The following is a 72089-nucleotide window of genomic DNA, read 5'->3' as shown; positions in this document are numbered from 1 at the left end:
AGGTTTTTACCAAGAAAACCGCAAGAAAATATCAAAATTCGGAAAAGGCCCTATTCTATAAAATTACCTTAAACTCACTACAATAATCAGAATAGCTCGCATAAAATTTTTCTTGATACATGTCCTACAACTATTATGATTTTCAAAGTAAATTCTAAGAGAAAATTCTCTCTGTGTATAAGCCATGGCTTTTAATATTAATAGTTTAAAGATCCACACACACACACACACACACACACACACACACACACACACACACACACACACACACACACACACACACACACACACACACACGCACACACACACACGCACACACGCACACGCACACACACACACACACACACACACACGCACGCACACGCACACGCACACGCACACGCACACGCACACACACGTGCGTGTTTGAGCTCAAACATCGTTGAAGGTTAATTAAATTTTAAAAAGTATATAAGTATATGTCATTTAATAATATTTTTTAGAATTATTAATAACAATAATAATTCCATCTTTCGGAAAGAGACGTTAAGCCGTTGGTCCAAAGGGTTAAAGTGAGAGGAGAAGGGTAGTATTGGTAGTAGATTGCGAAACCTGTGGGGATATGCAATAAATTACGAATTTTACAGGAATTTTACAGGAATAACAATAATAATTCTAAAAATATATTATCTAATTTTTGTAGTGAATTTAATTATAACAAAAAATTATTTCCGTGTAATTATAATTAATAAAAGTTAAATATTATTATTTTAACATTTTAGTGATGGAAGATGGTTTTAATAAAATTCTTTTGCAAGCATTATTAGAATATGAAGATAATCAAAGAGAGGAAGAGATAAAACAGAAAAATAATATGATAAAGGATAAACACGACAAAAACGACAAAAGTAAAAGAAAAAGCATAAAAATATAATAAAATAAAATTTGGATTAAAAAAAAATAAATAAATTGTGAAATTTCATAGAATATGAAGATAATCAAATAAAGGAAGAGATAAAACAGAAAAATAGTAGAATGTTCGAGAGCACGCAGTCGCGCGGTGTAGCGCGAGGTAAAGAGACGACCACAAAAAAAGGAAACAGCAAGTACAAAAATGCCAAAAATAAAGTCTATATTTACAATATGTACAGAGTTCTTAATTTATTTCCACAGAAGAAAACGCCGTGAGCGCGCACAGAAGTTAGCATGGCAAAAGCGGCGAAATCTAGCGAGTGCGAATTGCAAAGCGAAAAGCGGTGTACAAGCGGTCGTAAATGTATACTAGGTGGGTGATCTGCGAGCGAGAGCGGTTCCGCGGCGCGGCGGCGGCCTTTTATTACCTACGAGACGAGGCTCTCTCCGGGCCAATCACCAATAAGTTTATCGCGTTTTACAAACATTAGAGGATATTCGAGGACTCATTACGTAATTGGTGGCCACATGCGTAGGCTCGCATTTCGGTAGGGTGATTGGCCATCGGCGGCCTACGTCATCGTGCTCACGGCAAAGTTTCGTTAGACGACCCGACGAGATCGTTGCTTGTTTTTATTCATTATGTTTATAGCATGGACCTTTCCTTTGTGTAAGAGCGGATAAGTCATTCGGATCGTCCAACAAAGCTTGATTTTGTTGTTGCTGAGAATGTCAGCGAACTTTCTGGAACGCGAATGATAGAAAGATCCATGCTATACTAAATATTAACATGACTAATTTGAAGCAAAATTTCTAATTAATCGAACGCGCGCGAGTACAGGCTTGCAACCGAAAGCGATTTTTGGTACTAAATTCCACAATCTCAAACATAGAGAAAAAAAATTTTGCAAAAACGTAAAGACGACAATAAAAACAAAAAAGAAAAAAAAGAAACGCTAAATATGCTAAAAATATGCTAAACTAAAATTTTGAGAAATATTGTTTGAAAGCACGCGGTAGCGCGAGGTGAAAGATGACCACAAAAAAAACAGCAAGTCCGGATACAATACAATAAAACAAAGTCTATTTAACGTCTGAATATGTCTAATTATTTACAGAAAGTCTATAGCCGTGAATGATAGCGCGCACTCCCTTGGGAAAATATACTTTAAATAACTTTAAAGTTCTTAAAAGTAATTTTAAAAATTTAAGAGTTTACTTAAGAAATTTTTAGGTAAATTAAAGTGTGTACAAGGTTAATCTAAAGTAATCTAAGAAATTTTAAAGTATTTCAAAACTGACTGTAAAATAATCTTAGAAAATCAAAGGTTTTAAAAACTGACTTTAAAATAGTATTCTGGTACTCTAAAGGAATGGAAAAGTAGTTTTAAAGTAATTTTAATAAATCTTAGGTAATCATAAGAAAACACTAAACTTTAAAGTTTTTTTATAAATCTCGATCTTAACTTAAAAGTTACATGGAAGAAAACTTTTAAGGATATTTATCTCATGTAGTTAAATTTTTAAGGTTTCAAGTTATAAAGTTAAAGTTATAAGTATTTTAAAGCTGAACTTGGTTAGATGGCGCGTATGTGAATGGTAGCGATGAAAGTGCGTTGTGCGATTTTAGCTTTGTTTCTGGGTTTAAAGATTAGTATGTGGCAAGTAGGGATAATGGAAAGATAGGGTGTAAGTAGGGGATGCGATGAGAATGAAAAGAGATAGTAGGATGTGTTGAGAATTATTTGCTTCCCGTGCAATGCCATGGATGAGCGTATGCGTGTGAGTGTGCGTGGAGCTAAATTTCGGTAGTCGGGCGCGAGGGAGCAAAGTCCAGTTTCCCTCACCTCACGTTTTCCGCGCGTTCCGCGATATCGCCGGCTTGCGACAAGCGTCGCCCTTCTCACTGTACGTGCGAACCTTGACGCGAGAGAGTCAACACAATAAAGACATACGTATTCTTAGTGTCGAGAATTCCTTCGAATCCCGTCCCGCGGTTGTTAAACTGTATTAACAACAGGTTATGGGCCCAGCAGTGCGATTCTGTAACTCGTTATGCGTCGTTATGTGCTCATAACGACAGTTGCGCAGCTTTTTTCTTATATAGTATACCTGCGCAACTGTCGTTATAAACACATAACGACAGCATAACGAGTTACAGAATCGGGGTACAGCACGCCTGTTCAAATTACGGGACGCGAAGTTCAATTGTTTCGGTATTCTCCGTTGTGTGAAACGGAAAGTCTCTCGCGGTGTGCTCCGTTCTGTGTAAAGACGGAAAGAATTTTCGCGGTATTCTCCGTTGTGAAACGGAAAGTCTCTCGCGGTGTGCTCTGTTCTGTGCAAGGACGGAAAGAATTTTTCGCGGCGTTCTCAGTCGGCATTCTCCGTTCGTATAAAACGGAAAGAACAATTAAATACTTTGTTTGGGCGGAACGAAACGAACGTTGCCACGTGGGTGATACGTGATTGTGTTGAATACTTCGTTCGGGCGGAACGAGAAGAACATTGCCACGTGCGTGATACGTGAGTCAAGAAAGGATGGCGGATCTTCACCTGAAGCAGATTACGAAATTCGACGGAAGCAATTTCCAACTGTGGAAATTTCAAATCAGCACCGTGCTGGTTGTTCAAGGAATAAAGGGCTATGTTGATGGAACAGTCCCGAAACCGGAGGTCGGAGCGGCAGGGTATGCAGATTGGTTGAAGAAAGATGCGGCGGCCATGTGCACGATTTCGACAGCGGTCGAGTATTCTCAGTTAGAATATCTAGTTACGTGCAACACGTCGAGAGAGATGTGGGACAAGTTAATAAGTATACACGAGCAGAAATCTGCTTCGAACTTGCTCCATCTCAACCAGAAATTCCATAGCTATCGAATGGGCGCGAACGACTCAGTCGCGCAGCATGTCTCGAAAGTCGAAAATATGGCGCGCCAACTCAAGGATCTCAACGAGCAGATCTCCGACAACGCCATCATGGCAAAAGTGCTAGGCAGCCTCCCCACGAAATATAGTGCCCTCGTGACTGCGTGGGACAGTGTAACTGTCGAAAATCAAACGATTAATAATTTACGAGAACGTTTGATAAAGAAAGAGAGTCGCCTCACACAGAATGAAGAAGCGGAATCAGCGTTTAGTGCGATGAGTGGCACGTCCCGCCGCGGAGGCAACGGGCGACAAGACCAGAAGAAAAATGTCAAGTGTTTCCACTGCAAAAAGGTTGAACACATTAAGGCGAAGTGTCGAAAATTCATCGCTGAAAAAGAAAAAGGTGCGAGTGAAGCAAATGTGAGTGCCCTGATAGCAACGGTCAAAGCTACAGGAGAAAAGTCGGATTCGTCCGAGATATTTGCCTTCAATGCTTCTCATGACGAAAAGGAAGAATTCATGAGAAAGGATGCGCGCGACGTGTGGTACGGAGACAGCGCCAGTTCGAGATACATAACGTTTCGCCGGGATTGGTTTTCAAGCTTCTCGGAAGCATCGGGCGAGATCATACTGGGCGATGATGAGCCATGCGCGGTAAAAGGTTGCGGATCAGTGCCGATTAGAAGCTTGGTAAACGGCGCGTGGTTGTCCTTCAACATCGAGAATGTGATATACATACCATCGTTCAAGAAAAACTTGTTTTCGCTCGGAATGTGTACGGAAAGAGGTCTGAAGGTGGAACTCTCGAAGGAGTCCATACAAATTACACGTGACGGCAAAGTGATGATCGAAGGATCCAAACAGAGCAATCAGCTCTATAGATTGTTTGTGAAATCGGCAATCAAGGACGAAGCGCACGTGGTGAGCAGCAGCAACAGTTTACGCGTGTGGCACGAGCGGTTAGGACATATAAACGCAAAGGCAGTGCATGATACCGCGAAGTTAGTGGACGGTATTGACATCTCAGACGAAAGCGAATATTTCTGTGAACTGTGTCAAACAGGAAAGTCGCAGCGGGCATCGTACAAAAGCACAGTGTCGCGCGTGAAATGCGTGCCGGGAGAATACATACACAGTGACGTGTGTGGTCCGATGTCGGTTAGCTCTCTCGGTGGCGCGAAATTCTATGTTTCGTTTAAAGACGATGCATCTGGTTTTCGTAATGTGTATTTTCTAAAGCACAAATCAGATGTGGTAGACACGTTCAAGAAGTACGCGGCGCTCGTGAGAAATAAGTTTAACCGGTCGATAAGAATTCTGCGTGTCGATAATGGACGCGAATACGTGAATGGTTTGATGAGAGACTATTTAGATCGAAATGGCATTCAACTCGAGACAACTGCTCCATATACCCCGGAACAAAACGGTCGCGCTGAACGCGACAACAGGACGATCGTGGAATCTGCCTTGACGATGTTGGAGGCAAAAAGTTTGCCCAGATTCCTGTGGGCCGAAGCTGTCAACACGGCAGTGTACCTGCTCAACAGGACTGCGACGAGTCAAGTGAATAATGCCACGCCGTATGAAATCTGGCATGGGAAAAAGCCAGATTTATCCGGAGCAAAGACATTCGGAACCGAGGCATTCTCTCACGTCCCGAAGATTCACAGGAAGAAATTTGATGCGAAGGCGGAGAAAGTGATCTTTGTCGGGTACGACGGTGAGTCGACAAACTACCGTCTGTACAATACAGTCACAAGAAAAATGACCGTGAGTAAGAATGTAACATTTAATGAAACATCGAATGTCAATCAAGAGGGAAATAGAATTGCATACATAGAAATTAACGATCCAGTGGGAGCCGTCGAGGACAAAGAGAAAGCAGAAATTCTAGGAGTGGATGCTGGAGTTCGAGTTCCCGTGATAGAAGTTGAACATGCTGAAGAGCAGAAAAATGGTCATGAAGAAGACGGCGACGAGCAACAGGAGCAGCGAGCTCGCATGCTGAGGAATAGACAGGCAATTCGGCCACCTGAGCGTTTTGAAGCTCACGTCGCCGAGTACGAAGAGCCTGTTTCATACGAGGAAACAGTGAGTGGTCCAGAAAGTGCGCAATGGAAGCGTGCAATCGCTGAGGAACTCAGCGCTCACGAAAAGAATGGAACGTGGAAGATCGTTCCGCTCCCACCAGGAAAGAAGACAATTGACTCGAGATGGGTCTTCAAGGTGAAGAGGACACCTTCAGGTGACGTGGAACGTCACAAGGCTCGTCTCTGTGCAAGGGGCTTCACTCAACGCGAGGGCATCGACTACCACGAGACGTTCTCTCCAGTCGTCAGGTACGAGTCACTGAGGGTTTTGCTGGCCATCGCTACGGAGAATGACTACGAAATGCGTCAATTTGACGTAAAGACAGCATTTCTCTACGGCGATCTCCAGGAGGAGATCTACATGGCAGTCCCCGAGGGCCTCAACGCCAGTGGTGGTAGTGGTAAGAAAATTGTGTGCAAATTGTTGAGATCTTTGTATGGTCTCAAGCAAGCTTCGCGCTGCTGGAACGAAAAGTTTGATCAATTTTTAAAGAAATATAAATTCAGTGCTAGTGACGCAGACAAATGCGTGTATATAGGACAAATAAACAATACGTTGATAATTTTGGCATTGTATGTTGACGACGGGTTGATCTTTGCGGAATCCGTCGAAGCGATAAATATTGTATTGGATGCGTTGAAATCGTCGTTCGAAATAACAGTCGGTAACTCGGAAAGTTTCGTCGGTCTTCAAATCGAGCGGGATCGTAAGAATAAACGCATGTTAATCCACCAAAGTGGTTATATTGATGAACTGATTAGACGCTTCAATCTGATTGATGCAAAAGTTGTAAGTGTTCCCGTGGATCCCAATTGTAAAATCGATAATTGTCGCAATGACGAGAAATCAGAGAATTTTCCCTATAGAGAAGCGGTAGGAGGTCTGAATTTTCTCGCGACGGTGAGTAGGCCAGATATAGCCTACGCGGTGAACGCGGCGAGCAGGCATTTGCAAAATTGTAATAATATTCATTGGGAAGCTGTAAAACGTATCTTGCGTTATTTAAAGGGAACGAGAGACTTCAAATTGATGTATTCGTCTAGCAAAAGTTCTCTGATTCCTACGTTTTACTCGGACGCTGATTATGCGGGGGATATAACGACGCGTAGATCAACTTCAGGTTTTGTTGCAATGATGGCAAATGGGCCAGTTATTTGGGGGTCGCAGCGGCAACGCATGGTAACGTTGAGTACGACCGAAGCGGAATATGTCGCCGCAAGCACCGCGACGAAGGAGATCATGTGGTTGAGACAGCTCCTATACGACATCGGATTTAAATGTGAGAGTCCAGTGGCATTTAAAGTAGATAATCAGAGTGCTATACGTCTGATAAAGAATCCTGAATTCCACAAAAGGACAAAGCACATTGAAGTCCGATATCATTTTATACGAGAGAAATATGAAAAACGCGAAATAATCGTGGAGTATGTGCCTACAGAAAGTCAGTTGGCGGATATCTTTACGAAAGCGCTACAAAAGGATCGTTTCAGAGCTCTGTGTGACGAGATAGGATTGTGTGACACGCGAAAAATGTAAAACGTCAGTATGCAAGTATGTATTGCACGGAAAGAGTGGGAGTGTTGAGAATTATTTGCTTCCCGTGCAATGCCATGGATGAGCGTATGCGTGTGAGTGTGCGTGGAGCTAAATTTCGGTAGTCGGGCGCGAGGGAGCAAAGTCCAGTTTCCCTCACCTCACGTTTTCCGCGCGTTCCGCGATATCGCCGGCTTGCGACAAGCGTCGCCCTTCTCACTGTACGTGCGAACCTTGACGCGAGAGAGTCAACACAATAAAGACATACGTATTCTTAGTGTCGAGAATTCCTTCGAATCCCGTCTCGCGGTTGTTATACTGTATTAACAAGATGCAAGTAGAGAAAAGTAGTATAGAAGTGTTTAGAGAACGTGGTAGGATTGAGGTTATGTCATGGTGACGAGTCAGTTAGGCGGTAAAGGCAGTAATGGTAATGTAGGTAAAGTAGGGAAGGTTTTAAAATTTCTCGTGTACCCGAAATCGTCGAAAAGTCGCGTAACGGGTGTGTATGTGTGTGCACGTGTGTCGCGCGGATTCGCACGCCAGGACGATCGATAAGCCGTCCGTCGTCGGAATCGCGTCTTCCGGGAACGAAACGCGGATCATCGTGAAGCCCGGCACGTGCCGGCACCGTTCCCTCGAACTACGAGCCGGCGAAAACCTAACCTGCAAAGGCAACTGCGAAACGAAGACGCCTCGAGCTTACGAGCATTTTGACCCAATTCTTATTGGTCTAGACATTGGACTACTGCGCATATGTAATGTTGTTTCACCTTTCTTATCACATCATGTTTGCTCCTGTAATAAACGTTGCTTTTATTATAGGCGGGGGGAGGGGCTCTGCACCCCCCTTCTCGCCTGCGCCTCGATTTTCGACTCGGGGGGGGTTTGCCCCCCCCGAACCCTCTCGTATGTGCCCATTTCTCTCAACTCGGGGAGGTTTCGCCCCCCCTTACCCCCCGCAAGTTCTTCTTTAAACTTTAGACGCACTTGTGATATAAAATAGTGTGTGTAATTATTCTTTATTATTATTTCTATATTGCATCTGGAATTTTTAAAGTGTTTTTAAGTTTTAAAATAAGATATAAATATTTATCTTCTTTTATATGTCTGTCCTTATTAGGAAGAAATAATTTATAAGATTTTCTTTAGTTTTTATAGTTTGCTTTCATTGAAACAAGTATAAAGGATAAAAGATTCGTATAAAGGATTTCAAGTAAAAAACAAAATTGTATTAAATTATCGTCAGGTTTAAATATATTAAGTAGCATGTTTTACAATAATTGCAGTATTTTAACAAATGGAGCCACAAAACAATTACTTATAGAAACACTAAATGAACTAGCAAACCCAGACCAAAACAAGAAGCTCTCCAGCAATTAATAAATCTGGCCGAGTTACAAATGAAAATTAATGACGAACGCCGACTTTTAGTCGGCGTTTTTTGAGACATTCGTTGACTTCAAGTCGACTTTAAGTCGACTTTCGTCCTTAAAAAAGTCGACTTCTCGGGCAAGTCAGTTTCGGTAGAAGTCGACTTCAAGTCGACTTCCCGTCATGACGGAAAGTCGACTTAAAGTCGACTAATTAAAATCTCACATTTTTTATCCGAACCCCAGATTTCTAGCAGTTTGTATTTGGACACGACTCCCTGCGACTGCAGCGTTTGTACTATTGCTTGAGTGCGTGGTATCAACCTGAAAAAATTGTATTGAATTGATGTAATCTATTCGATGAATCAACGTGAAATCGAAAGGAGATAGAATAACGATTTACCTGGCCCATGACTTAGTGATGCTCCCAGGTGTTGTCAGCAGCGACAGAACAAATCGTTTCAGCTTAGGGTACACTTGACCCTCCAAGAAGAAATACGCGAACCACTTGACACCGTCCACGGATGCTCTATATCCATCGATGGTAGTGCCCATTCGGCCTTTCCAAATGTACCAGACATGCGGCAAATGATCTTCCCGGTTCCTTGATTATATCTATAAATGAGAATAATATTCGATCATAATGAAGATTAATATCTTTATAAATAAATATGAAAAACATTATAAAGCAACAATTGTGATAAAAATACCTTGGCGGTGGATCAACCAATGGTTCACTAAGATGGCACAGCATGGAAGCGAATTTCGGCAATTCGGGTTCTATCGCCGTGACACCTCGCATATACATCTTATTCGTTTCGTACACCTCTTTATAAACCACCTATTCCGGACTGATTTTCCGTAGAACGCACGAAGAATGCATGAACACAAGTTCCTCCATTTCTGGTGTTCTGAAAGATGGTTCAGAATGGAGAGGTCGCATTCAATAGGTCTTAATTATTGATGATAATTAATAACACACTATACCTAACCTGTAAGCATGTTTCCATTTGGCTTTATCCTGATCCTCTTTTAGATCCGCCATACCTGCAAGAACTATCTGGCGCAGCAATTTCGCTTCTATGTTGGTTGGTAACGGCATTCTGTAACAATTCTTGTTGTAGACAACCGTCTCAAACATATTGCAACGTACATAACATACAGTCAAATTCCAGTATTCTGATCTAATCGAGGAAGTCAACGGGAAGACAATGATGACGACGACGACGACGACGTTTCGTGGCGGTGGTTGATAGCGCGGCGCTTTTCGACGTCTTATCGTGTACTGTCTCGCGGCATGTATTCCTTGCACTCGCGTAAGCTTTGCTCCTCCAGCACTCCAGCCTGCTCGAGATTCGCCGCCATATTGATGATGCATGACGCGCCGCTTGACTGTTTTCCGTCTTTTTATAAGTCGACTATTTAGAAGTCGACTTTTAGTCAACTTTCCGCCATTTTTAGAAGTCGACTAGAAGTCGACGGAAAGTCGACTTTTATAAGTCGACTATTTAGAAGTCGACTTTTAGTCGACTTTCCGCCATTTTTTAGAAGTCGACTAGAAGTTGTCTTATAAAAGTCGACTTACCGTCGACTTTCCGCCAACTGTGCTCTTAGGGTTATTGAAAGCGTTCGTGCACGGACATGCGATTTCCGATACGGATTATTACAATCTCAAACATCCCGCCCGCCTGGACTTCCGTTTCCGGTGCGATAGAGTGTGTCACGTAGCGGTTAGACGAGTGCTTTCGGCAGTGTGTGAGAGAGTAAGAGTGATCTGGTGGAGATGTGCGTGTGAGAGGGAGAGAGTGGAGGAGCTAGTGTAAGTGAGAGAGTGAAGGCAGGTCGCGAAAGAGGATTGAGAAGAAAAGAGTGCGGGATAGGGTATGATGAGTGGGCAGAGAGAACAAGGAGCGGGAGCGTCAGTAGCGTCGGGAGCGGGAAAGGAGAGGACGCAAAGAGGAAAAGAGAAAATGTAGGAATGCAGGAAAGAGGGGGGAGAAGGAAGATAAAGATAGCAAGAAACCTCCCGTGTTTTTAGACTGGGGGGAAAAGAAGAAAAGCGAATGGAGGGAGGATATGAGGAAGTGGAGGGAAGAAGTGAAGGAGTTGATGAGTGATTTGAGGGAGGTGAAAGGGTGGAGAAAGGATTTGAGACAGATGATGAAAGAGATGAAGGAGAGGCTCAGAGAACAGGGGAGGTTGATGAGGGGGGAAGTGGAGGAGTTGAGAAGAGAGTGTAGGGAGCGAGAGGAGAAATGAAATAAAGAAAAGAAGAAGTTGATGAGCTGCATAAAAGGGCTGGAAAAAAGGTAGAGGAGTTGGAGAGAAATAAAGAGGGGGGTGGAATGGGAGGTAGGGTAGTGAGGGAGGGAGAAGGAGGTGGGGTGGGGGACAAGATAAGAGAATTGGAGAGGAGGATGGAAAAAAAGGAGCGTGAAGAGAGAAGAAAAAACGTGTTGATTATAGGATTAGAAGTTAAAGAAGGAAAGAGGAGGGAGGCGGTGGAGAAAGTGTTAAACGTTATAGGGGTAAATGGAAATATAGAGGAGGTCGGAAGAGTGGGGGGATAGAGAAAAGAACAGAGAGATGGTAGTGGTAAGGATGAACAGTGAAGAGCAGAAAGGAGAAATCATGAAAAAAAAGAGAGAGCTGAAAGGAAGGAAGGAGAGGATTCTGGAGGATTGATTACGTGGAAAAAGAGAAAAATGAGGTGGAGGTTAAAGGAAATCGCGAGAGGGGAAGAGAGAAAAAGAAGAAGAGTGAGAATAGGGTGCGGAAAGATACGGATAGATGAGCAATGCTGGAAATGGGATGAGGAAGAAGAGGTTTTGAGGGATGGGAGGGGGAGCAAAAAAGAAAGGAGGAGGGGAAAGAGAAAAAAGGGGAACAGAATAGTTTTGACACGATACTCGAAATGCCTCAGGAGGAAAACCTGCTCGAGGATGCCGTCAATGGTAAGCAGTGCAAGGTGAAGAGAGGGAGAAAGGAGGTGGGAGAGAGAAGAAGAGAGTAGATCGTGGCTTTTTGGAACGTGGCCGGGCTAGAGAACAAAGATAAGAAGTTTTGGGCAGGGCTGAAAGAATGGGATGTGATGGTGCCGCTGGAAACATGGTTGGATGATAAAGGGTGGAAGAGAGTTAAAGAGATACTACCGGGAGGGTATGAGTGGAGAGTGCAGAAATCCGAACGGCGAAGAAAGAGAATAAGATGGAAAGCGCGATGGGGGGAATGATTATGAGTATAAGGAAGGAGTTGGTAGAGAAAAGGGAAAGGATTGTGGGGGCGGAAGAGGGCATCATGACGGGCAAGGTAAGGGTGGGGGAGGAGAGATGGAGGATAGTGGGAGTATACGCGGGAGAGGGCGTGGAGAAAGCGCTGAGGGGGCTGGAGAGGTGGATGGAGGACAGAGAGGCTGGAGTTAAAGTGTTGATTGGGGGGAACTTCAACGCGAGGACAGGGGAAAAGGGGGGAAGCTGGAAGGTGAGGAAAGGAGAGGGGGGCAAGGAGAGAGACAGTCAAAGGACCGGATTATAAATAAGGAGGGTAGACTGATGTTGGATTTCCTGGAAGAAAGAGGGTGGTACATCTTCAACAGGAACACAAGGGGAGATAAAGAGGGAGAGTTTACACATACCGAGGAAAGGGGGTGAACAGTGATTGATTATGTAATAGGGGAGGGAGAGGTAAAAGATAGGGTGGAAAGGATGAGGATAGGAAACAGGGTGGACTCTGATCATCCGGTAGAAGTATGGTTAAAAGGGGAGAGGGTAAGAGGGAAAGGGGGCAAAGGAGGAGAAAGAAATTGGAGGGGTGTATGAAGTGAAAAAGAAAGAATCAGGTTCAAGCAGAAACTGGGCGGGGTAGAGTTGGGGAAGAGGGGGCTGGAAGAGGAGTGGGAGGAGATGGAGGGGAAGTTAAAGGGGGCAACAAAACATACGGAGGAGGAATTAAATAAGGAGGAAAAGAGAAAAGTGGGCTGGTGGGATAAGGAGTGCCTAGAGAAGAAGAGGGAGGCAAGAAAAAAACTGAGGAGGTGGAAAGGGATGGAAGGTGAGGAAGAAAAATATAAAAAGAAGAACCAAGAGTTTAGAGAGATGTGCAAGAGAAAAAAGAAGGAGGAGAATGATAGGTGGGAAAAAAGGGCGGCGGAAGTGAGAAAAGAAAGTGAAGTATGGGAATTAGTTAATAGTGAAAGGAAAAAAGAGAAGGAAAGTGACAGAAGGAATAGAGATGGCGGAGTGGTAGGAGCATTTCATGAGGTTACTTGGAGGGGTAGAGGGAAAGGTTGTTAAAAGAGGGAAAGAAAGGAGGGAGGAAGAGGAAGATAAGGAAATAAGTATGGAGAAAGTGAGAAGGGTCTTAATGAAAATGAAGAAAGGAAAAGCGGCGGGGGTAGACGATATTCCGAGCGTGGAAGCACGGGGGAGAAGAGTTGGCGGAGTGGGTGAGAGGGTTTTGCAACAAAGTATGGAGGGGAGAAGGGTGGCCGGAAAGTTGGAAGGAAGAGATGATTGTGCCCATATTAAAAAAGGGGGAAGGGGAGAGGGTAGAAGACTATAAGGGGGTTACCTTGCTTTCCACTTTATACAAGGTGTACGTGGCGGTGTTAGCCGAGAGACAGAGGGAAGAAGTGAAGCACAAGGGGATCATCCCGCCGTATCAAACGGGATTCAAAAAGGGGATGGGGACGGTGGACAACATTTATGTGCTCAACTACCTAGTGAATAGACAACTAGGAAGGAAGGGGGGAAAGGTGGTGGCGCTGTTTGTGGATCTGAAGGCGACATTTGACTCGGTGGACAGGGTGGTGTTGATTGAGGCGTTGAGGGAGAGGGGGGTTAGGGAGGGTCTGGTTGAGAGGATTGAGGAAGTATTGAGAGAGACAAGAAGCAGAGTCAGAGCGGGAAAGGAGCTGGGGGAGAATTTCTGGACAGCAAGAAGGGTAAGGCAGGGGTGCCTGCTGAGCCCGCTGCGTTTTATTATATTGTTGGCGGATTTGGAAGAGGAGATGAAGGTCAGGTGGGGTAGGATCAAGCTGGGGGAAGGAAGGGTGTATGATTTGGAGTTTGCGGATGACATGGTGCTGCTGGCGGAGAAAGAAGATAAAATGAGAAGTATGATGGAGAAGCTGGAGGTATCTGGATAAGAGGCTGGAACTAAACGCAGAGAAAACCAAGATCATGAGGTTTAGAATAGGAGGAAGCATGATGGTGAAAGAGGATTGGCGGTGGAAAGGAAGAAAAGTGGAAGAAGTGAAGGAGTTCCGATACCTAGAGTATACGCTACAAAGAAATGAAAGGCAAGAGGCGCATGTGAAAAAAAGGGTCAGGAAGGCGGCGGCGGTAATGGGGCAAGTGTGTGGGATAGGGAAGAAGACGTTTGGGAAGGACTGGGGGAGAAGGCTTTGGTTATTTGATAAGCTGGTTTAGACAGTAACGGGGTGGAAATATGGGGATGTGAAATGAAAGAGGAGATAGAGAGGCTGAAAGAAAAATATTTGAGATGGGAGTTGGGAGTAGACAGGAGGACGCCGTGGTACTTGGTAAAGGAGGAGTTGCAGAAAGAAAAATTAAGAGGTAGGGCGGGCAGGAGGGCGTGGGGGTTCAAAAAGGCTGGAGGAGGGAGGCTGGAGGAGGGAAGAGGAAGCGAGCTAGCGAGAATGTTCTGGGAGGAGGTGAAGGAAAGAACGGAGAGGAGAGGGGGGAAATCGAGTTGGGAAGAGGGTAGGAGGATTTTTTTGAGCAAAAGAGGCTTGTGGGAAGAGGGAGAGGGAGAGAGAGGGGGGAAAAAGAGTCAAAAATAGAGATAATAAAGTGGGAAAAGGAGGCGCAGAGTAGAGAGATGGAAGGATATAAAAAAGTCAAGATAGAGCAAATGGTATAAGGAAGTAAAAGGGGAAGGGATACCGGAGTACCTAAAGAAAAGGTGAGAGGAAATAGGTGGAATAGGATTGCGAGATTTAGGCTGGGGAACGAAATTAGGGAGGGTAGACATTGGGAAGAAAAGAAGAAAAGGACGTGCAGACTGTGCGAGGGAGGGGAGGAGACGTGGGAGCATACGTGGGAGCGTTCTAGAGAATAAGATAAAGGAGAGGGAGTTGGCAGAAAGCGAGGAGATGGGTGCTGGGGTGGAGGGAGAGGAGAAATGGATGGGGAGTGGGAGGTGGATGAGAGAGATCGAGAAAGATAGGAACAGGAAGGGGTACTTTTAAGGGTTGGAAGGGGGAGAGGAATGAGGTGAGAATGAGTGAGAGTGAGTGAAAAGCCGAAGAGAGGGGGGTAGAAGTAGTTCAAACGGGTTGTATAGAAGCAAGAGGAAACGGAAGTTCCTTGCGGAGAGGGTGTGTGTGTGTGCAGCGGGTAAGTGTGGGCGGATGCAGAGGCAGAAGCTCACATCTACACCACTAGGTTAAGTAGGTTAAGATAGTATAAGGTAGGTTAAGAGGATGCGTTGAGAGAGGTGTGGATGCTGTAGAGGAGAATGTAACAGGTTTGGGAACGTTCCTTTAAAAAACGCCTTTTGAACCCTACGGGGATATGAAATAAAATATACATACATAATGTGACGTTGCACCGCGTGCACGTCACAGTCTTCCCCATTCCCATCTTTGTATTGCGCGCGTACTGCCGAGTTTATAGTTTTCAGGAAGAAGCGGCCGGAGGGCCCGTTTCGACAGCGTGGCGCCATCCGCCGGTGCGGTGAAGCGCCCTGATCGAGAGGGCCGCGAGTCGAAGCCGCGGAAACGATCCCGGCACTGTTGGGTCGATCGCGAGCGTGGGCTGACGTAGAGAGAAGGCCTTCCCGTTGCGCCAGGACTAAGCGAGGGCGGCGGCCCTAGGAGTTACGTTGTGAAGGAAGGAAGGACGAGATGTAAACGACCAGCAATCCCGGACCGCAGGTATCGGGGAACAGCGGGGCGAATTGTCGAGTACCGTTTCGCGTTAATTTTGAGAGAGAGACGCGTAGGTTTGCTTGAGAGTTTCCTTATCTACGCGTCATTGTCGTGAATCCCTTGCCGGGATTATCGCTTTCCGTTTCGTTTCTACGGGTAAGACATAGCCCGCCCGCTGACTCCCCGTAATAATACCGAAGGGGCGTCCGTTTCTTCCCGACTCGACCGGTGTGGTATAAGATTTTGAGTGTAATCGAGTAACGACGAGCGACCGCGTGGCACCGGCCATGCGTCATGAGGGTGGCGCGTGTTGCGAGATCAAACCTCGCGGATCGGCTCAACAGTCATTAGAGTTAAATTACCGTTTCGAGCTTTTCGAGATTACCGTTTATGAGTATCGCGTCTATCGATCTGTGTGTAAGATATCTGCGTTTCCGTTAGAGTTAGTTTTCGCGTAGTGAACTTCGTCGTGCGGGCTTTCGTGCGTACGGTCGTTCTGGGGCGTGTCGGCCTCCGGGATACGGAAATTACCGCGCCCGGTACGGGAAGTGTGAGGCGTCGGCATACCGGACTTAGAGTCAGCCTTCTCGAAGAAGGTGCCCGAAATCGACCGCGATTAACGTTCCGAAATCTAGAGTAAGATTTACTCCGGCTGAGAGCACCACACGCCACGGGCGGAATTAGGCGTGAGTATCACATGCTCGCGGTGTGGACCGTGCGGCGAGGCTTCGCGTTACGTTTCGAGGGGTGTTATGCGAGAACTCCTATATTGCGTGTATCGTTTAGTTGCGAGAAACCTTGAGTTATATTGCGTGTATCGTTTAGTTTGCGAGAAACCTTGAGTTATATTGCGTGTATCGTTTAGTTTGCGCGAAACCTTTCCTTATTGCGAATACAAGCTACACGTACGTTTTTCCGAGAATATTAGTTCTGCGTCCGAGTTTATTTATAACGCGCGGACCCTTCGAAAGACCTTGCGTGGTCGGGGAATTGCGATTGAACGCGGTGAATAATTCGCTCGCGTCCTGTAAGTTGTAACGCTATTATCAAGCTTTCTCTTATATTATATTGATTTACATGTTACTTGAGTGCTTTCTTTTGTGTTTGTTTCGCCTCACCACGGTCAACCCCTTCCGCATTCAGCCTATGTAAGGACCACGACCCTCTATCGAAAATCCTGAGCAGTCGTTGCGATCGGCCAGAGCGGATGTGTCATGACGTGTGAATTAAGAGTTGTGTCGATAATTAGAGTTTATGTCGAATCTTTGTAGAGTTCATGTAGAGTACTTTTCGCGGGTTAGAGTAAACGGTGGTGTGGCCGTATCCACACCTGGCGCCCAACATCGTTTCGTATCGCTTTCGAGATCCGCTCTGCCACCCGATCATAGATTTGCTACGCGATTCAGTCCCGCCTCACGGGCCCGGAAAAATCATATCGAGAAATAGCGTCGCAATACATACATACATACACATCCCGCCCGCCTCATTATATTTTAACGAAACAAAACGGTGCGCTCGATGGTGCGATGCGCAGTTGCGGCAAGTATCGACCTTGCGATCGATCCGCGATGATCGCAATTCCGGCGAGAGGAAGAGCGGCCACGTCGGGGTGGCGCGCAGCTGCGCAGTATCATTACCCGCGGTGATCTCGAGCAAGAGCAGTGTGGCCAGAACATGAGACGCGGCCCGGTCGTCATAAAGATGGAGGGGATACTCACACAAAACACGAGCCACGTCCGTGTCCGCTCAGTGCTTCGGTTGCCTTCGGCTAAATAAAATAAGGCAGACACGATCTTTTGTCCTTTTTCCTCCCGCTCGATCCGTACCATAACTCGGGTGTCCGCATTTCGTTTTACCACGCAGTCCACGCACTGGCAATGTTATATGCATATATAATGTCACGGCTTTTTTCACCCCCGGAGCGGTCCGGGGCGTGTGCCGGATCAAAAGAAGAAAAGGAGAGAAAGATGACAGGCCTCTCCGACGACTCCTTCGCACCTCCGACATTTCACGAAACGATTTTGCTGTTGGGCGCCAGACGCGTGAATTCGCGTCCGCGAAATCGCGAAGGAAAACCAAACAAGACGCCAGACAAAACGTGTGGATATGCGAGGAATCGGCTAGCTTGACCTTGCAACCGTTCGCCTAGCCTTGGAGCCGAGGACACCCGAGGGGCAGCAGCAACCAAGGGAGCAGCGGACATCGATATTTCTTTAGGCTAAATACCGGATAGGCGAGTCCAAAGAGCCCATATGGCTAGCGTTCATCTTAGAATATAGCGACGCGACAAATAGGGGAACCGGGGCCTGATTGACCCCGGCAGGCGAGCCGCAGAGGAAGGACCGAACGAGACAACAAGCGGGCCTCGGCAGGAGACCCGAGCGGAGGAGATAGCGGCGAAAATTGAGCGAAGGGCCCGCGAAATAGCGGGGTCAAAACAATGACCCCCGCGAACGAAGGCACAGTGGTCAGAGCCGGGGGCCGAACCCCGGAATCTGCCTCAGGGGAGACCATAACGTCGATTACCCGGCCCGCGACGCGCTAATACCACCGGGCGCGGAGATAGCGGGATCAAAACAATGACCCCCGCGCATAGGGGTACGGCGGTCACAGCCGGGGGCCGAGCCGTGGAATCCGCCTCAGGGAAGACCCTGACGTCAACCACCCGAACCGCGACGCGCTAATACCACCGGGCGCGGAGATAGCGGGGTCAAAACAGTGACCCCCGCGCATAGGGGTACGGCGGTCACAGCCGGGAACCGAGCCGCGGAATCCGCCTCAGGGGAGACCCTGACGCCAACCACCCGACCCGCGACGCGCTAATACCACCGGGCGCGGAGATTGCGGGGTCAAAACAATGACCCCCGCGCATAGGGGTACGGCGGTCACAGCCGGTGGCCGAGCCGCGGAATCCGCCTCAGGGGGGACCCGGACGTCAACCACCCGACCCGCGACGCGATAATACTACCGGCCGCGGAGATAGCGGGGTCAAAACAATGACCCCCGGAAGTCGGTAACCGCGATACTCCGGAGGGAAGTAGCGGACGGAGGGTCACTAGGGGAGGCGCCGGGAAAGATCCGAGGGGTCAGCGGGACCACTCGGTCGCACAAACCTCGGACTCGGGAACCAGAGGAGCGGGGTCCAAAGGGCCCCATGCGTATGCGTACGAGTAATTACGAAGCTCGGATTGAGAACCGCGGGCGACACTGAACACGAAAACATCGAAAAACTGTCATAAGAAAAGAGAAAGCGTTCACCATCTGGCGTGAAAAAGTACCGAGATGTGAATAACACCGATGGTGGGAGCAAAGATCCCGAGGTGGGAACGCCGGGAGAGCCCGGCAACTCGTGGCAGTCGCTCGGATATCGTGGTCGCGGTAATACGTATATAAGATTCGCTCATACAATACGGACTTAGCGCGTAGTTTAGCGCAGCGATATATTACAACCAAGCACTCCCGCGTACTTGCGCGTTAAACATAACTCGTATAACTATTTCGAGCGGTAATTAATTACCATTTATAACAACGTTCGACGAAAAGTGTCAGCGTGAAGCGCATCCGGCGCGACAATCTTTGTAATCAAGTACAACGATCTGAAATAAATCAATCGTTTGTTAATATACGCAGTGTCAAGTTAATTTGAATTACTTACTTGCGACTTACTTTGTCCTACGGCATTGATCCATCGTTGTCCAGCGGCGTTCCAGTATGCGATAAGACGAGGATCTGGGACAGTCAGCGGCAGTTGAGATCCATCCGGGGCGAGAAGCTGAAAGGGAAATTGGCCGATTAATTAAACATACACATTTTCTACTTACCTGTTCCGTCGGGGGTGGTCCCACGTTGTCCATCGATGATCCAGCAGTGGGGAGGCAGCGTCGGGGCGTCGAGACATCCAGCGTCGAGAACCTGAAAATAAAAGAGAATTAATGGAGTATTGTTGCAATATCGTGCTGTAATTTCGATACTTACCTTCTCGGTATATCAAGGTCAAACCGAGTGGCGACCGTTTGATAGGCAAATCTGGCTGAGATTTCATATTTTCGTGTGATCCACGTACCCAGAAAGTGACGTCCGGTCACATCCTAAGGGCTGGGGCGGGGTTAATGAAGGGCGATATCCGGCGGGGTGACACAATAAAGGCCGATTCGGCTTCAGTCAATCAGACAAATTAAATAATCAATCACGTGAGCATCAGAAATGAAACAATCAAAATCGTGGTAGCGCGGACGCCAGAAATGAACGGAGTATTACGGTATCGTATAGCCAACGCGCAGAATGCGCTGCGATTAGATCAGAAAAATACAGTAAAAAGAAACTTATAATTAATATAGAACATCGACAGTAAACGCGAAATAATCAGGGAAATAAAACATATGGTCTCACAGGAAAGATCGCGAGAAGATGGTACGTCACGCTCGAAGCGCGTGAACGCCACGTATCGAGTCGCACGAGAATTCTGTTGCCAATTATTTTAAGCTTAACGCAAGTAGGAATCGCGGCGCAAGTCACGTCTCAATGTAATGAGGACTGTACGCAACGCAATAACGCGAGATAATTTTCGGCGCGATCGCAAGGAGACGCGGAATACTACAACTAACGCGAAAACACGGACTTAATCTAACGCGAGAATTACCCAAGGGTAACTTAAATCATTCGGGCGAATACAATACTCTGTCTTCAGTGATTTTCGTAACGCGCAGAATGATGCGCCGAGATACTCGAAATAGCGCAGAATACTGGAACGAACGCGAGGAAAAATATACGGAATTACCGCGAGCAATAATAACACGCAATCACGACGGCACTGAGTCTATCGCGAGAATGGAGTAAATCACGCGAATAACGTTCTCCCGCCAGCACGACTACTTCTTACACGCAATTATCGAAACAACGCATCCGAACATAACTATCCTAACACGCATAATTTTCTACGGCAATGAGCCCACATAAACGGCAGGTTAACGCGATTAATGTGCCGACGCGGACGACATTCCAACATAAGTAATGTTTGGTAATTCGATACGCCGTGAACACTGTATGCGCGAGACGCAACCACGAGCGCGGACATTACACGAACACGGACTCACATTCCCGGATTTCGCCACGAATCTATCGCGATCTCCAGAGGCTCGCTATCACGTCTTTATCCCAATTCCGCGGCCACGATACCATCCCGAGGCCCTTCGCTCTCGCTGTCGATCGCCATTCGATACTCGGTCTCACGGGACCGTGCATGTCGCGATATTACAACGTTTTTCCCGGACGAGAGCGCGCACCGGAGGGCGGCGTCGTGGCTTTACATGTCGGTATTAAGTACTTGCGAGCAACCTCACCGATGCGATGCTTTCTCTTCGGGCTTCTCGCCGTCACCTCGTGCCAACAGTCGTCGCAGGACGAAACGAATACCCGACTCGGGGCGGCTATCGCGAATCGTAAAGAAACTTTTATAGCGTGTTCGGACTCGCCGACGGACGACCAGAGAGTCTCGCTAAATCCGCTCGATTGCGGAATCGATGTGGCACCCCCTTCCGTAGGGGCGCGCCGACCAATCGGGAGCGAGCTTGCAAGCTCGCGCGATATTTCAATGCAGGATCGTCGTAAGGTGGATCCTTCGGGGGCGCGCAACGGTCCCTCGGCGGCGTAGCGACTCCTTCAATCTGTCCCTGGGCAGCGGGCTGGACTTTGTTCTGGCCGGTGTGCCTCCGGTTTGACCTCGGGGCGGTGATCAGTCACCCCGCGGGCCGGTATTTCGTGGAGGCAAATTGCTGAGGCCGGGTTTTCCCCAGGCGCCTGGGGCCCCGCTATCGGCGGCCTTGTCCATCTGTCGCCTCTCTCGTCGCTGCTCGTCCCTGGGCGCGAATTTCCGCGCCTTGTGACGGCGGCGGGGCGCTGCCACGAAGCGGCGCGGCGGGCCGCAACGTCACAATACATACAATTTGTAATACTAAAATAAATAAAAGTATTAAAATATTAACAAATTAAATATTAAATAAAAATAAATAATGTAACGATACACGATAATAACGTACTTACGATAATTCTTTCGCTTAAACGGGATTTTGTAGTAACTTACGATAATTCACTCCGCGTAAACGAGTGAATTATCGTAAGTTACTACAGAAGTAACGCTCGCGTAAACGTAGTATATTTTTATTTTTATATTTAATTTAATTTTTTTTTACACAAATAAAAATAGCATAGCAATTTACATTTTTGCAATCAGTATTTTTTTCCTGAAAGCGAGAATCGTGTTTGTGTAGATATGCGACCAATATATACCAATATATTTATATCCTTTTATTTATTTAAATTTTAAATAATACACGTTTATTATATATAGGCGCTACTACTTTTGCCGTGCGGTATTCTACTTTAGTCAGCTATGCTTATTCTAACTTAATCAGCTACTGGGTGCGTGCGTAGAAATAGCCCAAGTTAGGTGAATCGCAAAGGAGGGTAGAGAGATGTAGGCGACACAGTAAGATAAGTTTTACACACTATATTTACATTTTATTTACATTTTTGGTGAGTGTCAGTGTACCTAGCTTTAACCTGATAACCCCCTCGTTGCTTGGTTTGCGTCGATGCATCCACCTTCGTGGTCTCCGGGTTCGCCTGTGTACCTACGGTGGATGTAATTGTGGCGTCCCGCATCGTTATCTCAGCATCGGTTGCAGTAGAGGCGTCGCGCGTCTGTCTCTTTTTGCTGCTGCCCGGAACCTTCTCCGGGTTAACCTTGGCACGCTTTGGGGGATCGTCGTGCTTTGAGGCGTCTGTGGCCGCGGTAGTGCTACTCACACTCGTTACCCCGGATGAGTAAGAAGAGAGCGTTACGTTTCTCTTTCGGTGCGAGATAACTTGTAAAGGCATCGGCAGGGTCCGCCGTCGTCGAGTAAAATCATTGTCCTTCTTAAATTGTTCTTCAAAAAGCCGCGGCGTCTTGCCTTCTGTCGTCTTACCGCCGGGTGTGTGGGATGCCAGGATGAGGCGACCACGCGCAAGGGTCCGTACCCGGTGATAACCTGAAACGAAGTGACTCGGACGCGGTACCGTGAAAGAACGTGCGCGGTGTATGGCTTGCCGGCGACTGCGCGCCGTTATTGGCGGGGCGCCTCGCGCCTTGTGCCAGGCGACCGAGCGCCGTGATTGGCCGGGCGACCGAGCGCCTCTACTGGCCGGGCGACTTGCGCCTTGTAGGCGACTGGCGTTGTGTGTAGGCGACTCGCGCCGTCGTAGGTGACCGAGCGCTGAGAAAGCGGCTAGCGCTGTAGGCGACTCGCGCTGTCCTAGGCGACCGAGCGCCGAGAAAGCGGCTTGCGCTGTAGGCGACTAGCGCCGTTGTAGGCGGCCGAGCGCCGAGGAAGCGGCCAGCGCTGTAGGCGACTCGCGCCGTCGTAGGCGACTAGCGCCGTGAGTAGGCGTCTTGCGCCGAGAAAGCGACTAGCGCTTGTAGGCGACTTGCGCCGTGAGGCTTCAGCGTCTAGGCGCTCTATGCTTTTGGCGACTGGCGCCGGGAAGATCTGCTCGAGCCCGTAGGGGGTCTTCCTTTATACTAGTCGGTGCAGAAATTAGAACTCGCAAAGCTGCCCCGGCTATGCGACGCCTGGCGGCGTTGCTGCGAACTGCCGGTATTGCAGGCATCACGCAGGGATGTATCATTGGTGGCGCGGACCGCCACATCATACATTACCGTTATGTGAGTTATTGTATTATTATGATAAACTCATTTATGCTAGTAAAAACATATTAAAGTAAATGGAACATAATAAATAACACTTGATCTATTAATAAATAATAATAAAATTTATGATTTATTTATAGTATAATGAATAAATAAACGAACATGTCCTTCGAGATTACATATATTAAAGCACACAATTTGCGTACTTAAGGAACAACGCAATTGCAGTTCACAATTTTGTAAATTACTCATCTTTACTTGCAGATAAGTACCGCCGGCATTTGCGTTACCCGATGTGCACCACGGGGAGGTTGCTCGGTCGGATTTTGCACATCATGTCTCTTACAGACATGAATAAGTCTTTTACAGACATATATTGTCTCTTAAGGCCGGATTGGTGGCGCCAACTGACTGGCATTCGTTGGCGCCAGAAACCGTTTCCATTAAACTGGCGAACTCATAAGTGTTTATACACGCAATGATTAATGGCGCCAACTGACTGGCATTCATTGGCGCCAGAAACCGTTTCCATTAAACTGGCAAACTCATAAGTGTTTGCATAGTGATGTTATTGGCGCATAATATGAAAAATATGTAGGTAATCGTCAAGATGTCAACCGAGTTGTTGGATGCGACTATTCGTTTGGAAATTTTAGTAATAAGTAACGAACTACAAAACATTCTTGCGGTTAAACTGAAAAGAAAGAAACGTAGATATTGGGTACGAAAATGGATCGCTAGACGAGAAGTTGCTTTACAATTTATAGAAGAACTAGCTGCAGAGGATAACCAAACGTATCTGAACATGTTTCGAATGACCCAAGAACGTTTTCAAGATTTGTTAGGGATGGTGTCTGCTAAACTTCAAAAGCAAGATACGCATATGAGGCCAGCACTTTCACCAAAACTGAAGCTTCAGATCGTGCTTAGATACTTGGCTACTGGTGACTCCCTCGCATCATTACAGTTACTGTTCAGAGTTCCCAAGTGCACAATCTGTACTTTTTTACCTGAAGTCTTGGATATCATTCACGAAGCGTTGAAAGATTTTATTAAGGTAAGCTTTTTCCTAGCATTATTATTAATATTACTACAATGAGTGCTATATGTAGGTATATCAAATTTTAATGTTCTATCTTGAAAATAGTCTTTAAACTTTCTTTATTAGCCCGGTTTCCTTCCGATTTAAACTTTCTGTTTTACGTACTGTAAATTTCTTTGGCTTCCTTCATAGATAGATGAACAAATAATTCTTTTAGTACTTTTTCGTATTTCAAATTTATTTAAGAGACAAAACCTAAATAAAAAATTACAAAGATAAATTTTTAAAGAGAATAAAAACTCATGTACTTGTAAGATTAAATAGAAAGTTTATTTAAAATATATATATGACATAGGTCAACAAAATTCTTAGAATAGGTCTGAAAATATAACAAAACATAAACTTTCAAAAAAAAAAAAATAGTTTTGGTATTAAGACTTTGTAAAAACTAAAACTGAAATAAGTTTACTTTTAGTAGGTCTACAGGATTTACAAAGTCCGAAAACATAACATAGCATACACTAAAAAAATTTTTTTTATATTAAGATTGAAATAAAAGTTTACTTTAAAGAGACCTCTAAGGCCTGCAATACCTACAAAATAAAGTAAAAATTAAAAGTCAGTCACTTTATAGTCATTAAAATTACATGTTCAAATCTGATGAATCTGTATTCTCTACACTGTCCTTAATTTCTACGAGCTCAACGGGTACAATAGTAGATGACCTAACAGGTACATTAATCAAAGATGGCATAGTAGTAGAACTTGAAAGTGGTGAAGAAAAAAGTAATGAACTTTGACTGTGCTTAGATGGATCTACATCAGTGTGTACAGAAGATGAAAGTTGTTGCATCATCAAAGTGTTCAATAAAATATCTAGTATTTGCTTCTGACATTGTAGCGCGTTTGACGTGGTCATTTGACGAAGATATTCTGCAACAGTGCTGCCAAATTGTTCGTATAAGTCAGTACGTGTTCGCGTTGCCACAGCATGCTGTTCGAAAACATTTTGAAGCGCATTTATTGCTTGTTGAATTGTAGACATGCTAGATTGCATTTTTTGATTTTGTTTCATGGGAGGCTGTAGTGGTTGCTTTGTATGCTTTATTGCAGATGTATCTGGTTGTACATTTACTGTCGTTCTGAGCTTTTTGGAAGACCGTGACTGATGAGCACTTGTAACTTCTTGTTCTTTATTAATCTGCTCTTCTTCTAATAATAGATCATTATTATCATCTTCCAGTTCCTCTGTCTCATCTTTCTGTGTTGTCAATTCCTAAAACAATAGAATAAAGATATTTGTAAAAACAGAAATTAACATAAAGTCTGTATTTTAATCATGAGTCTATATTTTTCGTCGTTTTCCTTTCAGATGCCAAATACAACAGAAGAGTGGTGTAAAATAGAAAAAGGGTTTGCTGAGAGATGGAATTTCTCTGGCTGTGTTGGCAGTTTGGACGGCAAACATGTTGTTATTAAGAAACCTAAACACAGTGGATCACTGTATTACAACTATAAGGGATCCTACAGTATTGTTTTAATGGCTGTAGTAGATAGTGAATATATTTTCCGTTACATTGATGTTGGAGCTTTAGGAAGAAATTCTGATGGTGGAATATTTCAGAATAGCAGCTTAAAAAGAGCTATTGATGAGAAGTTACTCAATTTGCCAGAGAACTTTTTCTTTGTTGGCGATGATGCTTTCCTCTTAAAATTATATTTGTTAAAACCGTATTCCAGAAGCGATTCATTAAACATTAAGAAACTGATCTTTAACTACAGACTTTCTAGAGCTCGAAGGATTGTTGAGAATGCATTTGGAATCCTGGCAAATAAATTCCAGGTTTTTGCAAAACCAATTACATATGAACCAAAAAAAGCTGATAAAATTATTCTGGCAGCTGTTGCTTTACATAATTGGTTACAAATAACCTCACAATCACACTATATTCCACCTGGATCTATTGATATTGATGACATTGAAAATGGAAGAGTTATTCCTGGACATTGGCGTCAGGATGGTCAAGGATTATTCAGCCTATCAAGACAAGAAAGTAACAACGGTCAACAATCAGCTGGCGAGCTCAGAGACCAACTTGCTACTTATTTTATGGGAGAAGGAGCAGTGCCTTGGCAGATGGCAATGATTCAATCGACTAATCATCCTACGTAGACTTCAGTATAATACATTGTTAAGTTTAGTGTACACAGAAATGTTTATGATTAAACACAGTAAAATAAACATACTATATAACTTTTAAAACTGACCTCTGAATCATAATTCTACAAAATTAAGAAACTAAAAATTCTTACCAAATTTGACTTAGTTGACCGAGGTTTGAGAACCTTTCGTAGAAAGCGGTCAGCAACAGGGTACCAGGTAACAGAAGGTATATATACGTCTTCTGCTGAAGCTCCACTTCTCTTTGAGGCTTCAACTTTATGGAATTCCAATGTATAAGCGTTTCTTATACTGCGAATTTTAGCCTTTACAAGAGTGTCGTTGATATCCGGAAAATTTTCTTTTAGCGCTTCAACCATTGCGTTATAGCTTTCGTCTTTCTTATTACGGTCTTTATATATTTCACCGGAAACATCCCACAGAGCAGGAAACTGCTCGTACACTTCTAAAAACATTTTTATTTCGTCCGAATTCCATTTGTTTTGACGCTTTTTTATCACTTTTACTTTCTGTGCCACTTCTTTTGTATTCTGCATTATGAATAACGTCCTGTAAAACAGTGTCAGAATGCTTTCACGTAGTGGATAAATGACGCCTGCGTCAACGGGTCTGGCAGTTTTATACAAGGAGGGAATTTCTTCAGGTCTTCGTTCGTGCGTTGATCTCTCCTTAGCAGGGGAAGGACCTCTGACCAAGGGCGGTGGCGCCCGGTTCTTCGGGCTGGCACGGAGTTCCTCTTCCTGAGGTGCCGGGCCCGCCTGCTTAGCCAGGTTCCTCAGAGCGGCGGCGAAGCTCCTGCTATTCTGCTGCCCGCCCGATCCAGGTCCCGGGGTGTGACCCTGAGGTAGTACGCCGGAACTGGGTCGGTGGGACTTGCCAATCGAGGTTGGCTGAGCTTTGGTGCTGGCGGGCTGTAGACCTTGTTCCTTCTCCGGAATTTTTGCAGGTGCCTTTTTATCGGGTGCCTTTGGTGAGCAGTTCTTTCGCACTGGCCTAACGGTTAATGTCGGTGGAACCTATGCAAGCATATAACCTTAAATTTTATATTGACACTTATGAGTTTGCTAGGTTAATGGTAACGATTTCTGGCGTCAATGAATGCCAGTCAGTTGGCGCCAATAATCATTGCATGTGAAAACGTCACTTACCTAACGTCTGGCGTCAGTACTACTAAATATCGTCAATTTAGATTTTGTGGCACCAGTAACCTCCAGTAACTGCCACACTACTAGCGCCAGTTTGTGTCAAGTGTTTACACTTGCATTTTTACTGGCGTTAGTCGACTGGCGCGGCCTGGCGCCACCAATCATTGCGTGTGAAAACCGGCCTTTACAGACATGAAGTTTCTTATAGACATGATGTCTTTTACAGACATTTTGTACATACTCGTTTTTTATGTCTCTATACTTTTGTGTCCACGATACTAGAAATCGTTCCGAGATCTCGGATGGAGAGAGAATTGACTAATCGCATTGGTCAATTGACCGAATTGTTTAAATATGATTTGTTAAATCTTTCTCTGTCCGAGATCTCGGAGTAATTTTTAGCATCGTGGTTACAAGATTTACAGACATGGTGTCTTTTATAAACATAATGTTTTTAAAAGATACTTTACACGGCGCTGGTTTTATTTGCATTTGCTTTTATAGACATTATTGCATATCATTAAATGAAGAAAGATCAGCAATATTGTCATCGTCTGTAGAATATAATGTTAGACTACTTTTTTCCTTAGAAGGATGCTTAGCATATAAGTTATTAGATGACATGAGAGATAAATGATTGTCATCAATTTTCATGTTTAAAATATTTTCCCCTCTGGCATGTAATGCTGATTTAACGACGCAAATAGCATTTACAGAAACTGATGACAGACTATTTAGTTTTTTCATTTTTACATCTGGCAGATATGAAAATATTCTTTTTGAATCAGCATTCGAGTTAGGAAGTGATCGAATTGCATTTAGAAGAGATCTTAAATTGGGATATTTAATGTCGTTATTCTGACATTGCAAAATTTGCTTCCACATTTCATCAAAATTTAATTCTTTCAAATTCTGTTTTTCTGCTACAGTAAAATCTAAATGCAATGTTGACCATTCTTTCTTTAAACAGTCTTCATCAAAACCGCCAATAGTTTTAACGATAAAGGAAATATCATTGAATGACGTTTCTCTATCGATATCAAATAAAGCTGTATGCGATTTGAAAACTTTTAATTTAGACAAAAATTTGTCATTGACTGGTAATCTTTTACAAATTTGCTTTGCAGCAGTTATGTAAAATTGTAAACAATTTTTTCGAATATTTATAACTGCGTCCGTACGTCCTTCAATCATTAATTGACTGAGATATTCTTCGCATTGCGATCCTAAATTAATTTCACACAAAGATTTATGATTTTCATTTTGTGAGAAATTAATTTCAGGCAAATATTTTAAAAATTCTGGTTTTAAAAAATTTTTACAGATATCAATAAGGAAAACAATTACTTTCGACTGCAACAAATGAATTCTTGTTTCTTTAGCTTGAAAAAATGCATTAAAGACATTAAAAAATTGTAATATATATTTTAAGAATAATACATATGCTTTCATGTCTATGTTCTGCATTACAGATAAAAGACATTCCCCCGATTCTGTCTTTTCATTTACAACCCATTCAAAAAATATTTAATAGTATCCCAATATTCAAGAATTCGTTCAACACATGAGTGGCGAGAAAGCCAACGCGTTTCTGCTAATTTTAAAATTTTATGATTTGTTTCTTGAAAACATTCACAAAATTCGCGAAAAATGGCTGTACGCTTCGGACTATTATTTATATATGTTGCAATCTTTCTTAAAAATTTGTCGCAAACTGGAGGTATTTTTTCACATGCGGCATGCGCAATTAATGCAGCGGAATGGCATGGACATTAAAAAGCGTTAATACATTTTTACACATTTCTTCAAGTTTTTTTTTAAATGTTAAATGTTTCCCTGTCATGACAGAAGCATTATCGCATGACAAAGCAACAATATTTTTAAATGGTATTTGTAGTTTCAACATTTCTTGTTTAAAGGCATTAAATAATTTTTCTGCACTGCAATCTCTCGCATCGATATCAATTAACTTTACTAATTGTGAGTGAATATCTAATGTTTGAGGATTAACATATCGTACATGAAACGTCATCCATTTTTAATTTGTAATGTGTCTGATGTTTCATCAATAAAAATTGAAAATTTAGTATTTTGAATATTTTTGACTACACGATTAGTCTCAACTGGGCACAAAACATTCGAAATTATATTCGTACACTTTGTTCGACCCATACACATATTTTCTAAAATCTCTCTACAATCCTCATCTTTCGCTAAGTCTTTAAACAAATTGAGAATTATTTCTGCAGATGCAAACGAAATATTTCTTTCAACCATTACGGTGGCATATCGAATTTTAAATGATATTTTTTTCTTTTTAAACGGCAAAAATGTTTTGTTTTGCGCATTTAAATTTTTATTCGACAAACTACTTTCTGTATTACATTTTTCCAAATTTTTTAAATGCATCTTAGAATCTGCATGACGATAGATTTGAGATAAACCACGAACAATAGATTTATCACAAATAGAACAAGCAAATACATTTTCTTTATGCGGCACTTCAAGTAACCACAGCTTAAATTGTTCAATCTGTAACCATTTTTGTTTAAATCGTCGTTTATACCTGCTGCTTTATTTGAAGTACTCGAGTTTACATCATTATTATTGAATAATGATGTACTTTTTGTGATATTATTTTTATAACATGCAGATTCCGCATGTCTTAAAATATGTGATGAACTGCACGAGAAATTATTATTGCATACAGTGCAATGAAAAAGACTATCATCAAATGATACTTTGCGTATCCAAGATTTAAAGCGATCATCAGTTAGCCAATTTTCAGAAAAAATTCGTTTACATTTTTTTTTCAATTGATCACACGTATCCATGTTAATAATTAAATAATTAAATAATTAAAAAAATAATAATAAACAAAAATTTGACATTTTTAAAATTTTTAACACGCAATTTTTTATACGCCTCACCACACGTCGAGTTGTCACATGAATCGCCACACTTGAGTCACCACACGAGCCACAACACAAGTTATTAAGTCACCACACCAATTACCACACAATCTTTATTGAAGAATAATTTTCATCAAGCTTTTATAAAAGCTCAATTCGCGAACTTTACACACAACTTTACGCACTTATGCACACAAAAACACGTGGGTTTATTCGTGTCGGCTTGTCAGCTGTCATTACCCCAATAGGCGTTTTTCATTTGTTACATAGGTGGAAGAAGAAAAACGCCGTGATTCGCGTTTGGATGACATAGAAGATGACATAGAAAAATTAAAGAGCCTTAAAATGTCGAGGGACGAAATGTCAAGTAAGTACTATACATTTTTTATCACTAACTAACTCACTCATACTACGTTTACGCGAGCGTTACTTTTGTAGTAACTTACGATAATTCACTCGTTTACGCGGAGTATATTATCGTAAGTGACTACAAAATCTTGTTTACGCGAAGGAATTATCGTAAGTGACTACAGAAGTAACGCTCGCGTAAACGTGTAGTATCACTCACTCACTTTATATAACTCTTGCGAATTATCTTTCTTTCTTTTTGACTGAACGCGTTATTCCTATGATGGTCACAAATAATCCTCACATACAATAAGATAATTATACCACATGCACGCCAATATAGTTAACCCTTAAAGTGTGTATACGTTTTTTTCGGTACCTTCTAAGTGTATACGAGGGTCTGTCACATTCAACGCTATTAAAGTATTTTAAAAAATCTAAAAAAAATCATGAAACATCTGAACATGAACAATCTGTCTACATTGTAATTGACGATTTTATAGTTATTTTGATAAACATCGTTTATTTAACATCTTCTAACAGGCTTGCAAGTTTTACAGTTACGAGCAGATATCACTTTGGCTTGGACGCCGTAGACCCACGTATATATGTAAAGGGTTAATTTAATTTAATTATATTGCAAATTTTATTATTATTATCTTCTTTCAGCAGAAGATTGCAATTGCAATTGCAGCGGCAGCAGAAGCAGCTGCAGCTACAACAACCGCAGCAACCGCAGCCGCAGCTGCAGCCGCAGCAAGAGATAAATAGTACGTATTTCTTTTTATATTAATAGTATCATTTTCATCTATTATTTTTTATTACATACACATATTCCGTTTATAATATTCCTTTATTTTTTTAGGACTCCGACGAGGAATGGGATGCGGGCGAGCGCGCGCGCGCTGGTATTCCCAGCGGGGCCGCCTCTGGGGACGAGGCCGTCCTTACACAATAAAAAATTATTATTTGAATTAAAACATGTGGTTGTATTGTTAATGTATTGTAATTTTATGTTTCAATTTAAAAAATTTGTTGCTTTAATTTAAAAAATGTATTTGCTTTCTAATTTTTTTTATGTACTTACACGGAGAGAATTTTTCCTTAAAATTTACCCTGAAATCACGGTAGTTGTGGAACAACATGTACCACCAAGAATGTTATGCGAGCTATTTTGATTAATATCTACCATGATAAAAAATATTAATATCTTTACATTACAAAATATGTTTGATTAATTTTACTAAAATATATTCAGGAAATTTCAATAATTTTTCAAAATTTACCAATCTGCTTGGTAATTTTTATCACGTTGTTTGTAAAATGTCTTTTGTATATTTAAAAAATTCCTTGGTTGCCAAGTTGTCCTAAGTTTGTAATAAATTTAAGGGTAAAATATAACAAAATATTCTCTCCGTGTATAACATTTAACTTTTTAATTTTTAAAAAATCTTATTTATAAGAAACATATGTCTGTAAGAAAGACATATATAATGTCTGTAAAAGACTTATTCATATCTGTAAGAGACATCATGATGTGCAAAATCCGACCGAGCAACCTCCCCGTGGTGCACATTTACGCAAATGCCGGCGGTACTGATCTGCAAGTAAAGATGTGCAATTTACAAAATTGTGAATTGCGATTGCGTTGTTCCTTAAGCACGCAAATTGTGTGCTTTAATATATGAACCTAATATCGAAGAACATGTTCGTTTATTTATTCATTATGTTATGAATAAATCATGAATTTTATTATTATTTATTAATAGATATCAAGTGTTATTTATTATGTTTTATTTACTTTAATATGTCTTAAAAATACTGGTTGCAAAAATGTAAATTGCCATGCTATTGTAAAGTTATTAATTTAATGCACCGATTTTACCGGCACTGACCGCGAGTTACACGGGGAGATGTCAGGAATGGATGTAGATGGGTGAGAGACAATAATTTTAGTTAAATATGGAAAAGGTAACTTTATTTCACGGCAAGATGCAACAAGACGCCTACTCAATCCAACGTCTGTGCATCGACTGACTCTTCTTCCTCGCTCTACGCCAATCCAGGCGTTTCTTCATGCGCAGAGCGCTACGGCGCATACCAGTATCTCAAGCGACCAATCACACCTTACGGTCTACTCAAGCACGGCGCAACATTAATCTTACAGTTCGGCCATTCTGCGCATACATTCGTCCCGAATGTCTTAACGGAAATTTAATCTCGAAAAACAAAATAAAATATGCTCTAACAATACAATCTTCAATACAACTTAAAATATTCGAACTCTTACTTATTCTTTAACATAAATCACAATATCATTTTTATTATTAATTATTCAGACTTTTCATTTTTTTATAATACGGTAACCTTAAATTTAACTGCACGCAAAACTTAAACTATTTTAAACTTATAATTATCTCATAAAACAATGCTTTTTAAATCTTTAATTTAATAAAGTTATGACTCTGGTTGTTTTATCCAATGCTTTAATCTATCTGGGGAAAGTATAGAGTTATAAGGCCTGGAGGTTACACTGAAACCTGGAATATCTTGAATCACATATCTATTATTATTTAAGGCCTTTGTAACCATATACGGACCCTTATAACACGGCTTTAATTTCTTATTTCCACCGGGTTTTACCACAGTATCTCTTATAATAACGTAATCTCCCTCTTTATACTGAGTTGGTTTTTCATGTTGTTCATCGTATTCAACTTCAGCCAACTGATTTAATGTTTTTACCAACTATCCAAGTGACCACGTGGCTCATAACCAAAAAATAATTTTGAAGGAGAAGCCTTCACTGAAGAATGAAATGTATTGTTTATCACGTATTGGATAGTTCCAATCGCGGAACACCATGATTGTTGTTCCTCATTAATTCTTTTAAGAAACGCTTTTAAAAACCTATTAACTCTTTCTACCATGCCATTTGCCCATGGAGCAGCAACAACAACTTGACGATGTTTAACATTATAAGCTTGCATAAACTCTGAAAATTCATTCGAAGCAAATGCTGTACCTCTATCCGATACTAACATATCTGGACTTCCATATGTGTTAAACAACCCTTTCAAATGTTCGATAGTTTCTTTTGAACTGGTAGATTTGACGGGAAATAACCAAGTAAGACGCGTAAACGCATCTACTATTAATAAAATATGTTCGTATCCCTCAACTGACTCTGATACTGGCCCAAAATGGTCCGTATGCCAAATTCGACACGGGGATTCAGGGTTATTTATTACATGTAATTCGCCTTCGCGAGTATTAATAGACGCATTTGTCATCATACAAGTCGAACATTTATCTATATAATCCATTATTTTCTTTCGTAAAGAAGGATACCAATAATTTACGTCTATACCTCGGAAAGTTTTCTTGACGCTACAATGCGCCATATTGTCATGATATACCCGAATAACGTTATTTATCATAACCCCTGGAATTACGAATCTAGGTTTATCCTTTGCTTTATGATAAACAAGTCCATCTATTAATGTAAATTTTTCATTATCCTCAAACTCTAATTTTTTTGCAATATCCTTTAATTTAACATCATGCAACTGCTCATATTCTAGCTCTCTTTCAAGAGGCATTGGTTCTATATACGCAACATCATTATCATCCTTAAGGGAAACTTTAATAGAGTAATCATCATTAACCAATGGTATGCCTGAATTCTCTACCTCTTGCATCCTCGACATTAATTTTTGTTTATTCGATTCATTACAATTAATACCGATATCTTGCAACAACGACAGCATATCTTCAGATTTATCTTCAACAATTTCTGTAGTAGCTATCTTTTGAAATAATTGAACTCGATTATTTAATTCAATACCAGATGTTTTATATAAAATTGAAATATTATTCTCTTTAAGAAAATCCAAACCAATAATTAAATCCGAAGAAAATGAGTCATCACTCAATACCAATAAAGAAATTGATGCTTTCAAATTTGGCAATAAACCCAGAGAAATCATTGTTTGGGCTGATCCTAATATATTAATAAAAGTATTATTCACCGCTTTATATCGTTTTATATTTTCACTCTTTTCTAAATCGACATTTATAAATTTTGCAAAAACCGAAGACTTAATAAACGAAACGGGACTTTCGTTATCTAACCACGCATTCAAATTACATGGAATTTCATTCATCGAAGTTACAATAATACGCGAATCGGAAATTTCTAACTTCCTACCGGAATCTTCATCCGTCGCTGCAATCTCCATCTTCTGACAGTCGGCTCGGACATGGCCTTTTGCCCCGCAATAAACACAAAACACATCTTTGTCCGATTTTGACACCGAACTATCTTTAGATACCGTGCCCTCACTATTTTTCACCTTATCATTCTTGATTTCCTGATGATGAATCTGGCGAGTGGGCTCAGCTGACACCGATGTTATCCAATGCATCTCCTCCAGGAATTCATCGATTGAAGTACAATGAAGTACAGCTGCTGATTCTCGCAATGGTCGGCTTCCGATACCGTTAATAAGCAAATGAATGGCATCTTCTTCTGGCAAGTTTAAATTTTTCATCAGCACTAACTTGTCCATGGCGTAATCTTGGAATTGCTCTTTTGGAAAATTCCATCTTCTTGCTTCAACTTTTTGCATGGCCACATGAAACAATATCTTTCGTTTAAATAGGCGTATTATAGCCTCTTTAAATATCTGCCATAATTTAATCAACGTTGTTACGTTAAGATCAAACCATCTTTTGGCATTTTTGACGAGTTTTTTAGAAGCTGCCAAAAGTAATACATCTTCTGAAACTGCATGGATTTGTGCAATTCTTTCTCCAGTCTGAATCCATGTTTCTATCTTCTCTTCATCTGTTCCGGCAAATTCAGGAATTTGGGCCGTTAACAATTTAACAGCATGTGCGGTTGCTATTGAAGAAATTGGCTGACGACGTGTAATTGAAATATCGGAATTCGCACGTATAACATTGTCTTCACTTGATACATTACGCATTCTATTTTGAGAGTCCTCGCGAGACGAGTTCATTAATTCGATCATCTGCTGCATCATAGCCTGATTTTGACGCTGCTGTTCCTGTTGGTTTTCTTGCTGGATAAACATTTGTTCTTGTTGAAGTCGCATTTGCTCTTGCTGAAATCGCATTTGCTCTTGCTGGAAACGCATTTGCTGTTGCTGGAAACGCATTTGTTCTGCCATCCAGGCACAGATTTGAGACAGATCGGATGATCCTGTCGGCGTCGTCGCTGCGACTGTTGATTGCATCGCCTTACTTTTATCGGCGGCACGCGTTTCTCCTTTTTGTAGATCGGACGTGGCTTGTCTCTCCAAATGAGACATGATCATGTCTATACAACGCGATGTATCGCTCGGCGGATTTAGCCCATATTTCCGGGCTTCTTCCTGAAGCTCACCAATAGCCATATCTTGCAGTCGTTGTCGCTCCATAGCTCACTCAGAATGGCGGCAATACCGCACCACAAAATGGCAGGAGACTGCACGAGAACGTTCGAGACGTACTAAATGGCGGGAGATTGCTCGAGAACGTTCGGTCGCACCAAGATGGCGGTAGAACGCTGCATCCAAAATGGCGGGGAAACCGTTCGAGAATGTTTGAGACGTAGCAATTTCTCACTCGCGAAAAATGTCTATTTATAGCGTGGCGGACCGATATCTCTGGTCGCCGATCCACAAAATCAATGTTCTTCAACGTCGTTACGACGGGATAATGTCTCTCACTTGAACATCGCGATTACGATAACGGTCGTTGACCCGATATTTTTTCACGGGATAACTGGCCGGAAATACCGTACTCGAATGTCGATTACAGCCTTGCACGCTGTATTTATTACTCGTCCGAGCAAAGGAATGAGGACAGAAGGAAAAGGGAAATCAGTAGCAAGCCGAATCGTTTCACGATAATGGCGGTACACGATTAATATCCCACTTCTGAACTGTAAAGTTATTAATTTAATGCACCGATTTTACCGGCACTGACCGCGAGTTACACGAGATGTCAGGAATGGATGTAGATGGGTGAGAGACAATAATTTTAGTTAAATATGGAAAAGGTAACTTTATTTCACGGCAAGATGCAACAAGACGCCTACTCAATCCAACGTCTGTGCATCGACTGACTCTTCTTCCTCGCTCTACGCCAATCCAGGCGTTTCTTCATGCGCAGAGCGCTACGGCGCATACCAGTATCTCAAGCGACCAATCACACCTTACGGTCTACTCAAGCACGGCGCAACATTAATCTTACACTATTATATTTAATATTTTAATATTTTTATTCATTTTAGTATTACAAATTGTATGTATACATATAACATTGCCAGTGCATGGATTGCGTGGTAAAATGAAATGCGGACACCCGAGTTATGGTCATGGTACGGATCGAGCGGGAGGAAGGACAGAAGATCATATGTCTGCCTTCTTTTATTCAGCCGAAGGCAACCGAAACGTTGAGCGCACACGGACGTAGCTCGTGTTTTGTGTGAGTATCCCCTCCATTTCCATGACGACCGGGCCGCGTCTCATTTTCTGGCGGCACTGTTTTGTCGTCGCCAGCCAAGGTTTTTTCATAAAACAAAAAACGACACATGTGGATGGATTCAAGTTTTATTTTATAATACACCTATATGTAGGCGTATTATAACTAATCAATTAGCAAAAAGAAAATTATAAACGCATCTAAAATATAAACGGATTAAAAAAAATGGAAGAATTTATTCATAGTAAGTCAAAAAAGCAATAATATATTGTTATTAATAATTCTAAAAAATATTATTAAATAACATATATTTATATATTTTTTTAAATTTAATTAACCTTTAATGATGTATGACCGCAATATAAAAAAGTGTGTAAATTAGCAACTTGCACATTGCTTTCTCATCATTATAAATCGCTACCATTGCTCCTATTTTATTTTAGTCATCTTCGCCATTCCTGAAAAATTAGAAAAATTTGGGCACTGTTTTTAAGAAAAATGGTACATTAATGAAAAATTAAACCCATATGAAAAATTGGTCTCCATCACACATTCTTTTTTTGGATCATCCTTAGGGAGTGAAATATATACACAATATATACACAATAGCATCGGTTTAAAAAAAATACGTCCCTTACTGAAAAATTAAACTCATTGTCGCCATCCCCAAAAAATTAAAAAAATTTTGGAACCGGTTTCAAAATTTTTCAAATTTTTTGGGGATGGCGATGGGTATAATTTTTCATAACCAATTTTTTGCAAACCGGTTCCAAAATCAGTAACGAAAAATTATCCATAAAAGAAAATCAGCTTGATATCTCAAAATTTGCGGAAATTAAAGCAATCACGTACATTTTTTTAAACAGAAATCGGAAACCCCTTTATTATTAACAATTTTTATAATTCTATTACATTTTTTAGTTCTTCCTTGTTTCTTTGTTTATGTGTTCCTTGTTTAAAAGCGTGGTCATGTACAACCGCATCAAATAACGTCAAGAGAAAATTAGACCGTCGTGAGACAGGTTAGTTTTACCCTACTGATGACCAGTCATTGCGATAGTAATCCTGCTCAGTACGAGAGGAACCGCAGGTTCGGACATTTGGTTCACGCACTCGGTCGAGCGGCCGGTGGTGCGAAGCTACCATCCGTGGGATTATGCCTGAACGCCTCTAAGGCCGTATCCTCTCTAGTCAAAGGTGGCAATGATATCTCTAGGAGTCTCGTGAGTCGAAAGGCTCAAAACAATGTGACACACTTACTAGGCGGCCGGTCCCCCTCGCGGGGGTTGGTCGTCGCACGAGCCCGGTTTGCCGTACGGCGCCTCTGCCCGTCGTCGGGATCTCACCGCTTACGACGGCACGGCGTCTAACGGTCGAACATGAGTTTCGCGAGTTCGATGTCGAGACTCGGAATCGTCTGTAGACGACTTAGGTACCCGATCTCCAGGTCACCGATCTCCAGGTCATACCAATCCAGATCACTTGTAATTCTTTAAGATTCGGTCAATTAATTCCCAAAAATTTGGAAAAATTTTGGTACCAGTTTCCAAAAAATCGGTAACGAAAAAATTATACATTTTGTGGCAATCTCTGGAAAATTCTACCCCTGTTCATATATCATTCTTTAAGATTCGGTCAATTATTTTCCGAAAAATTAGAAAAATTAGAAAAACCGGTTTCCAGAAAATCGGTAACCAAAAACTGTACACATCATGGCACTCCCAAGGTCACATGGATACTAACTTACGACGCCAATACTTCATACTTGCGGGGGCAATTTTTACATGCTTATCCCCCTATGCCCTTTATCGATATACCACATTTTTAGTAAAAGATCTATTTTTTCCTTCAATTAAATGTCCTTGTTTGTTGGTTTCTTCTATTTTTATTTTTACACTTTCTCTTTTTGTTGCTCTAGAAAATGCTACATAGAGTTGTCCATGTGCAAATACTGTATTTCGTAGATATTCCTACCTTTTTTAATGTTTGTCCTTGTGCTTTATTTATTGTCATTGCAAATGCGACACGTATTGGAAACTGTCGCCTTTTAAGCTTAAATGGTAGTTCAATATCACTTGGTATGAAATCGATTCTTGGTAAGAAGACAATTTCTCCTCTTGCTGGCCCTGTCATAACCTCCGCATGAATCAGGTTTTGTTTCAGTTCTCTTACAATCAATCTTGTTCCATTGCATAATCCTTTCTTTGAATCTATATTCCTTAAAAGTATTATTATGGCACTCACTTTTAATTTTAGTCGATAAACGGCATTCCACTTGGTGTCACACTATTTAAAAACTCAGTTGGAAAATTTAAATGTTCTTGTTCTTCTTCACTCTCAATAGAGTCAATTGATAGATATTCTTTTTCTTCTCCTTCCATTAAACCTAAAATGTTGTCATTAATTTTAAACGTGTCCTCATTTTTTGGACAAAGGATCGCTCTATCTGGATTTTCCATTATTTTTTCCATAGTTATTTTTTTTCCAAAAATATCTGTAATTAGTGATCCTTTACATAAAAATTCGTGTGAAATTTCTATTGTATCTTGTTGTAGTCCATCTGTATTCGTCAAGTTACCCTCTCCTAATTCCATTAGCCAATTTGCAAATTCTCTTTCTTCCCCTGTTCTCATATTTTCCTTAAGCCTAATTTGAATTACTTTCTTCTATATTGAGTTGTATTTTACAGTTGACTCAATTATAACTGTTCTATTTGCATGAACCACTACAGGTAAATTTTGTCTGAAGTCTCCTGCAAAAAGAATTACTTTTGCTCCAAATGGTTTTGTATTTCTCATCAGATCTCTTAATAATTTATCGACTGCTGTTAGAGCTTGTCCTACAGTCATGCTCACTTCATCCCATATTATTAGTTTCGTAGAGATTATTCTCTTGCTTCCTGCGTTTTTCCTCTGATATTTGGTTTCGTTGTCTCATCTATTGGTATTGTTAGCTTGAACAAACTGTGATATGTTCTTCCCCCCTTTAGAAGTGTTGCTGCTATGCCTGTTGACGCACATGGTAAAATCACCTCGTTTCTTCCTCTGATTACACTTAATAATGTTATTAAACAGGTATGTTTTTCCACTTCTTGCAAATCTGTCTATAAAAAATAATTTTTTGACTTCATTCTCATTTTCAATTGCTCGCATTACTAAATCGTGCTTTTGCTCTGCATTTAATGTCAACAATAAATCTTCTCCTCTACTTTTTTCCTCATCTAAATCATATTCTATTTTAGTAATTTTCACTGGCTTTGGTTTTGGCAATTTGAAGTTTACGCAGCTAGTTCCATTATTTCTCATTATTTCCTCGATATAATTCATGGCTATATTTTCTAGATTATCCATATTTCTATGTACATAATCTTCAATCATGGGGTCTTTATATTTATTCCAAAGTGTTGGTACATCTGTAGGTGTTCCATATATGCAAATATAAGCAAATAGCTCTCTAATTTGTGCAGGCATTTGGCTCTCTTTCGCTTCTTCTAGCGTTTTGTCCCATTGATCTCTGATTCTATCAAATTCCTTGTTTTTGCCGCATCCTTGAACGTCTCATAAAGAACTTTGTTGACAGTTCTCAAATCCTCGTAACATTTAGCTCCCCTAACATGTAAGAGAAGCAGTCGTAAATAATATCTTTCATTATCTCTCTCTCTTTTATGCTTACTGTATATAATCTAGAAATGATCTTTTCTGTTCCTTTTTGACGTAGTTTCCATTTTGTTTCTTTTTTTTCATACACATATTGTGACGCAACCTCTGTGTATAATAAATGCCTCGCTCTTTCATCATCTTGATTCAATTTAAACCATGCTGTAAGGGTAGTGTCCCTTCTCTGTGCACTTATTGCTGCTTGTTCTTCATTTCCCTCTTTAACATATATGATTTGGCGATTAGGTAAATGAACTGCCAGTCTTATTACTGTATGAGACTTCATGAACATTTCATATCCGTTCAGTCTCCACATTGCTTCTGGTGTACTAACATATCTTGCATCCATGAATGATTTTACCTCATCTATTTTAATGAGTCTCGTTCCGTCTCTTGCTTGCACCTCAATGGCAGCACAATCAAATCCTTTATGAATGTACTTGTATAAATATTTAACGCTCTTTACTGATGAACATATTTCCAAATTTATGTGCCGATCATATTTCATTAATAAATATGGCGAATATGGCACTACCCATTTATTATCAATTTCTTTTCCTCTTACCTTGTATTTTTTTCCCTGTATTCCTTCTTTGATACATGGGATATCCATTCTCATTTGCTTTTGTTTTGTTTCTAAATTCTTTTGGATAGCCTTTTGTACATTTTTCTTCTTCCCCTATGCAAGGATATCTTCTCGATGTTTCGCTACATGGTCCGTAAATCATATGCCTTAAAACCATTGCATTAAGCTCTGGATAGCTTTCTTCATCAGGTATTTCAGCCCATACCATCTTGTCTATTATTTCTTCATCCCTTGGCTTTTCTTCATCATTTAAAATTGCAAGTAAATGCAAATATGGTAGTCCTCTTTTTTGGAACTCAATTACGCCTACATAGGCTATAATTTTTCCGAAAATTTCCTTTTGCATTAAATCTCTCATCAGTTCTTTTACATCCAAGTTGAAGGCTTTTGCTACTAAATCTGGACGATATTCTACCATCAAGGTTTTCCTTAATTGACGGAGACTGTGGATTGCATGTCACTGTTAAAAAGATGTCTGGTTTCCCAAACTTTCTCACTATAGACATTGCATCTTGATATCTTTCTTGCATATTTCTTGGACTTCCCATAAATGATGATGGTAATATTACTGGTATACCAGCTTTAATTCCTTCATTTTGTTCTCGATTATCTAGGTGATCCATTAACCCTGAATACAGTTCTGCTCTTATCTCTTTGGCTGATTTAATTTAATATGATTAAGTCTGTTAGCCTCAGTTTTCATATAGGCATCTAGTATGAATTGACACCTCAACTTGCCTGCCATTTTAAATTAACTAAATTCTTTTCTAGGTGCCAGCAAGTAAGCATAATAATTCGTCTGAGAAATTTTATATCTTTGATATAGAGGATTATTTGATTTCATTTCAGAATGCCATCCATCGTTGCCATATAGATATAATAAAGAATAACACATTGGGTCACACCTTTTATCCAGAATTGAAATTTGTTGAACATCGTTCGAATTTTTGTTATATATCCTAATGTCTCTCTCAAATGGAGGCTCACCATCAACATTATTAAAGACGGCTATTTCATTTGCACATGGGGCATTATACCTTCTTTTATCTTGTTTCGGATCTTTTCTAAACGACAACATCAAATTTGGTGTTTGAGTACCCTGAGGATTTAAATCTATTTCTATCTGACGCATCATCTTAAACGTCATCGCTATTGTCATGCTCCATGAGAATTGTCAACTCTCTCATCAGACTTGCATCACAGCCTTTATTTACTTCCTTTTTTAATCTTTGATTTACAGCTTCTTCAGTATCTATAAAATAAAGCTGTGCAAAACGTGGAGCTTCCCTTTCTCCTGGACGCATTAACGTCGAGGTCAAATGATGATATTGCCCATGAATTTTCAAGCAATAAGGCGCAATGTTCACTACTTCCAAAGGATTCCTATTTCCTGGAGCACCCATCGAAGCCATTGCTAATGCACTATTATATAAACGAAAATTCTTCAAGAAATTCCTAGATTGAACATCTTTACCCATGTATAATTTTCGTAGAAATTCCGGACATTTTATTGGTTCCAAATTTATCTTTCCCTTTTGGCAACAATATGTGAATATTCCTTTATTTTCATTTTCACATTCAAAGTTTAATGATTTGCAAAAATTGCATATAACATTCATTAGACCTAATTTGTGAACTTTTACTTTAATTTCCTTCTCCTTTACAATAAGCGCAACATAATAATTCAATTCTTTTTCTTGGCGTATTCACAGCATGCCTGTGTGCACGTCTTTGCGAAACAAGTTCCACTCGTTTTTTTCTTGCTTCCTCATTTTCATCGGCTCTCCTTTGAGTATGTCTCTGGACATATCTTTCTAAACGTTGTGTCTTTGCCTCATCAGTTTCTAACATCCTTTGTTGTGCATGTATCTCTGCATCATTTTCTAATCTCTCCCTCCTTTCCTTCGTACTCTCACTTTCTTGTTGTCGTTGTCTTTGCTGTGTATGTCTCTCTGCATCATTTTCTAATCTCTCCCTTCTTTCCTCCGTGCTCTGACCTTCTTGCTATCGATGTCTTTGCTGTGTTTGTCTCTCTGCAGCATTTTCTAATCTCTCACTCCTTTCCTCCGTACTCTCACTTTCTCGCTGTTGTCGTTTACGCATGCCCTCCGAACTCACTCTAGACATATTTCCTTTTCTTCTCTTTCTTGGCATTTTTCTCAAATTCACCAAATAACGCAATGTATATTAATAATTAAATTTATCCATCTTAATTAATTATATTTTGGTCTTTTATAATAATTTTGCAATTCCTTTCTTAAATATGCTTTTTTTTTAATGTACACATCCGGATATCTGTACATCTATCCAGATCGATTTATCGATTTCCGACAACTCGGTAAATGAAACACACAATATATATATATTTTAATAGGACTTGGTTGGCAGGTGTGACAGAGTGTGCATGCGTGCGTTGTATGTCGAGAATATTAAGTGCGATTTGTTATAAGGAGGAGTGGGAAACTCGACAGTGGTGTGTCCTTTGGGTAGCGGAGAGTGTGTGTGTCGCGTGATAGGGTTAGATTAGGGCAGAGTGGAGGTGCCACGCGTGGAGGGACGGAATTTGCGGAGAGAAAGGGAGCAGGTTAGGTGTTAAAGCGAGAGAGAGAGACAACAGGCGGAGAGAGATGGAAGGGATCGTGCCGAGCATACACATCGATATATGTGACTCGCAGGAAGAAGATAGCGCGGGGCCATGTTTCAAGCCCCAAGCGGCGAGTAGCGAAGGCGCGAGCGCGGCGACGAATGAGAAGCCGAGTGAGGCGGCGGACCAATCACTCGATGTAGATGTAGTAGATAGGGATAGCGTAACGGAAGGTAAGATGGAGGAGGGGAAAGGGAATAGTTTGGAAACCCCGGTTTTTAGATTCTTGTCTGCGGAGGGGGTAGGTAAGAGAGGGAGGAGATCAAACAGGGAAATGTTGGACAAGGAGAAGGGTATCCCTAAGGGATACATAGAGAAGTAGCTTGGCCAGGGGGGAAGGGTGGTAGACATGACACGAGGAGTTAGAAAGAAAAGAAAGACAGCATCAGAGGGGGATGGTAGTGACCGAGACGAGACTGACTCCGACTTGGGGGTCGGTGTTCGAATTTGAAGGAACATGGATGGACAGAATGATCAGACAAGAAAGCATTATTACAGAGCTGCAGAAAATCCTAGGGGGGTACAAGAGGAGATGGCAAAGCTGAAGAAAGAGAAGGTAAATAAGATTGAGAGACTGGAGAAGAAGATGAAGATGGAAAGAGATGAGTTAAGGGAGGAGATGAAAAAGAAAGAGACAAAGGGGGAAAAGGAGAAAAAGCTGCAATGGGAGAAGATTCTCAAACTAGAGAATGGTGAGACTAGAGAGGTGGAAATAAAGGTGGTGGAGGGGGGTAAAAAGGAAGAAAAATCTCACTCTTGGAGTGAGATAGTGAAAAGAGGAAAGAAGACGAAGACAGGAGTAAAGGAGACAGCTCTGGAAGCCAAAGTGCAGGAGCTAATGGATTGGAAACAGGAGAATCAGGAGCAGAAAAGAAAGAGAAGTTTGAGGATCAGTGGCCTGAAATGGGACGGTAGAAATCCGCTGCAGCTAGCAAAGAAGTTTCTCCAGGAGAAGTTTATTCTGGGCCATTTGGTCGAGGACGCTTGGTGGGAAGGAAAGTCAAGAGAAGAGGCGAGACTGGGTGTTCAAGTGAAGGACCTGGCAGCAAAGATGGAGATACTAAGGCTGCGTTCGGGGAGCGCGCTATTAGCGCTATTGCATCGTTCTATCTTTATCGCTCATCAGGTGTAAAACAAGGATAGGATAAGCAAATAGCGCTGATAGCGCGCTCCCCGAACGCAGCCTAAGAAGGAAGAAGGAGTTAGGGAAGGAGCCAATTTTCATGGATGAGTTGTTATCCAAGGAAGAGGAGGAAATTCAATGGAGACTGAGAGGCATCGCGAGTATAGTTAAAGGATGGGGGGAGCATACCAATGTCAGATTCAGACAAGTCTTTTTGGTAAATAGATGGTTCAGTTGGAGACAGATTGAGAGAAAACAACATGTCTCGCTGTTGAAGCAAACGGAGGAGAAATTTCGGAGTAAGGAGGGAAGAGCAAAAGAAGAGAACGCCCGGAAAGTCTCGGCAGAGACAGCGGGATCCGAGAAGCCCGAGCCCCGACAAGGTTAGGGGCAAAATTAAAATAGGGTTCTGGAACGTAGCCGGGCTTAAGGGAAAAGGGGTGGACTTTTGGGAGTTTATAAGACAGCTGGACTTTGTTGGTATAGTGGAGACTTGGATAAGGGAGGATGAGGGGCAAGGTTGGATAAGGAATCTACCTCCTGAGTTCGACTGACACGTGCAATATGCGGTGAGAGAGCAGAGTAGAGGTAGGGGAAGTGGGGGAATAATTATTGGAAACAGAAAAGGTGTAATGATGATGGAGGAGGTCGACGGCGGTAGGAGAGGCTTGGTGAAGTGGAAGGGACGAGGAGGTGGTTACAAGTAAACAATTAGTACGGTCTACGCTAAGGATGGTCCTGAGGAATTTAAGGAAGAAATAGCTAGCCCAGAGCTGCAGCATCCGAAAGAACTGATGATAATTGGAGGGAACTTCAACGTCTGGACTGGAGAAGAAGTGTACAGAGATGGGGTAGTAGAAGGAAGAAGGTCTAAGGACAAAAAGGTCAGCAAAGAGGGAGCGTGTTTGTTAGAATGGATAGAGGAAGGGGGATGGTGTCTGGCGAATAATACAAAACAGGGAGATGAAGAGGGAGAATTCACGTACGTAGAAGCGAGAGGGGCGTCGGTTATAAACTATTTGTTAGTTAACACAGAAGGGTGGGACTTGCTAGAGGAATTTGAGGTCAAGAGCAGGATAGAATCAGACCATATGCCTTTGGTGAGTGTATGGACGTCGAAAGAAGGCCTGAAGGGGGAAGGGAGAAAAAAGGAAAGAAGACAGGCAGAGAGGATAATACAGTGCTGGGACGAGGAGAGCACAAGAATCTTTGCTGGAAGAACGGAGGAGATTAGTCTGTCTGAAGGGGGTTTGCTGGAGAAATGGGAGGAACTAAGAGGTAAGGTGAGTGAGGCGGTAGTAGAGAAGAAAATCAGATGGAGAAAAACAAAATTAGGTTACAAGAAATGGTGGGACAAAGAGTGCACCAGAAAAAAAAGAAAGGCAGAAAGAAAACTAAAGAAATGGAAGATAGGGGGTGGAAGCAAGGAAGCGGTGTTGCAGGTGAAAAGAAAGTTAGCGGAGCTCTGTGAGAAGAAGAGAGAAGAGTGGAGTAAAAGGGAAATGGAGGAGTTGAATGGAATTAGGACGGAGTCAGAAGTTTAGAAATATATCAACAAAGAAAAGAAGGTCAGGGACAAGGTGAGTGAAGAGATATCCATGGAGGGTTGGAGGCAGCATTTCATGGGTGTGTTAGAGGGGACAGATGAAAGGATTCTAGGGGAGGAAAGGAGAGAGGGTGACGACGAGGAGGACCTCACGGACGAAGAAATTGAAAAACAGATAAGGAGGTTGAGGAGGGGGAAAGCGGCAGGACCGGATGGTATAAAAAGTGAGGCCTGGAAGTTCTGCAGGGGACAGGTGAGAGAAAAGCTGAAGGAGGTGATCAAGGGGGTGTGGAGAGGTAAAAGCTGGCCAGATTCGTGGAAGGAGGGTGTAATCTCCCTACTGTACAAAAAGGGGGATAAACAATCCCCGCTAATTACAGGGGAATTACCCTACTAAGTACGGCTTATAAGATCTATGCGGCGGTGCTGGCGGAGAGATTGATGAAGGATGTGGTGGAGAAGCAGATCCTTCCGAAGACCCAAGCTGGCTTCCGGAAGGGAAGAGGTGTAATGGTTAACATCTTCATCCTGAACCACCTGGTCGACAGGGAGCTGAATGGCGCCGGAAAGAAGGTGAATGCCTTCTTTATTGATTTAAAGGGGGCCTTTGACAGGGTGGACAGGAGTGTGTTATGGAGAGTGATGGACAAGAGAGGGGAAACGACAATATTGAATAAATAGAAGAATCGTTTGTGAAAATATATACGAAGTTATCGATTTCTTACCTTCTACTTACCTGATCAAGCGGAGTGGTCAGCCATCTTGCGGAGGAGTCCATCCGGGTCGGAGATTATCATTGGGTCTGCAACGGAGGAGGCCATAGACGAGGGCCCCGTGGCGGAAATCTGAAAAGAAGCAGTATTAATTAAGTTAATTTACCACATTCCTTATACTTACCCGTAAGAACGGTGATCAGCCATCTTGGGGACGCGGTGATCCTGGTCAGCGGTTAGCAGCGGGAATCCATGGGTCGGCGACGGAGATGAGGGCCACGTAGTGAAAACCTGAAAATAAAGAGAATTAATTAAGTTAACTTACCACGGTACTGTGACTTACCCGATCAAGCGGTGGTCAGCCATCTTGGTTGCTCGTTGAGCCAGGCCGGTGATTGATATCGGGGATCCGAGGGGAGGCGACGCAGATGAAGGCCCCGTGGCGAGAATCTAAAAAGAAAGAAGGATTAGGGAATTAGTTGACACGTACTTACCTGATCAAGCGGTGGTCATCCATCGTGGTACCTGGTTGACCTTGGAGGGCGATAGGTAGCGAGGCCCCGAGGACAGGCGATGGTGATGAGGGCCCCGTGGCGGGATTCTGAAAATAGAATTATTTAAACAAATTGATTAACCATATAGTCGTTCACGGCAAAGATACTTACCTTCTCGGTAGAAATAGGTCAAACCGAGTGGCGACCGATGACTTATAGGACAAAATAGCGTGTCTCGTAGCCCGATTATGTATCGTCCGGTTACAACCTAACCTAACCCCCTGTCCTATCTGACTTTGAGCAACCCTTCTGTTCCTACTCTCCTCTTTCCTTTTATCCTCCCACTCCTTAAGCCACCTGTGACCTTCTTCTATCTCCTTCTCGCCTATTATATCGTCCAACACTACTCTGCTAGTACTTTTCCATGCGCATCGTTCCATCAGATGTTCTAGAGTACCCTCTTCCCCGCCACATATGTTACAGTTCCTTTCCTCCTCTCGCAACCAGTACCTGTTTCCTAACTCCTCATTCCCACATCTAGCCCTCGCCCTCCTTTTATGACTACCACTCTCCCTTTTTCTCCTCAAGTATTCTGGGAGCCCAGCTACCTTGATCCTCCTGTATCGTTTATTTTATCTGGCCCCCTCGATTAGTATCTCTTGCTCTTCCCTTTGTCGCCTTCTATCTTTACTACTTAGCTCTTCTGCCACACACCTTCCCAGTTCTCTCCATTGTTCCAGATCCGCCTCTTGTACGCCACACCTACTTAAGTATTCCTCTCTCTCCGACCTCCCTCTTGTCAATGTTCCTCTTCCCTCCCTTTTCTTAATACATTCCACCACTCATCTTCTCCGGCCATATCCTTGTCTTGCCTTTTCTTCGAAGTTCACCGCCAACTTGGCCGTCCTTATCCTTATCTTGTCCCTCTTGGTTTCCTCCAGAAGATGGTTGTTCACAATTGTTGTTGGTCGCACGTCTCGCAAAGTGCGAAGTTTTTGTTTACGGTAAGTCAAAACCATTCGCCTTTCGTATCGGCGACAAGTAACGCGTTTCGCGGGCGTTCCCGTTTGTTTCGGACGCTGTGGTACTTGAAATTCGTAATTTGGTACGTAATCGCGATAATTACAACGACACGCCGAGATATACGCGCGAGACGGGTGTTATACCTACGAGCGCCCACGAGAGACTGCCTCGAGGAATATTCCTCTCTCGGGCTCCCTACCTCTGGTAGTCTACCCCCACCATGGGGTCTCGGCCGCTTTCTCTTCGCGGTACTTTTCCGTTCTCCGCGTTAACAATAGGTGATTACGACTTCTGGCCGCGCCAGATGTTCGCCGCTACGCAGTTACAATAGGTGTTGACAACTCCTGACCGTGCCAGATGTTCGTGGTAGAAATTTCCATTTGTAGTACCATATGCGCGGCGCCCTGAAACGGCCCCCGGATAGTGGTTTTCCACCACTCTTAATTTTCGACTTTCGACGACGCCGACCCGTGCGCACGTTCTCTCTTACATCCCTTTAGAGGGACCCGGGTCAACTTCTCGAAGAAGACGTCCGGGTCGCTTTCGCGATGTCCGCCGTTGACGGCGACCCCCGGGGCTTGCTTTCACGGTCTCTACCAACACCACTTCGGACTTAGTCCCCGTAGCCGACGTCCGGGTACCGACTTGGCCGACCGTCCCCTTATCTCGCGTCCGGGTGATCGGATTTTGACGGCGACCTGTTCCTTGGGTGTACCAGGTCCCGTTGACGGTGCCCCGCTGGATTTTCCTCGCGGATGACTCCTAGTTACCTATTTGGTTTCCTAGTGACCGGATCGCGTCGCTCTCTGGCTGGTCCCCTCTTTTGGGACCTCGCGGTTTGGACCGTGTGACTATTATTCCCACGGCACGCGCGGTTCTACTACGTGGCTACCACGGTTCGCCATTTTGTAACCTGGTGACCGGATCGCTTCGCTCTCTGGCTGGTCCCCTATTTTGTGACCTCGCGGTTCGGACCATGTGGCTATTATTCCCGCGGCACGCGCGGTTCTACCACCTGGCTACCACGGTTCGCCATTTTGCAATCTGGGGTTCGGATCGCGACGCTCTCTGGCTGGTCCACTATTTTGGGACCTCACGGTTCGGACCATGTGACTATTACTCGCGCAGTTCGTACGGTTCTGGTAATCGATGACCGCGCTATCCTGAATCGTTATCCGCTCCGCTAGAGTCCGCGATTTGTGCGAATACGGGCTTGGGTGTCCCCGTTCTGAAGATTGTGTGTGGCTCGACCGCCGTGCTTTTTCGCGCGTTACCGCGATCCACGCGCAAAGCAAATAAAATAAAATAATATTTTACAGTCGGGCCGGGCACTTTAGTGCCGCAAAACTAAACAAACAGAAGGTGGATCGGGAAAGAAAATGACCTTATATACTAGACGAGCCGCTGCTCGGCGACCGCTGTCGCAAACCTTAATCCTATCTTAATCTAGTTGCGCCGGACGGATCAAAACAAAATAAACGTGTTTACTCGTCGATAAAAGGGGAAAACTGAACATAATGTCTTGGGGCTTGGGCTCCCTATTCTTATCCGTCCTCGCAGCGCTATGGGAGGGCTGGCCTAGGCCGGGGCATCTTCTTAGTCCTCCGAGGAGTCCTCTCCCGAAGAAATGCTCCGGAACTTTTCCTCGTCCGGCTCGTCCTGCGCCGCGGGTTGCGGCACCGCCGTCAATGTCACCGTCTCCTGGACGGTGGTTCTGGTGAGCTGCACCTGAAAGGCGCAGCCAAACGCCTCGGCCGCTTGCCTGATCGCCTCCTTTTCCTTCGGCGAGCCCCATTGATCGGTGCTCGTCATCGTCCGCACCGCCTGATGCATTATGACGCCGCTCGAGGTGCGTGGGACCATGTCCCATGCGCTGCGTCCCTCAACGTCTCGAGGTAGCGGTGTTGGTGTCCGCTCCGCGCGTCGCAACTCTTCCTGGGAGAGTCGCTTTAGCACTACCCGGGGCTGGCCGAGCAGCTGCGCGCGCACCGTCTTAGCGGACGGCTTCAAGGTCGGAGGAGTGTGAGTGTATGTGTGAAGGGGTCCCACGTAGGTAAGTCCAACCAAGTCCCCGCGAAGGGGTGGGAGGGTTTAGCATGTGAAGGGTCGCCTACGGCCAGCTCGAGTAGAGTAAGAGAAACGTTGTAAAGGGTTGGGTACGTCCCTAAAAAACGCCATTTTGTAATTCCTCGGAATAGAAATAAATATTACTACTATATATTTTAATAACTTCCCAACATCTATCTTTTTACATTTTTTTAAAATAATATTTCGAATATATTTATTTTATTACTTAATTTAAAATCTTAATTTTTTATTTACCAAATTAATTTTTCGAAAAGATTCCCAAATTTGACAAAATTCCAAAAATGAAAGTAAATTAATTACTATGAACTTACGTTTTATATTATAGTACAATTAATAAAAAGGTGTCTTCTTTTGTAAATAGACTAATAGACTCACTTTATGTTAGAAACTTACTTACCAAGACTTGCCTTAGTTATACTATTATTCCGTAAGTTACCTTCTCAAGTCAAGAAAACAGGGACAAATCTTTTTATTTAGAACTTATGAAATAAATATACCATTTTCTTTTGTCTCTAATATCGACTTGATATCTCAAAATTTGCGAAAATTAGGGCAATTACATACATTTTCTTTTTCTTAAGAAATAGAAAGACAGGTTACGTACATTTTTTTCAATGTATATATTGCGCAATATATTGTGTTGCAATAAAATTCATAATATCAATATTTCTAATTCTATTCTCTTTATTTCTTTTTTATAATGTGCGAATATCCTTCTTTTTCATAAGAAACGAAAGTCAATAGTATAATATAATTAAATTTTTTTTCAATGTATATATTGCGTAATATATGTGTTGCAATAAAATTTATAATGGCAATATTTCTAATTCTATTCTCTATTTCTTTCGGGAGTCCAATACTCTTTATCATTATTTTTTTCTTATAATGTGCGAATATCCTTCTTTTTCATTAGAAACGAAAGTCAATAGTATAATATAATGAAATAAAAAGGAAATTAATATTTAAGATACATACCTTTTTTCTTTCTCTCTCTCTCTCTCTCTCTCTCTCTCTCTCTTTCTTTCTTACAATGTGCAAATATCCTCTTAATGGGTTTCTCTCTTTCTTATAATGTGCGAATATTTTCTTAATTGCTCGCGAAAGTCACGAATTAAAGTGACTGATTTATCAGTTTTGACATATCATATATGAAAGTAGCAACTTCATAACATAATGCACTTAAAATTGCTCGACCTATGAACGATATCATTTATTAATTTTGTTAATCATACTTTGTATATATTTTTTTAATTTATATTTATTTCACATATGCAATTCTTTGAGATTCAATCAAATATTTTCCAAAAAATTGTAAAAATTTCTGATACCAGTTTCCAAAATATCGATAACAAAAAATTATACACTTTATAGTATACACTTTATAGCATTCCCCAGAAAATTTTACCCCTGTTTCATATGTAATTCTTTGAAATTCGGGTGTGTAAGATGTACATGTATTATTAAATATCATACTATTATATAAAACCCGACTGTTTGTCTGTTTGTCTGTCCGTCCGTCCGTCTGTCCGCGAACTACTCATTCGTTAGTGGAACTTTTATCAAGGGTACATAAAATAGGGGTAGAATTTCCCGGGGAGTGCCGTAAAGTGTATAGTTTATTGCTACCGATTTTCTGGAAACCGATTTTTTTAATTTTTTTAATTTTTTGGTCGATTTTTTTAATTTTTTGGTTGGAGGGAGAGGGAGAGAGAGAGGGAAAGGGAGAGAGAGAAAGGGAGAGAAAGAAAGAAAGAGACGGAGAGAGAGAGGGAGGGAGGAAGGGAGGGAGAGAGGGAGGGGGAGAGAGAGAGAGAGAGAGAGAGAGAGAGAGAGAGAGAGAGAGAGAGAGAGAGAGAGAGAGAGAGAGAGAGAGAGAGAAGGAGAGAGAGACTATTTGCGTGTCTTACATATTGTTGCGCTCGCCGAGTTCGCATTCACGTCTCACCGCTCGTTCTCTCACTCGCTCGCGCAACCGGCACTCGCGGTCAATGAGGCGACACAATATTAAAATAGGAAAGACTCGTTTATTAGAGCAAACGGAATAAATACAGAATCGAGCCGTCACGTTCGCTCGGAAACGGAGGCTCGGAACAACAACAACAACTGAAAAACAGTAAATCGATAAATCCATAACAGCTGGTCGTCAGGGACGCTTCGCAACTCGCCGCCTTGTAACGGGTGTCAGAGCACGGGCGCAACACTGCTCCCCCTCTTCAAGATTGTCGTCCCGACAATCCTGGAGAGCAGTGTCCCAGCGGCTCTTCCTGCTGCGGATTCCAGGGCACGTGGATGGTCCCCGCCCTACCCCGAGCTGCTGCAACGGGTTACCGGGCCTCATCCTTTCCAGTCCAAATCCGCTTTTTCGGGCTAGTCCCCTTTCAGCTTCTTCTTTGGAGAGAGCTGGCCAGACTCCCTCCATAGCCTACTCCCGGGCGACTCCCAATACTCTTCGCAGGAGAGACCGTCTCCTTTCTTCGCGCCGCTCCTATTCCATCTTCGCAGTCGCCGACGCAGCTCCGGAGTTCTTCGGACAAGGGGGGGGGGGAAACTTCCCATGGACCCGGCGCCCCGCAGGGCTCCCCTAGTCCCCGCCCGGCATTCGCCCTATGGCCCACGGGAAAACCATGGGTCAAAAACCGTGGGCAGGCGGCTTCTTCAGAGAAAAGTCTCGGATCCTTTAGGGAACTTTTCTTATCCCCCAGGAACGAAGACTTACCTTAAACAAAAACAGAAACATAACACGCAGTAACATTGATAAAAAGAAAACTCTCAAACAAACTACCGGGTTCCGATTCTTTACGAATTTCCCACCGTCCTCTCCGAAAAAGGAGCTAACCTATCCGCATGTACTACTTTCTTCTTGTGATTAGGCGTCTTTTGGATACAAAAGACCACATCACTTAATCTTTTCACAACTAAGAAAGGACCTTTCCAACTACTCTGCAATTTCGGGGCTTTCCCCTTCTTCCTTCGAGGATTATAAAACCATACTCTCTGTCCTTCGCGAGGAAGATTTTTCCTAGTACCTCGGTCGTACCAAGTTTTCATTCTAGAAGACTTAATTTTCATCCTTTTTCTAACCTCAGAATGTATTCCCTCTAACTTTTCTCTCAATCTCTTGACGAACCCGTCTTTCGATCCAGGCTCCTCCTCCTGAAAAACCGGAGGGCTTCCTTGTAACAGGTCCAAGGATAATTTAAGATCTCGAGCACAACACATCTCTGCAGGAGTCACTCCGGTGACCTCATGCTTCGAAGACCTATAAACCAAAAGAAATAAGGGAATCCACTGATCCCAATCCTTCTGATTTTCAGAGATATACTTAGCTAAGTAGTTTATGATTGTCTGATGCTGTCTTTCGACTTGACCATCTGACTGAGGATGCAAGGCGGTAGTCCTCGTTTTTCTAATCCCGAGAAGTCCCACTACCTCCGCGAAAAGCCTTGACTCAAAATTCCTCCCCTGATCCGTATGAACTTCAGAGGGAACTCCATGTCGAGAAACAAACTGACCAACAAAAGTTTCGGCTACTATTCTCGCCCTGATATTTTTTAAAGGAAATGCTTCCACCCACTTAGTGAAGCAATCTACAATTACTAACAAATACTTGTTTCCAGACTTAGTCAAAGGAAGAGGACCAAGTATGTCCATCTGGACCCTTTCGAAAGGAACCCCTACATTGAAGATCTGCAACGGAGACTTTCCCTTCCCCGAAGGGCCCTTCTTTGCAACACAGACCTCGCAAGACCTACACCAGTCCTCCACGTCTCGTTTACAGGTTGCCCAGTAAAATCGTTTCCGGATTTTCTCAAGAGTCTTGTTTACTCCAAAATGCCCCCCTGACGAAGAATCGTGTGCCTCCTCCAGAATTTGTTTAATTCGACTTCGTGGCACCACAAGTTGATAAATCCTAGATTTCAAATTAGGGGCTTCCCACCTCTTATAGAGAACGCCATTTTTCAAAACAAGAGCATCCCAATAAGACAGATAAATCTGCGCCGAGACGTCTCTCTCGTAGATCTCAGAACGAGTCGGACGTTCCCCCAACTCTTTACCTCGATAAATTATTGCGATACTCTGATCCTCCTGCTGCTGCTTTCTCCAATCTTCCAAAGTTTCTCCCTCTAAAACTATCCGTGTGACTGTCTTTTTCAACGCCTCAGCATTTCTCTCCTCTATTCTTTTGCAAAATATACAGCCGTTTTCTTCACACTGACACCTGGAAAGACCGTCGGCGTTTCCGTGCAAAAGTCCCTTTCGGTAGACAATTTCGAAGTCAAACTGCTGGAGCTTTTCCAGCCAGCGAGCTAGTTGTCCTTCTAAATCTTTAAAGGACATGAGCCATCTAAGGGAAGCATGATCTGTACGGATAATAAACTTTCGACCCAAAAGATAATGTCGGAAAGATTTGACCGAATTCACTATTGCAAGTAATTCTCGTCGAGTAACACAATAATTCTTTTCCGTCTTACTTAATACACGGCTGAAATACGCAATAACTTTTTCCTGCCCGTCCTGAATCTGCGATAACACCGCACCGATACCGATGTTAGAGGCGTCCGTGTCTAGCACGAACTCACCCTCCCCTTTCGGGAAAGAAAGTAATGGGGGAGACGTCAACGCTTGTTTCAAATTATCAAAAGAATTTTGACATTCGTTTCCCCAAATGAATTTAACTTGATTTCCAGTCAATGTAAAAAGGGGTTTGGCAATGGAAGAGAAATCTTTCACGAATTTTCGGTAATAAGAACAAAAACCGAGAAAACTGCGCAACAGCTTCTTAGAATGAGGAATCTTTCAATCTTTCACGGCAGCAATCTTTTCGGGATCCGTAGCAACGCCTTCTGCCGAAACTACATGTCCCAAATGTCTAACCCTTTTTTGAAAAAGCACACATTTTTTCGGATTAATTTTCAAATTAGCTAAACGTAACTGAGAAAATACTTCCTCCAAATTCTTAATCATCTCTTCGAAACTTTTACCAAAAACGATTACGTCGTCCAAGTATAACAAACAAATCTTCGATAGTAATTTTCGTAGAACCTTTTCCATTAATCGCTGAAATGTGGCAAGGGCGTTGCACAATCCAAATGGCATTACTGTAAATTGCCAAAGTCCCTTTTCAATAGAAAAAGCTGTTTTCTCGCGATCCTCCGGACGGATCTTAATTTGCCAGTAACCGCTCTTAAGATCAAGAGTAGAAAACCAACTATAACCTGATAACTGATCTAAGATATCGTCTATCCTGGACAAAGGATAAGAATCCTTTTTAGTCACTTTGTTTACCTCCCGAAAATCAACGCAGAAATGAATCGAACCATCTTTCTTCCTTACAAGGACAGCCGGTGAAATCCAAGGGCTATAAGACTCCTCGATCACACCCTGTTCTCTCATCTCCTCAATAATTTCGTCAACTTCCTTTCGCATACGAAAAGGAATACGTCGGGGAGTTTGTTTAATTGGAGTAGTTCCTTCTTCTAAGTTAATCTTAGTCCAGTCATTTGGTAGTTTTACCTGGAAAGTTTTCCGGGAGTTTTGAAAATTGGTAATTTTATATATTTCGATGTGCTCTTTCCGAATTTCAACTTTGCCACCTCGTATCTTTGCCGCTCGCGCCGCCATATTGGAAAAATGGCGCCTAAAAGCAGTTTTTTGACAATATCTCCTTTCCGACTCATTCCACGATAAAAACATTTATATACAAAATAAAACTAGAGAAAATTTCCTACAATTTATGTAATAACCTTTTTTTTCGTAAAATTAATAGTTTTGGCATACGAGCGCCGCAAAGTGTAGTTCAACACGCGTTTTGGCCTAAAAACTCATTTCCACACCACCTTGAGGTAGAGTAAGCGGCGCGTTTTTTTTACCGTGGTATCCCCAGTAGGCCTAGTCCACATGCAATTCACTATTCTAAAATTTAGCGCATTCTTTTCGCTTCGCTGTTCTTGATGGACCAGGTGTTGCGAGTTCATCGTCATTAGTACTGATCGAAACGTCACAGACCGAAATTTCTTCCACATCATCCGCGATGGGATTATCAGTTTCATCGCAATCCTCTTTGTTCTCGAATTCATCATACGTTTGCTCGAAAATAGTCTCCGTTTCTTCCTCTTCATCGCTATCTTGTGATGGAACTTGCGAGTTAATTATCACAGGTACCACTACAATTCGTGCATATAACTGAGCACTTTAACCCAGCCTTTCTGCATTCACAGGCTTTTTGACATCTTTTTTGACATCTTTTTATTTATTTATTTAGTGCTCCGTTATATGCACGAATTGTAGTGGTACCTGTGATAACTCGCAAGTTCCATCACAAGATAGCGACGAAGAAGAAGAAACGGAGACTATTTTCGAGCAAACGTATGATAAAATCGAGAACGAAGAGGATTGCGATGAAAATGATAATCCCATCGCGGATGATGTGGAAGAAATTTCGGTCTGTGACGTTTTGATCAGTACTAATGACGATGAACTCGCAACACCTGGTCCATCAAGAACAGCGAAGCGAAGAAGAATGCGCTAAATTTTAGAATAGTGAATTGCATGTGGACTAGGCCTACTGGGGATACCACGGTAAAAAAAACGCGCCGCTTACTCTACCTCAAGGTGGTGTGGAAATGAGTTTTTAAGCCAAAACGCGTGTTGAACTACACTTTACGGCGCTCGGACGCCAAAACTATTAATTTTACGGAAAAAAGGTTATTACATAAATTGTAGGAAATTTTCTCTAGTTTTATTTTGTATATCAATGTTTTTATCGTGGAATGAGTCGGAAAGGAGATATTGTCAAAAAACTGCTTTTAGGCGTCATTTTTCCAATATGGCGGCACGAGCGGCAAAGATACGAGGTGGCAAAGTTGAAATTCGGAAAGAGCACATCGAAATATATAAAATTACCAATTTTCAAAACTCCCGGAAAACTTTCCAGGTAACCTCTTCTTTTACGACCAAATGACTGGACTATCTCATGATTAACAATTTCACAATTGCCCGCAATTACGTTTTCGGAAAAGACATCCTGGAATTTATTTAAAAATTCAGCGAAAACTTTTTTCTGTTCTTTATCTAGATCCTCAGAATTTTTTTCATATAGTTCCCTTAAAAAGGGGGCGACATTTTCGGAAAAATTTTCTACCCGAGAGCAATTCAAAACTTTTCCATCACTCAGCTTTATTTTTCTAAAAACTGAATTAAAAATTCCCCCTAAATTTACGATTTTCAAGAAGTCTCCTCCTAACAAACATTCGTCACTTATTTCAGCCACGAACATCGAAACCTTTTCTGAAAATTCCCCGATTTGAACTACAACCTCAACTTTGAACTCCACAGGGACCTTTTCCTCGGTAGGATATCGTAGAAAACAATTTTCAACCCGAATTTTTCTTTTAGTCTCCTCAAGGAACTTCCTACTTAAAATGGAGACATCGGAACCCGTGTCAATTTTAAAATTACAATCCTTTCCATCTAACTTCCCCTTGTAACAGAAATTTAAAGAATTACACTTATTATCGCTAACGGAACGTATCTCTACATCCGAGGTTTTGTTCGCGCAGGTCACTCTTCCCCCGCCGAGAGTAACTAATCCGCGTTTCCCTTTTTTGTGTTACTAGGACATTCCGCCCGGAAATGTCCGACTTTTCCACAAAGCCAGCATTCCTTATTAGAGGAAGCACGGTACCGATTATTACGCGAGAAACCCTTGCGGCCATTTTCCTCCTTCTTTTCCTCGATTTTACCATGCGCGTCGTCCTTCTTTTCTTCTTTTTCGAAACGCTTACCAAAATTCTCTTTTCTTTTCTCGAAACCTCCAAAATTTTCCCCGTGAATGGCTTTAACAGCTTTCGCCCTTTCTACCGCTAACTTTAAGGAGGTAATTCCTTCCAATTGTAAAGTTCTCTTTACAAAGCCGTCCGAAAGTGCCGAAATAAATTGCGAGCACGCGACTTTATCTCGGACCGCGTAAGAGCACTCGGGATACGCTAGACGGGCAAGTCTCTCTAACTCAGAACCGAGTGACGCGAAATCCTCCCCGTATTTCTGCTTTCGATTTATGAAAAGCGAATAATAATTCTGAGAGAGGTGTCCCTCCCCAAAGCGTAATTCCAGCTTTGACTTTAATTCCGCGTACTCCAAGCTCCCGATATTCTCGACCGAATCCAGAATCGAGCGCGCTTTCCCTCTTAAGCACGAGGCCAACGCAATAGTTCTCGACACGTCACTCCACTGATTCGCACGCGCGATGATTTCAAATTGAGAGAAAAACTCTCGCAGCGGGACCGACCCATCGTAAACGTCGGGCTTAAGTTTAAAGCCCAGCTCCACGCGCGCGTCATTCGCTCCCGGAAATGCGGTACAAGCCGCCGGAAACGCTCGCGCACCGCTCACTACCGGAAACACGCCATAAGTCGACGTACCCGCGCGCTCATCACCCGCCTCGGGAAACGCAGAACGCACCCCCGAACTCCGCGTTTCTTCGGTCGCTCTATTTATGGTAGGACTTAGCTGTAAAGAACGGAGACGTTGTAGCTCCTCGTCCCGGCGCCGCAGCTCCTCCGCTTGCCTCTCGTCCCGACGTCGCAGCTCCTCCGTATGCTGCGCCTCCCTCCGCGCATGTTCTTCGCGCAGCTGCCGCACTTCTTCGATGACGGTCTGCAGAGTCGCCGCTAACGACGTCACCTCCGGGGCGTCCGGCTGCGGTGTCCCCACTCGTGCTCGCTTCCTCGAGGAAGGCGCCGATGAGGCCATTCCGTCCGTTTGAATCTCTGTCGCTCTCCTGTTCCGCGGTCGCTCGTCCAATTCCGGACGAGCCCCCAAAAATGTTGCGCTCGCCGAGTTCGCGTTCACGTCTCACCGCTCGTTCTCTCACTCGCTCGCGCAACCGGCACTCGCGGTCAATGAGGCGACACAATATTAAAATAGGAAAGACTCGTTTATTAGAGCAAACGGAATAAATACAGAATCGAGCCGTCACGTTCGCTCGGAGACGGAGGCTCGGAACAACAACAACTGAAAAACAGTAAATCGATAAATCCATAACAGCTGGTCGCCAGGGACGCTTCGCAACTCGCCGCCTTGTAACGGGTGTCAGAGCACGGGCGCAACACTATGTTACTTATTACATATGTTACTTATTACATATGTCCTCCGGGGCGAAGCCCGGGACACCAGCTAGTCATTAAAATAATTAAAAAGGTATGAAATCGATGTCAGAACTTTGCGAAGCTGATCGAGCGCCAAGCGTTTATCTTATAAAAATGACTGTATAAATTGCTGGTTTTATATATTAATATATGTCATATTACATTATATTTTGTATACGTTAGAAAAAATTTAATTGCGGTGATTAAACGATGGAAGAAAAATTGTAAGTATTCGCTTTTAACAAAAAGATTTAAATAATCTATATTTGATATATTTATGATTTTCTAAGATATCATACTATTATATAAAATATATGGTTATATTTAGTACTCGATGACGGCTGGAATGATGTTCTGAATGATTTACTCGATGACTTAAAAAACCAATGGAAAAAATCGGTAATCGGTAAGTGAAATATCGAGGTTATGTGTTCATCGCGAACGAGCAATCTCAAAATTCCCTAAAAAACGCCAGGGTAAACCAAAGGATATGATGTCGCTAATCGGTAAGTGAAATATCGGAGAAGCGGAAATGACTCAATAGTCTGAAACTTGATTAGACCGGTTACGACATGTTTAATCCATGAAATCATTTATGCGGTCCATTTTTAAATTAGAGACATTTAGTTATGATTCAAATTACGAATATCAATTTCATCCGAAAGTAATAATTTGGAAAATTGATCCAATATGTGATCATTGTTAAGCAAAAAAGTTTAAAACTTAAGCACCTAAAATGTGTTATTCATTTGTAAAAGTTAAATTACCGTCTTTAAATCAACCCGACTCCTTAGGGAACTTCTTTAAGAAAAACGACTCCCGGGCGAAGCCCGGGTAACCAGCTAGTTAAGTATATTATTGTTTTTATATATATTTATATATTTTCCCTAGTATATAGTATATAAATTTGCGTTAAAATTTGTAACTTATAAAATTCTATACAAAAAACGTTCTATATTTTTTTCTCAGGATCAATCATTTTCGTGTTCTACATTTTATAAAGTTTCAACTTTTATACATCTCAGAGATAATACACTATTTTCCACACCACCTCGAAGGTATAGTGTTAGGCGCGTTTTTTTTAACGTGGTGTCCCTAGTAGGCCTAATCCACTGTTTTTTTATATTGTTGCGCTCACCGCGTTGCTCGTTCTCACACACACGCTCACACTCCCGACGCTCGCGGAAATAAGGAAACACTGCGGTGATTAAGGAGAACAAACTTAATGTTTATTAAAGGCTCGCGACACAGAGGAGCGTGGACCACGTCCGCACGGTCCAGCAGCTTGAGACAAAATCCCAGCTGTTTCTTATCAAATCAATAAATCAATAAATTAACAAATCAACAAGCTCGTTGCCAAAGACATTTTCCGAAAAGACGGCTCGTCGCACGCTTCAGCTCGGACTCGAAGCATACCGGGCGGCATGCACGCAACAATATATAACGTTTTTTGGATAGAATTCTTTAAGTTCCATTTTTTGTATTAACTATTTTTAATGATTTTCCACTAATTGTAATGCAGATAGGTGAACTAAACATGTATTTTATTAGTATAGATTATAAACTGTACTCCGACAGAAATCACATTTCAATGTTACTTTAATGCTTGTTTTCCATTATCTATATTTTTTTATATATATTTATTTATCTGTCTTCTATAATGACGTTGATTCTACTTGTTTATTAGTTGATCATTGGATTTGTTTTTTTAATCGTTAAAAACCTCTGTGAAAACAACATTGCGAGTTTTATTGCTCTCATCAGGAATCAGTATTGTTTGGTCCTTTGTTGAACCAATCCGTGAGAGTCCTACATATAATTAGCCGTGTGAAAAGACTTCGTTTCTGAAGTCTACGCCAACTACTTTGAAGGTTTGTCCTTAGGACTTATTAATCGTCATGGCGAAACACATTCTAACAGGAAACTGCAGCCTTTTAAACGCAAATGGCAAATCCGTAGGGACCATAGGTATTCTTGGAATTAATGCTATTTCACCGGCTGCAGGTCCTGTCAGAATGGTTGCTTCTACGATGTAAGGCATGAGACGCTTAACTTGCAGTCTAGTGCCGTTGCAAAACCGTGGTGGTTTAAGATTCCGAAGCAGCATTATCGGAGTACCAACTTTTAATTTCAGTTTATGTGGAGGCAATCCTGCAGGGTTAAGAGAATTGAGAAACTCAATCGGATAGTGGATGACTTCATCTCCATTTACCATTGTGTCTATTGACTTATATGTTTTACATTCGGTGGTGACTTTTTGTAAAACTATTTCATTAATCTCCTCTGCAGCTTTATTTTTTGCAGTTACAATTGCACGTTTGCAAAGCCAATTTGTTTCTTTTTGTGTTAAATTCAGAATATCTGGATAAACATTGTCAATAATTTGATCAATAGTTCGGATGCAAGTTCCTACAATATCAGAAATGTTAATGTAGCCATTCTGCGTTATAGAGATAGAGCCGTCACCAATTTTAAGCAAATTCTCTGCAAATTGTTCTAAATTCTTGTCTCCTCGTAAATGAACTCGCATATTAATAGTCAGTCGAAGTTTTTTTATATGCTGCCGAATTTCAGTTTTTTTCATGCATACTTTTATAATATCCGCACGTGTTCCTTTAGGCACCACTGGCAGAGTTTGCCTGAAATCACCGGTAGAAACAAATGTTACCCCACCCATTACCTTTTCTGATGTTCTTAAGTCTTTAAGGGTTCGATTGACGGCATCTATATGGGACTTGTGCGACATCGTACATTCGTCCCATACTATCAAGGATGCCTGTTGGAGAAGTTTACCAGTAACACCATTTTTTCTCACGGAACATACCGAACTTTGGTCCAAGGACACATTCAGTGGCAACTTAAAAGTAGAGTGGGTAGTTCTTCCACCACTTAGAAGAGTCGCAGCTATGCCTGATGAGGCAACCGCGATAGCGATCTTCTTTTGACTTCTTACTTTCGCCAAAATCAATGAAATGACAAACGTTTTGCCAGTACAGTGGGGAGCATTAATGAGTTCCGTTACCCGGTGAGCTACGGTGCAGAGCGGTGCAGGCGAGCGCGCTACGTTACCGTCACGGTCGATAAAAGGTTCAAATACAGAACCGCGAACGCGTAAAAATGGTCAGTCACGCTGTATTGCTCGCGCGTGCATTTGATTAAAAAAACATTTTTAATACAATCTGATGCACACAATTAATACGTATTACATACAATATAACAATCATAGGTGATTATGTAATTATAATTGTATTGTGCATCTGCAACTATTATTCAACCGACTAAGTATGTGTTTACTGGAATAATATATAATTATAGATCATATGATAATTATAATTACAACATAATTACCTATAATTATTCTATTGCATATAAAAAATTATTTCGCGATGTTTTATAATTTTTACGATGTCGTATTATTTTCAGTATCTTATTTATGAGTAAATAAAATATTAAAATTAAAAGCTAAGTAATGTTATGGCCGATATTCCGAGCAATATTAAAGTGTTAATATAAAGCTAGATATATATACATTTTGAATTATAATTATCGAGTCAACGTTTCGACCTACTTGGTCTTTCTCAGGGCATTACATTCAAACTTACAAGTGATATAAATAAAAATAATAATAACTGTTGACGTTCACATTATCAACACTAAAAATTATAGTCATTGCCGATGGAACGATTACGACACGCAAAAGAAATAAGGTCAAAGCCAACTTCGAATTAAACGCCGTTACAGGCCACATAATTACAATAATTATTACCGATTACAATAAATCCTGATCTGCGTTGCAGCTGACGGAGATGCTAATTTCGTGCATTTTCTGTATATTTTAAAAGGGGCAGTCCCCTCTGTATAATCCTGGTATCAGCCATGCTCAACGTCGGAAATTGTCATGTCCGATATTAAATGGAAGTAGAGATCGGTGTTGCGCCAAGAACCTTTTAAAATATACAGAAAATGCACGAAATTAGCACCTCCGTCAGCTGCAACTCAGATCAGGATTTATTGTAATCGGTAACAATTATTGTAATTATGTGGCCTGTAACGGCGTTTAATTCAAAGTTGGCTTTGATCTTATTTGTTGCTAATTTGTTGCTCGCAACACAAGTGTAAATAACAGCGGAAAACCTCAGCGTGCGGATAGTCATAAGAGTATAAAGTATCAGAAAAGAATTTGTTGCTCGTTTAAATTTGCTACTGGCGTATTGTCTGAATTTGTTGCTCTCGATATACTACCTTGATCAAAAAATTTTTAGCCGGAATTTATTTAGAAAATGCAAAATACAAGTTTATTCATCAATATTAATATTGTCCCCTTCAAAGTACTCCCCATCGACTGCAACGCACTTATGCCAGCGCTTGATCCAATCCTCGAAACATTTTTTATACTCGGTGTTCGGTATGGCCATCAGAGCCGTCTTCGATTTTTTCATTATCTCCTCTCGGATGCTAAAACGCGTTCCCCGTAGTGGTTTTTTGATTCGATTAAACAGAAAGAAGTCGCAGGGAGCCAAATCATGTGAATTCGATGGCTGTTGGATGGTATTCGTTCCGTTCTTGATGGTCAAAAAGTTGCGGATAATGAAGGCATTGTGCTACGGTGCGTTAATGCCATCATTATCCGCAACTTTTTGACCAAGAACGGAACGAATACCATCCAACAGCCGTCGAATTCACCTGATTTGGCTCCCTGCGACTTCTTTCTGTTCAATCGAATCAAAAAACCACTACGGGGAACGCGTTTTAGCAGCCGAGAGGAGTTAATGAAAAAATCGAAGACGGCTCTGATGGCCATACCGAACACCGAGTATAAAAAATGTTTCGAGGATTGGATCAAGCGCTGGCATAAGTGCGTTGCAGTCGATGGGGAGTATTTTGAAGGGGACAATATTAATATTGATGAATAAACTTGTATTTTGCATTTTCTAAATAAATTCCGGCTAAAAACTTTTTGATCAAGGTAGTATATCGAGAGCAACAAATTCAGACAATACGCCAGTAGCAAATTTAAACGAGCAACAAATTCTTTTCTGATACTTTATACTCTTATGACTATCCGCACGCTGAGGTTTTCCGCTGTTATTTACACTTGTGTTGCGAGCAACAAATTAGCAACAAATAAGATCAAAGCCAACTTTGAATTAAACGCCGTTACAGGCCACATAATTACAATAATTGTTACCGATTACAATAAATCCTGATCTGAGTTGCAGCTGACGGAGGTGCTAATTTCGTGCATTTTCTGTATATTTTAAAAGGTTCTTGGCGCAACACCGATCTCTACTTCCATTTAATATCGGACATGACAATTTCCGACGTTGAGCATGGCTGATACCAGGATTATACAGAGGGGACTGCCCCTTTTAAAATATACAGAAAATGCACGAAATTAGCATCTCCGTCAGCTGCAACGCAGATCAGGATTTATTGTAATCGGTAATAATTATTGTAATTATGTGGCCTGTAACGGCGTTTAATTCGAAGTTGGCTTTGACCTTATTTCTTTTGCGTGTCGTAATCGTTCCATCGGCAATGACTATAATTTTTAGTGTTGATAATGTGAACTTCAACAGTTATTATTATTTTTATTTATATCACTTGTAAGTTTGAATGTAATGCCCTGAGAAAGACCAAGTAGGTCGAAACGTTGACTCGATAATTATAATTCAAAATGTATATATATCTAGCTTTATATTAACACTTTAATATTGCTCGGAATATCGGCCATAACATTACTTAGCTTTTAATTTTAATATTTTATTTACTTATAAATAAGATACTGAAAATAATACGACATCGTAAAAATTATAAAACATCGCGAAATAATTTTTTATATGCAATAGAATAATTATAGGTAATTATGTTGTAATTATAATTATCATATGATCTATAATTATATATTATTCCAGTAAACACATACTTAGTCGGTGGAATAATAGTTGCAGATGCACAATACAATTATAATTACATAATCACCTATGATTGTTATATTGTATGTAATACGTATTAATTGTGTGCATCAGATTGTATTAAAAATGTTTTTTTAATCAAATGCACGCGCGAGCAATACAGCGTGACTGACCATTTTTACGCGTTCGCGGTTCTGTATTTGAATCTTTTATCGACCGTGACGGTAACGTAGCGCGCTCGCCTGCACCGCTCTGCACCGTAGCTCACCGGGTAACGGAACTCATTAATGCTCCCCACTGTACCTCCTGGCGCATCTATAAAGTAAATGTTACCCTTATTATCTTGGACACTATTTATTATCTCATCGTATACCATTTTTTGTTCTGTATTCAGTTTCACTTCGTTTTCTTGCAAATATACTTCTAAGTCGTCGATATTGTGTACTGTTTCTCGTAAGTAAAGTAGGTTATCTATGTTTGAATTATTGCGCTGAGGTTCTGGCAAACCAAACTCTTTCAAGCACTTTTCTCCATGAGTGAACACTATGTCCTCAAGAATCAACTCCTCATTGAAAATTTCCTCTGTGAACTGAACCTCACTATTCTTACTTTTCTGTCGAACCCGATGTAAAATATCATCGCATAGGTGTGTCCGGTATGCATTCCATAATTCTAAAGAATTAGACATTTCACAAAACATTAGCATAATGCTAAATAACTCTCTCATTTTGTGTGCACTTTCTGAAATAGCTGCATCTGATAGTGTATCTCGCCAGTGCGTGTCACTCTCAAGCAAATTCCGGGCTTGGCACGCCGCGCGATAAGTGGGCATTATTTTACCATTCACCGTCTTTAAGTTATTAAAAGACGTCGATCCTCTGACGTGATGTAGGAGTAGTCTGAGATAAAAGCATTCTGAATAATTAGGATGTATAGTATACACTCGCCCTAATACTGTGTCCCGCTTTATACCTGGACAACCATCTACATCTTGGCCCTGTTTTCTCTGTTGCCATTTTTTGTTAGACCATTTATAATAAGCCGGTACTTGGTGATAAAGCAAAGTCTGTGCAAATTTATCAACTGCACACAGAGCAAAGAAGGCTGTCAGAGTGGTCTGAGGTAGATTTTCTATAACTTGTTGTAGATTTCTTTCAGTAAAATACACTCTTTGCCCATTTTCTAAGTGGACAGATAAATGAACAACTGGAGGATAGCGCTCGTGAATAGAAAATCCTAGTATTCTCCAGATACTTTCAAAGGTACTCAAATATCTGCCATTCAAATAGTTCTGAACCTCACCTTTTTTATTTTCAACGGTAAACGTAGCCGCATCGTTACCTTTATTAATATACTTACATATATATTTGATTGCTTGCACAGAATGGCAATATTCAACGTTGACGTGTGCAACGAAGCATCTGGAGAGAATCGGACAATATGGGACTATCCATTTATTATCAACAATGAAGTTACAATGCGATATAGTATAAATGTTTCCACCGTCAGCCGGACATCTTCTTCTGTACTTAGGGTATCCATCATCGCCAGTTACTGAAGAAAATCACGGGGATATTTTTTTGAACATGTACCGTTTGACATGCAAGGTGATGAGGAATTGACGGCTCCACATGGACCGTGGATCATATTCTTGCATACTATGTCGTAAAGTAATGGATCTTCATCCTTATTGGGGATTTCAGCTGAAATAATGCTATCTATTTCATCAGATCTTATTTTGTCGACTAACCAAATTAAAATGTGGGCATGAGGCAAACCTCTCTTCTGCCATTCAATTGAAAACATGTAGCATCGAACTTGACTAAAAATGTCCTTCTTTGTTATGGTTTTCATAAGTTGTTGTACTTTTAAGTGAAACACTCTCGCAACAATGTCGTGTCTTTTACTAGAACGTTGACCGGGATACAATTCTGTTTTAACTTCAGGCCATTCTGGATTGCACGTGAATGTGATAAATAAATCAGGTCTTCCATAATTACAAACATATGTAAGGACATCCTGTGTCCGCTCATGGAGATATCTAGGTGATCCTGTAAATGTGGATGGTAAAATAACCAGTTGCCCTATATCCGCCACATTAGAGTCTTTATTTACAGCATCTCTCAAATGTATATAATTTTCAGCTCGTAATGTTTTTTGATGTGCCCGAATAAATTTAATCGTTCAGTAATCATTTTTGCACCCATATCAACGCAATATTGATTGAATAACTGGCTATATCTGTGTAGCGTGTTAAAGCTATTTTCTCTTATCATAAGTTTATACGTATAAAACTGCATACAGGAAACCATTTTGCGAGGATTATCTTGTCCAGTGGTTGGTACTATTTGTGGGATACTGATGTTGTAACCATCTTCGCCTCTTATGAATATAAGAGGGTACTGCAATGGATCGTAAGAACGGTGAAGTTCAGATATTCTTTGAAATGTATTATCGCGTGATCGCAATATCCCTAACTATATCTCTAAATCCACAGTCTTTGTCAACCATCAATACTGCGACTTCGTTAGTTGTTGGAGCATTATAACGACCTCTGTGTTCACCAAGCGGTCGTTTTTCAGCATGAATTACAATTTTATAGTTATCTTTGTTAATTGACATTTGTTCAATAGCTGTTATAAAGCTACGTACATAACTATTATTGTCACGAAGAATCTGTTGTAAAGTTTTCAAAATTTCTATTTTGAGAGATGGTGCAGAATCATGTCGCAAATTTAATTGTTCATCTTCTGATGTGAAATAAATTTGTAGAAATTGAGCTCTTGTGTCTAATGAAGGTAGTAAACTGCCAATCAAATGATATATTTGGCCATGCACTTTATACGTTGGCATGTAGTTACCTTCTCTAACTTCTTTATCTCCAAAAGATGTCATTGCAAAACATCCGTTGTATTTTCGAATGTTCTTCTGAAAATGTTTTGATCTTGGATCCGTTCCAATAAGTAATTCTTTCAGAATTCCTAATGGTTCATCAATATCATTTAGTTTGACGTGTCCATTAGAGCAACAAATTCCCAATGACTCTGCGGACCATTTTTTGGCGCAACAATAATTACAAACTTTTTCCATTTTTCCTATTAAAAAATCTGAATGACCTAAATAATCATTACTCGATTGATAATAAAACGCAGATCTAGGCCCAATGAATGAGTTAAATGCATTTCTCGCCTGGTTTACTTGACATCGTCGACGCTTTAAGCGTTCTTCTCTCTCCGGACCGGTCTCAGCGACTCTAGCCACGGTATATCGAAGTTTTCTTCCTTCTAAGTGCATTTCTCTTTCAACACTGGTTTGATTAACTCTGACTTGAGAAATGTGCAATCGATTTTCTTCTAAACGTTCTTCCCTTTCAGTATTTGATTCGCTAACTCTAGATCGAGACACACATAAACGTGATTCTAACAATCGTTCTTCCCTTTGAGAAACACTTTCTAAGTTTCTAGCTTGTGCCAAACGTCAAGCGTTAGACGTTGATCGGGAAAGTTGTTTTTTTTGCTTTAGGCATTTTCCAAAAATTTACAAAGTAATTAAACGACAACAAAATAAATACCTATAATTATTTACGAAGAAAGTAATAAAAATAGAAAATTTCTTCTTTTTTTTTGTCCCACCGTTACCTTTTTTCTTTATCACACTCCTGCTTTCTTTCGTCTCTTTCACAACAAAATAAACACCTATAATCAATACCTATAATTATAATTGTCCTATTATTATTATTATTATTATTATTTCAATCAAGGATTCTTGGTTTAAGATAGATATATTTATTGACTTCCCTCAGGGTTGCAAGGCGTTTTGAAGGGACGTTCCCAACCCTTTACAACTTTATACATTCTCTTAACCTACCTTAGCTTATCTTACATTTAACCTTACATACTAATTGCCCTGCCTATCTTTACACACACACACACGTTCGCAAGTTCCCTATCTCTGTGGACTTCCGTTTCCGTTTACAAGCTCCTCACTCATCCTCTCTCTCTCATTCACTCCTCCCCTCCCCTACCTCTCACTCCCCTCCGTCATCTCCTCCTTCCCTTACTCTCTCTAATTTCCTCGGCCATCTCTCCCCCTCCCCCTCTTTCCCCAATACCTCCCCCACCGCTTCCTGCCACGATCTCCCTCCCCCCCAATCTGCACAATCTTCCCACACATGTTCCCACGTCTCCTCCCCCCCTCCACACACCCTGCACACTCTTCTCTCCTCCGCCATCCAATGTTTCACCCCTCTCATACCACCCCCCAGCCTGTATCTAGCCACCCTCTGCCACCTATTTTCTCCCCAGTTCTTTTTTAAGTACTCCGGTATCCCCTCCCCTTTTATCATGCCATACCACTTGTTAAATTTTGCCTCCCCTATCTCCTTCCACCTCTCCTCTCTTTGCTTTCTTCTTTCTCTCTCAAGCACGTCCTCCCCCTCCACATCCCCTCCTCCCTCAGCTTCTCCACCTCCTCTATCCTCCAGCCCCTGCTCTCCGCCGCTTCTTTTCTCTCCTCCCATCCCCCCCTGCTCACCCCTCTTTTCGCCCTCCTCTTTACCTCCTCCCAGCACTCCCTTGCCAGCTCCCCTCCCTTTCCCTCCTCCAATTTTTTCTCATACCCCCATGCTCTTATAACCGCCCTTCCTCTTAGTTTCTCCCTTTGTAACTCCTCCCTAATCATATATCCCGGTATACATCTTTCCACTCCCAACACCCACCTTAAATATCTTTCCTGCAATCTCTCTATTTCCCCTCTTTCCCTCCACCCCCATATTTCCACTCCGTAACTTATCACCGTCCATATCAACTTATCAAACAACCATATTCTCCTACTCCAATCCCCCCCAAACCTCCTTTTTCCGATCCCCCATACTTGTCCCAGCAACGCCGCCCCTCTCCTCGTCCTCTCTTTTACATGTTCATCCTGCCTCCCATTACATTTTACTACATATCCTAAGTAGCAGAATTTTCTCACCTCCTCAATTATCCTACCCTTCCACCTCCAACTCACCTTTTTCCATCTTCCTCCCCCTTTTCTGCATCTCATTACCTTCGTTTTTTCACTGTTCAATACCAATCCCTTTCTGTCCAAATACCCCTCCAGTTTTCCCATCATTCCTTTCATATCTTCCTCATTCTCCGCCAACATCGCTATATCATCCGCATAAGCCAGTGTATATATCTTTCTCCCTCTCAGTTTTATTCCACCCCAGCCCCCTCTTTTCATTTCATCGTCAATGTCCGCCAGCAGCAAGGTGAACAGAATTGGACTTAACGGACACCCTTGTCTGACTCCCCTTCCTGTCCAAAATCTCTCTCCCATCTCCTCTCCCACCCTTACTCTGCATATCGTCTCCCCCAACAGTTCTTTACACCTCTCCACCAAGCCCTCCCTTACTCCCTTTTTTCTCATGGCTTCCACCAGAATCCTCCTGTCCACCGAGTCAAAAGCTGCTTTTAAGTCCACGAACATCACCACCATCTTCCCTTTCTTCCCATTTACTTGCCTGTTTATCAGGTAATTCAGTACGTAAATATTGTCCGTGGTCCCAACCCCTCTTCTAAACCCTGTCTGACTCGGTGGCAGCAAGCCCTTCTCTTCAACCTCCTTCCTCAACTTTTCCGCCAACACGGCAGCATACACTTTGTATGCCGTTTGTGCTAACGTCACCCATCTGTAGTCCCCCACTCTCTCCC

General features: G+C 42.0%; 1 protein-coding gene and 1 long non-coding RNA gene across 2 annotated transcripts; one reads left to right on the top strand and one right to left on the bottom strand.

The window, feature by feature from the left end:
• Positions 1–8978: 8978 nt before the first annotated feature.
• LOC139817907 (uncharacterized) lies at positions 8979–10075 on the bottom strand. The gene is made up of 5 exons (XR_011733333.1): positions 9922–10075; positions 9747–9862; positions 9470–9670; positions 9163–9374; positions 8979–9083 (listed from the first exon to the last, which is right to left on the bottom strand). It is a non-coding gene; the product is annotated as an uncharacterized lncRNA (long non-coding RNA).
• A 13873-nt stretch (positions 10076–23948) lies between these two features.
• LOC139817745 (putative nuclease HARBI1) lies at positions 23949–26553 on the top strand. The gene is made up of 2 exons (XM_071786038.1): positions 23949–24395; positions 25753–26553. Exons 1-2 carry the CDS (start codon positions 23949–23951, stop codon positions 26551–26553), a joined length of 1248 nt encoding a protein of 415 aa, XP_071642139.1.
• Positions 26554–72089: the final 45536 nt, after the last annotated feature.

This window comes from Temnothorax longispinosus, chromosome 8 (assembly GCF_030848805.1).
Source record: "Temnothorax longispinosus isolate EJ_2023e chromosome 8, Tlon_JGU_v1, whole genome shotgun sequence".
Taxonomy (NCBI): domain Eukaryota; kingdom Metazoa; phylum Arthropoda; class Insecta; order Hymenoptera; family Formicidae; genus Temnothorax; species Temnothorax longispinosus.
Note: the sequence above shows the minus strand (reverse complement) of the source record. Positions and strands in the feature narration are given on the sequence as shown.

What these genes read in the sequence shown, in the direction of transcription:
- LOC139817745 (XM_071786038.1), top strand. Translation starts at nt 23,949, where the DNA reads ATGTCAACCGAGTTGTTGGATGCGACTATTCGTTTGGAAATTTTAGTA. An exon ending in CGTTGAAAGATTTTATTAAG is followed by an intron (nt 24,396 to 25,752) that starts GTAAGCTTTTTC and finishes TTTTCCTTTCAG; the next exon opens with ATGCCAAATACAACAGAAGA.